At 29.9% G+C, this 72,089-nt stretch overlaps 6 protein-coding genes and 1 pseudogene across 6 annotated transcripts; 3 read left to right on the top strand and 4 right to left on the bottom strand.

Moving 5' to 3' along the window:
• Nucleotides 1–4,395: 4,395 nt before the first annotated feature.
• On the top strand, nt 4,396–6,705 carry LOC124941925 (tryptophan synthase beta chain 1). Its single transcript, XM_047482307.1, has 5 exons — nt 4,396–4,770; nt 4,924–5,280; nt 5,615–6,057; nt 6,141–6,235; nt 6,314–6,705. Exons 1-5 carry the CDS (start codon nt 4,429–4,431, stop codon nt 6,487–6,489), a joined length of 1,413 nt encoding a protein of 470 aa, XP_047338263.1. The 5' UTR covers nt 4,396–4,428; the 3' UTR covers nt 6,490–6,705.
• Nucleotides 6,706–8,749: 2,044 nt separating this feature from the next.
• Nucleotides 8,750–9,517, top strand: LOC124944037 (protein NDR1-like). Its single transcript, XM_047484494.1, has one exon. It carries the CDS (start codon nt 8,818–8,820, stop codon nt 9,451–9,453), a length of 636 nt encoding a protein of 211 aa, XP_047340450.1. The 5' UTR covers nt 8,750–8,817; the 3' UTR covers nt 9,454–9,517.
• A 377-nt stretch (nt 9,518–9,894) lies between these two features.
• Nucleotides 9,895–10,783, bottom strand: LOC124944036 (annotated as a pseudogene).
• Nucleotides 10,784–12,266: 1,483 nt separating this feature from the next.
• Nucleotides 12,267–15,479, bottom strand: LOC124941930 (calcium/calmodulin-regulated receptor-like kinase 1). Its single transcript, XM_047482313.1, has 9 exons — nt 15,409–15,479; nt 15,243–15,327; nt 14,609–14,982; nt 14,355–14,508; nt 13,720–13,846; nt 13,557–13,642; nt 13,414–13,485; nt 13,128–13,328; nt 12,267–12,704 (listed from the first exon to the last, which is right to left on the bottom strand). The coding sequence occupies exons 3-9, from the start codon at nt 14,935–14,937 to the stop codon at nt 12,420–12,422; spliced, it is 1,254 nt and encodes a 417-aa protein (XP_047338269.1). The 5' UTR covers nt 14,938–14,982; nt 15,243–15,327; nt 15,409–15,479; the 3' UTR covers nt 12,267–12,419.
• A 7,028-nt stretch (nt 15,480–22,507) lies between these two features.
• LOC124942608 (organelle RRM domain-containing protein 2, mitochondrial-like) lies at nt 22,508–24,512 on the bottom strand. The gene is made up of 4 exons (XM_047483141.1): nt 24,289–24,512; nt 23,029–23,097; nt 22,848–22,954; nt 22,508–22,764 (listed from the first exon to the last, which is right to left on the bottom strand). Exons 1-4 carry the CDS (start codon nt 24,455–24,457, stop codon nt 22,654–22,656), a joined length of 456 nt encoding a protein of 151 aa, XP_047339097.1. The 5' UTR covers nt 24,458–24,512; the 3' UTR covers nt 22,508–22,653.
• A 31,293-nt stretch (nt 24,513–55,805) lies between these two features.
• On the top strand, nt 55,806–57,505 carry LOC124941854. The gene is made up of 3 exons (XM_047482214.1): nt 55,806–55,945; nt 56,049–56,103; nt 57,229–57,505. The coding sequence occupies exons 1-3, from the start codon at nt 55,861–55,863 to the stop codon at nt 57,386–57,388; spliced, it is 300 nt and encodes a 99-aa protein (XP_047338170.1). The 5' UTR covers nt 55,806–55,860; the 3' UTR covers nt 57,389–57,505.
• Nucleotides 57,506–57,553: 48 nt separating this feature from the next.
• Nucleotides 57,554–62,334, bottom strand: LOC124941853 (ADP-ribosylation factor GTPase-activating protein AGD5-like). Its single transcript, XM_047482213.1, has 11 exons — nt 62,082–62,334; nt 61,632–61,690; nt 61,362–61,452; nt 60,455–60,509; nt 60,192–60,282; nt 59,884–60,103; nt 58,878–59,079; nt 58,536–58,702; nt 58,234–58,464; nt 58,089–58,153; nt 57,554–57,958 (listed from the first exon to the last, which is right to left on the bottom strand). The coding sequence occupies exons 1-11, from the start codon at nt 62,130–62,132 to the stop codon at nt 57,799–57,801; spliced, it is 1,392 nt and encodes a 463-aa protein (XP_047338169.1). The 5' UTR covers nt 62,133–62,334; the 3' UTR covers nt 57,554–57,798.
• Nucleotides 62,335–72,089: the final 9,755 nt, after the last annotated feature.

Below are 72,089 nucleotides of genomic sequence, written 5' to 3'. Positions count from 1 at the left end.
TTTCAGCAACACCGTTTTGCTGTGGAGTTCTAGCACTAGAGAACTCGCGTCTAATACCAGATTCCTCAAGGAAAGAGGACAGATTCTTGTTTTTAAATTATGTTCCTCAGTCACTTCTAATTTTTATAATGCTTAAGGATTTTTTATTTTGTAGTCTTCTAAGAATTTTAGTTAAATTAACACAAGGTTGATCCTTAGATGCTAAAAATACTACCCAAGTAAACATTTAGTGGTCATCAATTATGAACAATGTATATCTCATTCCCCCTAAACTAGTTATTTGAATTGGACCAAATAGGCCCATGTGTAGTAATTTTAGACATCTATGAGATTGGATATTCCCTTTGTTTTTAAATGTTGATCTGATCTGTTTGCCCATTTGACAAGCTGGGCAGACCTTGTCTTTATTAAATTTCAGTTTAGGAATTCTAGTTACAAGATCTTTTGTACAAATATTATTAATTGTTTTAAAACTTCGGTGATTAAGTCTTTTATGTCATAACTAATTTTGGTCAATTTTGGAAGTCATACATACGGGATCGGAAGATTTATTTTCCAATTCATTTTATAGGAGTTTCCTACTCTACTTCCTGTCAGCAGGGTGATCCCCTACTGATCTCTAACAAAACAGGCAAGCTTGTGAAATTCTACTGTGTGTCTATTATCGCATATTTGACTTATGCTAATTAAATTGTAACATAAATTTGTTAAATATATATAAAAATAAATAATTAATTAACATCAGTGTGTCAAGACACGACATGACACACATGAAAACGAACATCGATACGATTGGGTCGAAATTTGAGTCGAAATAACACGAAACATGAATTTAAACACGAGTTCGCACGACACGAATAAACTCGTAAACACGAATAACACGACATAAAAGAGTATGTGGATCATAATATTTTGAGTGAGTCAAGACACGATACAACACAAATAAGATTGAGACATGACACGACACGATTGAGAGTCTAACATTTGTGATTGTGATAAATCCGACCCAAATATCTATTTACTCTCACATATATATCCAAATTAACCACAGCTCTCGACCCGACAATCCGGAGACATTAAAAATTAAGCATCATTATATATATATATATATATATATATATATATATATATATATATATATATATATATATATATATATATATATATATATATATATATATATATATATTAGTTAGTTAAAAAGTTGAACTTATATTATTAAAAATGTCCAGCATTCATCAAATTTGGTGTTGAATTCAAAATATAAATTGTTATTAGCCTAATTGGTTAAAAGGTTGTATTTGTTTTTATAGGTTACAAGTTCGAATCATACTTATAGCATTTTTAATTTTATTTTTAATCGTTTACCGTTTATGGGAGAGTCAACCCATAATCCGACCTCAAGTATCTATTTACTCTCAAATATATATATCCAAATTAACCACAACTCTCGACCTAACAATTCGGACACTTTAAAAATTAAAATTAAGTATCATTTTATTTATATATATATATATATATATATATATATATATATATATTACAATTTCTTCCACACTTTAAACATAATAATTAATATATTAATTTTTTAATTTTACTTGAATTGTGTTCAACTGTTATTTGAATTAAATTAGAAAAAATAGTTGTTAATAATTTATTAAAATATTAAATAAAATAATATTTAAACTTTAAATTGATTTAAAATTTAAATGATATATATAATTAAATATTTTTAATAAGAAAATAAGATTTTATACATATTAAAAATATATAAATATATTATAATGAATTTAATATAAAAAAACTTAGCACAGTAAATAACTTTAGTTAGATGAGAGATTAAAATTAATCAATTTTTAATAATACATTATTTACTTAAATTTTTCATAATTCATATGTTTAAATTAGTGGATAATACAATTACATATGTCCAAGGACGGACCCAGGATTCGGTAATGGGGTGGGTTTAAAAAAATTTTAGGGTGGACTAAAGTAAAAAACGAAAAAAATTTGAATAAAACGGGTAAATAAAGGTAAGTTTTACCATTTTTTAATAATTAAATAAATAAAATAGTGAATTATATTGAATTTTTTTTAAAAAAAAATTATGGGAGTAATGTCACATTTTAACCGTAAAAAAAGAAAAAAAAATCGGGATGGACTTCAGCCCACCCGAGCCCCTACATAGATTCGTCACTGCATATGTCTAAATTATTTTTCTCCAAAATCCATGCTTTATCCACATATATTAAAAACAAAACAAAATGTGAGGTTCTTAATCTTGAATTCAATATCTAGTTATGAAATTTATAACAATGTAATCCCAATAAATTAACATAAAGATTACTTATCACATTTTGTGGATATTAAAACAAGATAATATATTCCAACGATGTTAATATATTATTTTTTTAAGTTTAAAATTTTTCAAACAATCAAACATATTTTATTTTTGTACATTATCTTTTCATAACAAATAAACATAACTTTTTTTCTAACCCTACCAAACATACTTATTGAATTTTATCTTACATTTAACAATTACAAAACATACAACTTTTATTGGTTCAAAACAAACAAAGAAATCTTAACAAATAAATTCAAATACAAATAAGCTCAATCAAACTAACCTTTGGAGAGGAGAGAGAGAGGGGCTGCCTAAGCCTAAGCCTGATCTGTTTGGTTTGGCAAGCAATAATTGACTATTATTATTATTAAAAAAAATTATTTTAAACTGAAGCAATGTTTATTGACCAACATATTGGCATTTTTCGATTTGAAATTGACATGATTGTTTTTAATGAAAAATAAATTAAGCATGTTGAAAAAATAGTTGAACATAAAAATGAAAAATATATATAGATTTGTTTTGTAAATGTTTGAACTTAAAGTAAAAATAAAGTTTTTTGGTTGGTTTAGACAAAAATAAATAAAGATGTTTTCATGGGAAAGATTTAGTGTAAAAAAAAATAAATCTATTTGATTATCTCCAAAATTCTTTAATATAAAAAAAATTAATTGAGACTCATAACTTAGTAATATTATTAATATATAGTAAAACATAAAAATAAAAATAGCTAAATATAAAACTGAACGTCTTAATAATAGATGAAAAACAATTATTAATATTCCATTACATCAACTTGTTTATATTATAAATCAATGTGCATATATAAAATCTTTATATTTTGATTAAGTGTGACTGGTGGTGGACCGAATTGCATTATATCAGTTTTCTTTAGATAAAATAAAATGAAAAATTATGATGGTTTTGTATTGTAAAATAGTTTTGTATTATAAAATATAAAAAAATATCAATTTTTCGGTATACTAAAAATGGTACAATATTGAAACTAAAAACTTTGAAATTTTAGTATATATATACTGAAATAATATTTATAAAAATATATACATTATTATAAGAAAATAAATAATAACTAATAAAATTATACATAATTATGTCTTAATTTTAATTTTAGAAATTAGATTCACACAAACACAATAAACTTTTTAGCAAGATCAAACGATCATTAACGAATTAATCGATCTTAGTAAATTTATCTTTCTAACCAGCTTAATTTTCAAGTATCTATTCTATTTATCTGACTTTAAGAAATTTCTTTCTTTCTCACGCATATAATATATGATAAGATGATGTTAATTCAATTATAACAATCTAATCTTTAAAAATCAAATTAAATATATATAATTATATTATAATATTATTCAATATAAGTCCTCCCTAAACATTTTATTTTATTATATATAAAACTAATTTAATTTCACTTATTTTTAAATATATTTTTTCGGTAGAAACGATATTATATCAACCATAACGAAATCTTAGTATACAGTCAATATTTGAATTATCATAAAGTATATAGATATAATTTTTTTAAACTCTACATATCACTTTATATTTAATGAATTAAATATATTAGTTATTAAATTGAGTTTTGAACTATTATTTATATTCAATAATTCTATTTTGATATTTTCAACTAATTATAATAATAATAAAAAAATACAAAAACATCATTAAAATAATAATTTCAAACAACTTTTTTTAAAACAAAATATAAAATTAAATTGATATATTTCTAAAATCAAATAATACTTAAATCTAATCTTATTGATTAGTTTATACTAAATCAAGATTTTAAACCAAATATTCATATTTTAAAATTTCCATCTTAATTTTTATACAACATTACAATTAAATAAACAATAATAAAAAAATGTTTGGTTCTATTTTGAACAAAGAAACCGACTAAAAGTCTGGTCTACAAAAGTCTAATGAACTATACGACACGTGTTAGGTAACCCATTTAGCCACGTCATCATCACCACTCAGACCAACCCAAATGAACTGCCTTAAAGCGGCCCGTCTTGTTTATACCCTCTATCACTCTTTCTCTAAACTCTCAGATGGCGTCAAATTACTTCACAAGCACCGCTTATAGAACCAATTCTTCCTCATTCCTGCCAAAACCCTACCTTTCCTCACTCAATCCGGCGCATTCGCCGCTCAAATCCTTGAATACTACACAGCGTTCAACATCTGGTAAGAAAAACCCAGTCTTTTGCACATTCACAGCTCACCCAATGAAGGAAGTTGAAAAGAGTGATAAAGATGAAGTCCTCCTCAGGCCAGACTCTTTCGGTCGGTTCGGCAAGTTCGGTGGTAAGTATGTCCCGGAAACTTTAATGTATGCCCTAACGGAGCTCGAATCTGCTTTTCGATCTCTCGCGGACGACCACGAATTCCAGGTTGGTTTTCCTTTTTATGATCTGGGTATCCTTAGATATATGTCAATTTACTGATAGGATCAATTGATAAGTGTAAACTTCTTTTTCTAGCAATTACTGGATTTTGGTATGTGGGTGAATGTATATGGATCTGATTTCTGATTAATCTTTCAGAAAGAACTTGATGGGATATTGAAAGATTATGTTGGTAGAGAGAGTCCTCTTTATTTTGCTGAGAGGCTAACTGAACACTATAAACGCCCCAATGGTGAAGGACCTCATATCTATCTCAAGAGGGAAGATCTTAACCACACTGGTGCTCATAAGATCAACAATGCTGTGGCTCAAGCTCTTCTGGCTAAGCGTATAGGTAAGACACGCATTATTGCTGAAACAGGGGCTGGTCAGCATGGAGTTGCCACTGCAACTGTTTGTGCTAGGTTTGGCTTACCATGTATTATCTACATGGGAGCTCAAGATATGGAAAGACAGGCACTTAATGTCTTCAGAATGCGACTTCTTGGAGCTGAGGTACTGGTTCTAGTTGAACAAATTCTCAGTTTAATTCGCCATTTTAGTATTTGATCAAAATTTTGCTTGTGGTGTTCTGTTCATTTGATATATGTACACAAATCACATGTTAAGCAAAATTGAAAACAAAAGTTTAGAGCAACATCAAAAGCTAATTCATTTTAAGTTCTTGAAGAAGGTCGATGACAGACCCCAACTAATGTGGTGATTATCGAACTCTTAAAGATTCTGATCAGACCAAATGGTCCACCAATTGAGATTTGATGTTGTTAAAGTAGTTTAAATTACTCTTTTTAGTGGTTTCAATTAAAGTACTGACAAGTTGTAGATATAGGTTAGAGCAGTTCATTCAGGAACAGCAACCTTAAAGGATGCGACATCTGAAGCTATAAGGGACTGGGTTACTAACGTGGAGTCAACCCATTATATATTGGGATCGGTTGCTGGTCCACATCCATACCCTATGATGGTTCGAGAGTTTCATGCAGTGATTGGTAAGGAAACAAGGAGACAAGCCATGGACAAATGGGGAGGAAAGCCTGATGTTCTAGTTGCTTGTGTTGGTGGAGGTTCAAATGCTATGGGACTGTTTCATGAATTTGTTGACGATAAAGAAGTTAGATTGATTGGAGTTGAAGCTGCTGGTTTTGGTATTGATAGTGGTAAGCATGCTGCTACTTTGACTAAAGGAGAAGTTGGAGTTTTACATGGAGCAATGAGTTACTTATTGCAGGACGACGATGGGCAGATAATCGAGCCTCATTCCATTAGTGCCGGGTAAACTAATTTTTTGTTTTTCTTTTCATAAAGAAAGAAAAAGGTTGTATTTTTAATGATTTTGTTTATCTCAATATTATTAGACTGGATTATCCTGGAGTTGGGCCAGAACATAGTTTCTTGAAGGATTTAGGACGTGCTGAATACTATAGCATCACAGATGAAGAGGCATTGGATGGTAGGTTTGGTTCTTGCATTTTAAAGCCTGAATTTGTAACTTTGTTTCATCGGGTTTCTTTTTCTTGTTATTGTGCAGCTTTCAAGAGATTATCTCGTTTGGAGGGAATTATCCCAGCACTTGAGACATCGCATGCACTGGCTTATCTGGAGTATCTTTGCCCTACACTCGAAAATGGAACTAAAGTGGTTTTAAATTGCAGTGGGAGAGGAGACAAGGATGTTCATACCGTCACCAAACATTTGAAGCTCTAATAATGGAAGAAGATTAAATTGGTAATAAATTGGTATGATTTGGCATTGACAGTTAATTTACCTTGAATAATATATGGTTTTATAATATGTAACTTCAGATTAATCTGGTGGTTGTGTCTCAAGTCTCAACAAGAAATCAAGAACCCTTGTTTTCTTGTCTACCATTTGTACAATTTGGATCATTTGAAAATTATTTCTGGAGTTGGAATTGTATGAGTTTATTCGGAAAAAAATATAGGCCATTGTTATTTTGAAAACATTTACTTTTATCAATTCTAACCCATTAGAATAGCTTGCAAAAGTTCAAAGGTCAGATTCTTATAATTTCTATCTTTTCTTGTTCAAAGTGTTTCTAAAGGAGTATGATAGGATTATTAAAAAATATATTTTGACATGAATCAATTTACTTAAATTTGTATGAGTGTATATTTTAATTAACTAGATTTGTATTAGAATTTAGATGTGTATTTATGTCTAATTTAGTTAACAAGTAATAACTAGAACCATATCATATATTAATTTAGTTAACAAATAACAACTCTGAAAATAATTAATTTATCAAGTTAAAACTACAATGATATGGTAAAATATTACACAAATGGTAAATATGATTCACCAATCTGGTTAGTTTATTAAAACAAAATTATAAACAAGACATGTAAAATGAAGGAAAGTGAAACATGTAAAAAAACAGAAAACTTATAAAAATGAAAGATCAAACGTTATTTAACCATTTGAAGCTACATATTTTAACACCTGAAATTAGAAAATAAATTTAAAGAGCTTGAACTTGATATAAAAAAAAATGTACTTACAAATAATTAAACTTTAGATAGAATATATAATATTTATTTTAAATATCACTTGACAACTAAAACTAAACAAGATTTTGACATAAAGATTTAATAAGTAATCAATATATACAATATTTATTTATTTTTATCTGGACTTAAATTTTGTACAACTTCTTACATAATTTGGTTATCTCTGGACACATATTCATAACTAAGATGATAGCCCTGAATTAGGGTTTAGGGTCCGGGCAGTATTTTCACGATATTCTGGGAGAGTATAGCGAAACTAAGAACAGAATTACTCGTCAAAAATTGGGTTGAACTAGATTACATGATTGATAGTTTGATCTTGTCTAATTACTCATACTCACTATAATTTAATATAGCCATCAATAATTTTTATATTTTTAATGCAAACATTTTTAATATAACTTTAGCATTAAATAACCCTTAAAACAAGAAATAGTCTTCAAAAATAAAAAGTCTTTAAATTTAGGAAATAAACTAAAATGAATAAATTAAGAATTTATTAAGGGCTTCCACTATCACAAAAATAAAAATAAATAAATGTGTCTAAATGACTTGGTCATCTATATATATATAATAATGCTCAATTTTGAAAGTGTTCGGATTGTCGGGTCGAGAACTTTAGATATATATGTGAGAGTAAATGGATATTTGGGTCAGATTCTGGGTTGACCCACCCATAAACGGTTAAAAATAAAATTAAAAATACTATAGGTGGTATGTTTCGAACTTTCAACCTAACAAAACAAATACAGTATAACTTTTTAACCAACTAAGTTAATAACACTTTATATTTTAAATTTAACACCAAATTTAATAAACGTGGGACGTTATAACAATATTTTTAGCCGTACACATCGTACAAGGAATGAAGAATCTGAATTTCTCTAAACTATGAGAGAACACTCGGTAAGAAAAGTATCTAACTTGTAAGTTGAGAAATGTTTATAGTTGTTTTTGAAACAAGAAACAAAAATATTCTCATTTCCTAATAGAATGTCTTAACACTTAACTAGAAGTAGAGTTTATGATTATATTCCTATACCAACCAAAATTAAAAGTAAAATAAAAATAATAATAATAATAAAGCAAACTGACTTTAGTATTTAACTTGTAAACGGTCTAAATCAAACCCAAAATGAATTGACAGTCATAGATAAAATTCAAATAATTTGGTTATAATATATAATTGATACTAAATATTTCTTTAGTTAAATACCCATGGTTTAATATTTGTTTTTGATCAACAAACAAAAACCAATTGGTTCATCAACCAAATCTCAACCCAACAATTTAAAATTTTTAAAAACCCAATTTTGATTATACAAAACCATGTTATATATATCATCTTTTTAAGTCAATGAACCGTCAACTTGAACATAAAAGTAGATTATGAATAAATAAATAAACAAACACGAGTACTAATTCAAGACAAAGAAAGACCATAAAAGTCCTTCAACCCTTCACAAAACACAAATCAACTTCTCTCATTTTGTCATTTCCGACCATGTCTGATTCCGACAGCTGCTGCCGTTGCTGCACCAGCTTCATTCTTACCTCCGGCTTATCCGTTCTATTCATATGGCTAAGTCTCCGGGCATCTTTACCCACATGTTACATCCAACAAATCTACCTTCCCGCCCTCAACAAAACCAACTCCGGCGACAACAATCTCACCAAAAACACAACCCTTTTCTTCCAAATCAAACTCGACAACAAGAACAAAGACAAGGGTGTTTACTATGATGCTCTCAATCTAACCATTTACTATAGATCCAATCAAACCCTTCCAATTGCAAACGCCACCTTGCCAGCGTTCCATCGAGGACCTAATAAAAAACATTATTGGTCCCAGCTCATCACCACATATGGGATTCCATGGGATGAAGCCATTAGATCAGCTTCCAATACCTCAGGCGCGGTTTTCAGAGTCGGGTTAGAGACGGCGGTCAGGTTCAAGATCTCCTTTTTTAAAACCAAGAGACACAGGCTAGCTGTCGGAGCTGACGTGGCAATGAACGATATGGGTACTAAAATCAGGAAAAAGGATGTCAAGCTATCTTCATCGCCGCCGTCGCCTCTACTCCGGCGACGTATGGATCTCGTTCTATGGACTGTAATTCTCTTCTACTTTTTTATGTAAAAAAAACCTAAATTCAATTATTTGTGTAATCAAATTTAACTTCAATTTCAATGGCGGAAATGGCTAATCTTTATGAACCCATCTAGAAAAAAAACTAACCCAATACAACTAAGAGCAAAACAAGCATAATCTGAAATCCTAAATAAAATACACTATCAGAAATCAAATTTAACTTCAATTTGAATGAAGCCCATCTAGAAAAAGAAGGATTGTATACATATTCATAAACCCATCTAAAAAAAACTAACCTAATACAACTAAGAGAAAACAAGCATAATCTGAGATAAAAAAATCAAATTTAACTTCAATTTCAATGGAGAAATGGCTGTTCTTCATAAACCCATCTAGAAAAGAAAGATTGTATACATATTCATAAACCCATCTAGGAAAAAAACTAACCTAATGCAACTAAGAGATAACAAGCATAATCTGAGATAAAAAAATCAAATTTAACTTCAATTTCAATGGCGAAATGGCTGTTCTTCATAAACCCATCTAGAAAAAGAAGGATTGTATACATATTCATAAACCCATCTAGAAAAAAAAAAACTAACCTAATACAACTAAGAGAAAACAAGCACAATCTGAGATAAGAAAACAAATTTAACTTCAATTTCAATGGCAGAATGGCTTTTAATCATAAACCCATCTAAAAAAGAAGGATTGTATACATATTCATAAACCCATCTAGAAAAAAAACTAACTTAATACAACTAAAACAAAAACAAGCATAATCAGAGATCCTAAATAAAATACACTATCAAATATCAATCATCATCATCAACGATTTAACTCTCATCATCAGCTGAAGCCTTAGACGTACCACCAGCCTTCTTAGGAAGAAGAAGATTATGAATATTCGGCATCACACCTCCATTAGCAATCGTAACATCTCCAAGAAGTTTACTAAGTTCTTCATCATTCCTAACAGCAAGTTGAATATGTCGTGGAACAATACGAGTCTTCTTATTATCTCTAGCAGCATTCCCAGCCAATTCAAGAACCTGAAAAATGTATAAAATTGAGAATCAAATTAAAACAATTGGAACTCGATCTAGATTTGAATTGAGATAGTACCTCAGCGGCTAAGTACTCAAGAACAGCGGCGAGGTAAACAGGGGCACCGGCGCCGACTCGTTCAGCGTATTTTCCGGCTTTGAGAAATCGAGCAATACGACCGACGGGGAACTGAAGACCGGCTTTGCTGCTTCTTGATGTGGATTTCTTTGATGCTGCTGAACCTAGGGTTTTGCCTCGACCCGCCATTGATGAAGGAGAAGTGAGAAATTGAATGAATTTAAGCGGGGGAAGAAGATGAAATTGGCGCTTGATGGGATTTAGTCGATCGTTTCTTATATATATATTTATATAGTGGGTTGGGTTTTTAGATGGACTAATGGAATGGAAGTACGCGGATCGATCTTGTTATTATGTATGAATGAATGAAATCAACGGTCAGAGATCTTTATCTTATTGATTTGTCTGTTTTTTTATTTGAGCTTTTATGATCTCAGCGAACTCAATGCAGATCTGTTTGTTTGTGTTATTTATTGTCAATTTATAATGGTACAAAATTATAATTCAATTTTTTTTAATATTTAATTTAAATAAACTTCTTTTAAATATATATTTTTTTTTAATTTAACAAATCTATTCACGTCTTAATTCAATTTAAAAAATTATTACAATAATCACTTAATTGCTATTTATACTCCAATTTTGAGAAAAAAAAATTATATATATATATATATATATTAATAAATGAGTTTTTAACCATCACAATTTTAGTTATTTATGATTTTAATTAAAACGTATTTGTCTATTTTATTTTTCACAATTTTTTTATTATATTTAAAAAAAATAACAATTTTGCTCTATTTTCGATTTACATTTTTTAAAATTTTAAATTACATTCGATAATTTGGAACATCATATATTGAAAAAATATTCAATTTAAAAAATAAACACGTTTAAATAACAAAATTATGTTGTTTCAAAATTTTATGTAAAATAAATACTAAATATATTTGTTTTCGAACTTTTTCAAACTATTTATCATCACACTTTTTTTTAAGTCACCCAAACAATTTTCAACCAAATTAACAAATTAGAATGTGTATACATAGATCTCAAAAACACTACTCACTTTAAAAAAAAATATATATGTTCAAAACATTTATAAATATAAATATTATTTTATTTATAGATGTAACAAACTAATTAGAGAAATAAAAAAAAAAAATATAATAATAACAATATAGATTTTTTTTCTATTTATAAAACTTCAAAGGGTTAAAATAGTGACAATTTGAAACATATACGACAAATTCAAAATAATTTAATAAAAACGATAAAAAAAATCCTCTCAGTCTAAAACGTTTTTTATTTATAAACGTAATAAATTAGTTCGAGAAACAATTCAGATTTTTTTCTATTTATAAAACTACAAATTATTAAAATTGTGACAATTTAAAGATTTTTTTTTTCTATTTATAAAACTACAAATTATTAAAATGGTGACAATCTAAGACATATACACAATTTTCAAAATAATTTAATAAAAACAATAAAAAAAAAATATGCTCCCATACTAATATATATAATTTATTTTTCATGATGTTTTTCATTTTAAAACATAAGTTGAACTTTCTAAAAAGAACGGTGTTCTCCGTTATTAGAAAAAAAAAAAAAAAAAAAAAAAAAACTTATTCCTACAAGGTTTTGAACAACTTTCTTATTTGTCTTATATTTTAGCATATACATATTAACAAACAAATAAAAGAATGAAATGTAATTATTAAATTAAAGTATTCTTCATAAATACATCAATTAAGTGACAAAAGATTCATTATAGTCATTTCATTCAAAGAAAAACTATAACTTGATTAGAACAAGTATATAGTTTAAAAGATAAAAATAGAAAAATGTTGTAAGCTATCGACAAACATTCTTCAATGATACGAATGTCAAGTTAATGGACTCCGATGTTCACTTCTATCGTCAACGAATATGGTTATGTCGCTGCTTGCGGCGGATAGAGAATTCTTATGGTGTTTTCCTTGTCTCGTATTGAGAATGCGTAATAGCTCTTGCACTATGTCCCTCATGGAAGGTCGTTTTTTTGGTGCCCGATTTACACATTTGTATGCCAAAGAGGCCACGTCGTTTAGTTCTTGCAAGTCGAATTTCCCATCTAGTCGAGAGTCTGCCATCTCCTCCCAACCAACTTTTCCTTCCACATTCATAGCTGCCTACACATATAGAGATACACTTCCTCAAGTTTCAAAATAAGTCATTCATTATGTTTAATTTCCAAATTTAATCTCTTCCACATAAATTAAAACGTGATCTATTTAAGTTTAACTTTCAAACATAATCTCATCTAGATACGTTTTTAGATCCATATTTTTTCTATATCGAGGAGCCATTGTGCTCAACAACACTTGGAAACATTTTCTGGTATGGATTTCTATCTGAATCTAGACGAGAATCTATGAATAAATTTCTAAAAAAGTGATTCATTTTAGATAATTTGATCAAAAAATATATTTTCAAATAAATTTATTAACTGTTTTTCATCTGGATCCAATCTATATCAAGAAAATGTTTCCAAATGGCACCATATTTATGTTACTATAACAAAAGAGATTGTTTTTGTTTTGAAGGGATCTTACAAGGTCAACATAGTCCATGAGACCCTGCTGAGGATTTCGGCCAGCAATGAGCTCGAACAGCAACACCCCGAAGCTATAGACATCACTTTGCTTTGTGAATGTTTTTGTCGATATGTATTCAGGATCGAGATAGCCAAAAGTTCCACGAATATTGGATGGTTTGTTCACCATTTCCTCCCTAGAAAGCCCAAAATCAGCTACCTGCTTGCTTGAGTTAGTTTTATCAATATTAATCAAGTCTATAATAACTACATTAACTAATAACATTTTTTTCCCTTATATATACCCTTGCTCCCATGTTTCCATCCAGCAAAATATTGGGCGATTTTACGTCTCGATGTATAATAGGAGGAACAGCCTGAATTAAACAAGAAATGTGTAAACTATGAGCACAAGTGCACAACTAAAACTACCATTAATCAAGCTTACCCCATCATGGAGATATTCCAATCCTTTTGCTACGTCTAAAGCTATTCGAACCCTCAAATCCCATAACAAAGGTTCATGCTTTTCGCCTAAATAGAGAAGAGCTCAGTCAGTATAAAGACGAATCCAAAGCAATTCTATATCGGTTCAGATCGAGTGAGCTTACTGTACAAATGAGAAGCTAGACTTCCATTACTCATATAAACATACATGAGTATATGTTGACCCTTTTCTGCACAATAGCCTACCAAGTTCACCAAATTCCTGTGATGTAACCTCCCAAGTAACATCACCTGATAGTTTATAGTATAAAAGGAAACAAAAACAGAAATATTATTGTTCTACAGCAACTAACAAACCAATAATAATAGGAAAGAAAGCTCATTTTTCTTTGTTTCATCCACTTTTAAAAATTACTCAAATTGTTGTATAAATCAATTGATTCACCAACTTTTAAAAATTGCTTAAATTACATAAGCCCATTAATGTTTGTAGAAATATTATTGTTCTATAGCAGCTAACATTTTCAATAATTAGGTTGAATTCACTCATTATGGTTCAAATTAGTTGCTATCGTCGATTTTTTGTTAACTCGAGTAATGTCCTTATATGCATTAATACGTTTTAGATGAATTAAGAACCTACTAAAGTTAACCAAGAAGTAATTTAAGCCATTTTCAAACTTTTAAAAAAATAACATAACGAGCCTAACACATTTTTTAAGTATGAAAATCGAATCTTTGACGCAAATTCAGAAACTTAAACTCCAACAGATCATTCAATCTATAGTAGTAAACAAACCTCTGTTTGAAACTCTTTTTCTCCTTGTTTGGAATCAGTTGCAAGAACCTTAGCTGCAATAATCTCGCCAGTTGACATTTGGGCTCTGTAGACAGGACCAAACGCCCCTTGTCCTATCAAGTTAGTGAAGTTGTGGGTAGCCTTCTGCAATTCCCTAATTGAAGCACAAAAACAAAAACCATTTCAATGTAAATTCCATCTTGAATCATGATCAAATGTAAAATAGCAATCTTGGTGATCAGAATTCAACATACTTATAAGGATATTCTAATATTCCAGATGCTGCAATTCCGTTTGTTTTTGTTTTCCTAGCTCCTCCAAACCATAAAGACATACCATTCCTTCCAGATGAACTCCTTGGTGATTCTGTGCCAATAGATGAGTTTGATATTGCTGAAGAGTCAACAGAGACATTAGTCCGAATAGGTATAGTCGCTGCTCGTTGTGAACTAGTAGTGTTCTCTACTTGTGTACTTATCAATCGAAACCGAATGCAAATCAGTATGAGAATTAGGGCTAGAAGTACTCCTAACACCACTCCTATCGATAATCCAATTATAAGTCCAGATGATAATGCTTTCATCCTTGATGATGTTGCTTCAATTTGAATCCTTCACTATTGACTCATCTGATCAAACAAGACAATAACCAATGCAATTTATTTAAACTAACAGATATTGATTAATGCGATAATGAATTTTCAGATCTATTACAGTTTACATTATAATCATGTATGAACTCATTCAAGTGGAAAACGTCAAAGATATAACAACACTATGATTAACAACAATTGTAAGGGAAAATATCATCAGTTGATCAAACTAAAGAGAAAATTAGTGAAATCAATAATCAATAATCAATAATGTACAAGTTACAACGATTCTTCACCTGTGGATTCAGATTTTTGCAGCAAGAATGAAAATCCGTGAAAGAATCTGATGCGGTTCCTCCAGAAACGAAGAGAGAGAGTTATCTGAAGAAGAATAAAATGAAAACGTGTGAGTTCGTGAAGTTCAGCAGTCGTGATTCTCTCTTTCTCTCTCATATAGTTTACCAGTTTGGATGAGCAAGTAAGCGCGCATTTCTTGACTAAATATACAGAAATCGCCATGGCTGTCAATTGAAGGTCAGATTTCCTAATTTATTCAAAATAATTAATTTTCATCTAAACAAAATAGGATATTTTTTAACTGTTTCTCTGTCACGTCATTAACTCAATCGAAGATCGGAAATTTTGTGTCATGAATGGTGTCGGGAAACGATGTTTCAACATCATGTGAGTCTATTAGAGTTTACGTCCATATTCACGTGTTGACACATTATTCTCGACATCCGACACAAAATTCACGATATCTGTTATTATATGTATTTAAGTTTAGTTTTAATTAAAAATTGTGATTTATGCATGTATAATATTATAAGAAATTAATTAATTATGTGTAAACGTAATTTTATGAATATTTGTATGAACTCCATCGAAGATAGGGAATTTTGTGTTATGAATGTTATCGGAAAATGATTGTCAAACATGTGAGTTTATTAGAATTTATGTCTATATTCACGTGTTTGACACATTATTCTCAACATCTGACACGAAATTTCCGATATCTGTCTTTATATGTATTTAAGTTTAGTTTTAATTAAAAATGGTTATTTATGCATGTATTATATTATAAGAAATTAATAATTTGTTTTTATTAAACTTATTTAATCTTAAAATTATTTAATGTTAAAATATATTAATTTAAAAATAGATGGCAGGTGAAGTAAAATTGACTGATCCTTACAAAAGAGAGATCAACCGCAGCAACAATTTGGGACTTTAATATTATATTGAATCCTCTATTGTCAACTGAATGACTTCATATGTTTAGGTCTTGTTTGGTATTGGGTTATTTTAATTAGATGAAATAATAATATATATATTTTAAGTGGTTATGTATATTAGAAATGATGAGATTTGTTTAAATACAACGATAAATAATTAAATTAAAAAAAATACAAATACGTTGTCTCAAGCTCTTAGATTCTTAAAATCGGAGACGGATCTATAAATCTGAGTTGGGGTAGACTTAAAAAATAACAAATTTTTTTTAGATAAAACGTTGATAAAAATAAATTTTACTATTTTTTTAATAATTAAATAAATAAATAATGAATTAAATTGAAAAAATTTAAGAGATTACGAGACAAAATCACATCTTTACCTTAAATATATATTTTTTTATATTGTTGAGATAGGTTTCGACCCACCGGAAAGGCTGAAACTCCTACGTAGATCCGTTATGTTCAAAATGAATGAATGATTTTCTAACCGACTTTACCGTCTAAAACGAATAAAAAAAAGTAATTATAAATATATTATGAATATTATTTTGAAGGTTATATAAAATAATATTATTTGAATGAAAATAAGAAAATATATGTATTGGTTCGCATTAATGGGTGATCAAATTAAAATAAATACAACTTGGGTAGCATTGTCGGTTTGTTATAAATGTTTTGGTTTTTATATTTTACTTGTTCTTAATTTTTTCTTTCTTTTTATTCCTTGTGTCAACATTTTAGATCAATTCATTTAAAATATTATAAAATCATGAGTTTGTTTAAAGACTAAAATAATTCAACTTAAATTTATTAAAAAAAAACAATTCCCTTATATTGATTGGTAATATTTAACTTTATTTTTTTATATTAATATAATGTAACTTTAAAAACAATATATAAATTGTAATTTTAAAATCAAAATGTTGATAAATAAGAGCTCCATTTATTTCAAACTGTCAAATTATGACTTTTATTGAGCTAATTGGAATTTTCGACATATTTTTTCAAACATTACAATTTAGATATAATAAAATATTAATTTCACTAATTTAATTTTTGAATTTTAGTGAATTAAAAATTTTAACTAACGAATTTCGAAAATTCAAAAACAAAATTGACCCGATTTGACAATTCCACCTATATAAACAAAACAAAGTTGTCACAGCTATTTCTAATAATAAAATTAAAGTTCATTCTATGTTTAAAAATATAAAAATGATAGTTGAACAACTAAACCAAATAAAAAACTATGACATAATAATTTAACATTAACAAAGCTTAATTTATTAATTGAGCTATTTAATAAACAAAGGTCAAATGTTGAATACTAGTTGTTTCATTCATCAATAAATATGTAAATAACTTAATATTTACTCCATTAATATTAAAATACCCATAATTTTCTTCCACCTACAATTGGGGAAATTAAATAGCACTGATCCGTGTTAAATTTGTTTTCGTTTTATTTATAATTATTTGTCTGTTGATTTGAGTTTATTTTAAAATATATTAATTTTTTAATATTACATTTGAAACAAAATGACTAAAATTTACTATTTTAACTTGTTAAACAAACTATTAATTCAATAGAAACTCTAATCTCATATTGAGTCATCAAAGATTATTAATAATATATATATATATATATATATATATATATATATTAATATATTTGAGAATAAATTGATATTTTTGTCGATTCGTAGGTAAACTCGTCTATAAACTTGAAACGTTTAAAAATAAAATAGAAAATAATAATATATTTTTGAACTTGCAACCTAATAAAAATAAATAAACCTCTTTAATCAACTAAACTAATAAGATTTTATATTTTAAATTCAACACCAAATTTGATGAACGTTAGACATTCTTAATAATATAAGTTCAATTTTTTCACTAACTAATATATATATGTTTAATTTCAAATTATTTGGTTTGTCGGGTCGAGAGTTGTGGTTAATTTGGATATATATGCGAGAGTAAATGGATACTTAGGTCGGATCGTGGGTTGACCCGTAAACTTGAAACGATTAAAAATAAAATTAAAAATGTTATATGTATGTTATGAACTTACAACCTAATAAAACAAATACAACTCTTTAACCAAGTGTGATTGGGATGCGCTTTGTCGAAGAATAATAGGCTAATAACAATTGAGAGTGGTTAAAAAATATGAATGAAATATTTAATTAACTAAAGTGTGTGGTCACAAAGTTAAATATCGATTGAGATTAATGATTTGTTTTCCTAAGGATGCGAGACATGGAAAAGTGTGATTGAGACGTGGTTTATCGAGAGATAAGAGGTCGGGATCGTGAGGTCACGAGATTATAGGTCGATTGAGATTGGTGGTTGATTTGCTGAAGGATAAGAGACGTGTGAAACTATGATTAGGATTGGTTGTTGGTTTTCTGAAGAATAAAAGGCGTTTAAAAATGTAATTGAGATTGGTGGTTGATTTGCTGAGGGATAAGAGGCGTGTGAAAATATGATTGGAATTAGTGGTTGATTTACCGACAGATAAGAGACGTGTAAAAGTGTGATTGAGATTAGTGGTTGTTTTGTCGAGAGATAAGAGACTTGTGAAAGTTTGATTGACATATGGTTTGCCAAGAGTTAAGAGACCCATAATAAATGATTGTGAGGTGATGAGATTAAGAATATTGATTGGTTTGGGATAAGAAGTGTGATTAAGATTTATGGTTGGGTGTCGAGGAATAAGAGACGTGTGATTTGGATTCGTAGTTAGTTTGCCGAGGAATAAGATGCCAGTAACATTATGATTGGTGGTTGATTTGCCAATGGATAAAAATGCCAGTAACAAAGAATCATAAAGTGACGAGATTAGAGATCGATTGAGATTGGTGGTTGGTTTACCAAGAGATCAAAGGAATATAAGTGTGAGGTTACAAGATGAGATGTCGATTGTGATTGATAATTGGTTTACCGATGAATAAGAGACCGATAACATTGAAATTTGTGTTTAGTTTGTCGAGGGATAATAAGTCGATTCAAATTGGTGGTTGGTTTTCTGATAGATAAAAGAGACGTATGAAAGTGTGATTGAAATTGGTGGTTGATTTGCCAAGAAATAAGAGGCGTTTGAAAGTGTTTTTTATAGTTAGAAAATATTTTTATCTTATTAATAAAGAGTGAAATGTTATTTGTGAATTTTATAAAAAAAATTCAAATTTTGATATTTTTAGGTTACAAAATATATATGCATACATACAATTATAAATAAAACTCATTAGTCACAAATAGTATAATGGTTAAAGTGATCATCTTCCACACTTAAGACTATAGTTCGAATCCTTGCAAATATAAATTTGAATGAATTATATTTGTTTGAAGGGATAATGTGATGATGGTATATGTGGGTATAAATGTGAATACGTGTTTGAGAGGATAATGTGATGGTGGTATATGTGATGGTAGTATCTATGAGTGCAAATTTGAATTAACTATATGTGTTTAAGTGATGTTTCTATTTTATTGAATATATCTTTTCCCTTAAATTTTCAATGATGTAAGATTCAATTAAAAATATTGCTAGATGCGAATAAAAAGTGTTGCTCCAAGTTAATTAGTCGGTCGTGTATTGAAAATACTCTTATCTTGTTTGAGGTATCTCATCTCATATTAAAAAACTTTTTTATTTGACATCTCTTGTAATAGTTCGAAACAATATTTCTATTAAAAAATACAATATTTGGTCAATAATATCTGTCATATCTTAAATTTTTTATGACTTTATGTTGTATCATAGCTTGATTAAGCTAAAATATTTTTTGACTTTATGAGTGATTTAATAGTTAAGTTGTTTAGCATATATTTGTGATAATATTTTTTTGAGATATGATGTCCTTCCCTATTCTTTTTAGTTATTATTCTGTTAAGTTGTTTGATCATAAATTTGTGATAATATTTTGTTGAGGTATAATGTCCGCACCCATTCTTTTTAGTTATTAAGATTTAATGAAGTACTATTTATTTATTTATTTATTTATTTATTTATTTATTTGTTTCTTATAGAATCATAACGCCGTGGTCAATGACTAAACATAATTTAGATTAAATTTTAACTTTCTTACGAATGTTCAAATAGACAATTAGGAATGATTAATCATTAACTGTATTATCAAAGAGTAATGACAAGAACAATGACCGATCAATTCATAATTACGAAAACTAATACTCGAGAGAGAAAACAATCGGTGAAAATGAAAGTTGTATTAAAATAAAGTTTTTGAACATACAAACATGTGAAGAAGTTCTCTACAAACTCTAAAGATCTTCTTAGAGCTTCAAAATACAATAAGCGACAGAGATGGTAAGATGAGTAAAATTCTCCTTAGTAAGGTTACGAGGTCAGCCATGACGAACAATTCGAGTTTTATTTATTTTTAAGTTTAGAGTTATGTTTTTTGTTTGAAAATTAATTCGCGATTTTTACACTATGAATACAATGATCTAACAAAATGAGTTGGCTAAAAACACGACTAAAATATTTTAATTTTTTTTTTCTCCAACTCATGTATCTGGTAATAAATTCATATATAATAACATAAATGTCTATCACAATTTTATTTAGTACAATATTTATATATATTTTTTTTATTAATTTATAATATTAAAAATCATTTTTTACAATAAATTATATTACAGAGGATTACTTTTTAACGTCTTAAAATTTTATTTATATATTTTTTTTGTATGCTACCTAGTTAAAATAAAGATAGTATGAATCATGAAATAGGAGAGAAAAACAGAAATACTGAAACGTCAAGGGTTTAACAATAATTCATTCATGGTAGAAACCGTGTTTTGTTTATAGGGAAAAACAAATATTTATGGATTAAATTAAATAACTAAATAAATAATTATACAGCTCATAGTTTCTTTAACTGATTCTACTAAGCACTACCATAAAATTCCAATTACATTTATTTTTATTACCATATCAGCCTATATAAGAATTGTATGGAATCTTCTTGGCGATTTCTCTCTATATTATTGTTTCAATATATATATTTTTACTTTACTTTAACAAAAGTAATATTACATTTTATATAATTTTAAAAAGTTATTTAATTTTAAATAATAAATAAAATAATATTTAAATGTTGCAAAAAATTTTACAATTTCAACCATACCCAATTGAGACCGGTCTTTATTTTGAGAAAAAAATGACAAAATGAATTCTCAATTAATGTTTCTAGAGATAATCAAATCACATGGATCGAATCAAGAAAGACGAAATAAAATTTCACATAAAAAATTAATATGATTAACTAAATCTAAACAAAACAAATATACTGCAAATATTATTGATTCAAGAATTTGTATTCATTTAATTTTTTTCTTCAAAAATTAATCGAAATTTGATAAGAAAAACTCTCGAAAATATATATTTTTTTAAATAAGAACGATATCACTTATGAGTTTTACCAACAATAACTATTGTATTACCATGTTTAGCTTGATGGAGGAGGTTAAACAAGTTGTTAATTCAATCAAAATTCAAAGTTCATAATGAGTTATCAAGCTTATCAATAATATGTTTATTTCTTTTCTTATTTATAATTTTTTTTAATGATTTTTGTAATAATATATATTTAATATATTATACTCCATAAAAAGATAATTTTATAATTTTAAAAATTATATAAATTTAGTAAAAATTTCCCAAAAGTCTACTTTTCACCTTTGAAAAATAATCATAATATTTATTGTGGTGCCTCAATAATAATTCATTATAGGTCCAATTTGAAAACAACAATACAATAGTTTGCTTTACTTTTCTTAAAAATTATATCATATCATTTATGAAATAAAATACTAAAATATTTTTTTTATTACATATTAATACCATTTAAATCGTTTTATGTAAAGAAATTCAACAACTCAAACCAACAACAAACCAAAATTTATTTAAATAATTTAAAACAAACATACTCTTATTAAAAAAAAAACTACTGAATTATTTATCATATTTAAAATAAAAAATAAAATAGATGGGTCATATTATAAATGGTCATCTAAAAAACATTATTCAATGTGGTCTGACACTTTCAAAACATCATTAAATTCTGAGAACTTGTAAATATGAAAAAGTCCTAAATAGAAATAATAAAAAAATTCTTAGCCCTAACTTTTTGAAATTGAACTAACTTCCTCCAAAGAATTAACACTAGTTTAAAAAAAAATCTTAATAAATACATTTACTTGTCCAATTATTTTATAAATATATAGTCAAACATCCAATACACCACTAAAAAACTGTAATCATTACTACTGTGACATGATAAATAAGCCATTGCATACAATGGGTTATAAATTTCTATATATAATCTGAAACAGTTAAACTTCAATTCATTCACGGAATCATTCAAAAACATAACATTTATAATTTGATAAATAGATAGAAATATATGCTAAGAATTAGCATTATACTGAAAGAAATAGCCTTTTACTGCTGTCCATTTGATGTCCTGTATGAATATCCAGTATTATTCCCAACTGAAGGCAATGGAGTCCTTGGTCTGGCATACTCAGCAAATATAACCCATCCATCCAAGAACTGTTATCATTATTATAAATGCATTTCATTTCATTTCAGTTCTTAAATAGTTACAAAAAAGTTTTGAAAAATCTTTCACTGACCTTTCCATCCATGCCTTGTAATCCTGCTGAAGCTTCTTCGAGTGTTTGATATTGAACAAACCCAAACCCTTTGGAGAAACCCGACACTCTATCAGTCACTACACGGCCTGCACACAATTTCAATTTAGATAGAACTCTAATCATAATAACCAATCTCTAATTATGTATCATGACTTGTTACCATAGACTACTTCGCCGAATTTGGCAAAGGCTTCTTTCAGTCCTTCTGAAGTGGTTCGTTTGCTAAGCCCTGAAAGTATATTATCGAATCAACAGATATTAAGAAACCAAAAATGATGATACTTTTTGTTCATTTAACTAAAAACAAGCTAACCCAATGAGATTTGGACAGGACAATTGACTATGTATTATGCTAAGGCTTTAGAAATGCTTTTCTATTGCTATAAGGGAGCAAATTACTGAAATCCTAATCATAATAACTTCTATAATGTATCATAACTTGTTATCATAGACTACTTCACCTTCTGAAGTGGTTCGTTTGCTATGTCCTGAAAGTATATTATCGAATCAACAGAACAGATATTAAGAAACCAAAAAGGATGTATGTTTTTGTTCATTTAACTAAAATCAAGCTAACCCAATGAGATTTGGACAGGACAATTGGCTATGTATTATGCTAAGGCTTAAGAAATGCTTTTCTATTGCTATAAAGGAGCTCAAGAGTATATAGGAGCAAATTACTTAAACCCTAATCATAATAACCTCTAATAATGTATCATAACTTGTTACCATAGACCACTTCACCTTCTAAAGTGGTTCGTTTGCTAAGCCCTGAAAGTATATTATCAAATCAACAGATATTAAGAAACCAAAAAGGATGTATGTTTTTGTTCATTTAACTAAAATCAAGCTAACCCAATGAGATTTGGACAGGACAATTGGCTATGTATTATGCTAAGGCTTAAGAAATGCTTTTCTATTGCTACAAGGGAGCTCAAGAGTATATGGGAGCAAATTACTAAAACCCTAATCATAATAACCTCTAATAATGTATCATAACTTGTTACCATAGACTACTTCACCTTCTAAAGTGGTTCGTTTGCTAATCCCTGAAAGTATATTATCAAATCAACAGAACAGACATAAAGAAACCAAAAAGAATGTATTTTTTTGTTCATTTAACTAAAAACAAGCTAACCCATTAATGAGATTTGGACAGGTCAAATTGGCTATGGCTTAATAAATGCTTTTCTATTGCTATAAGGGAGCTCAAGTGTATATGAGAGAAAATTACTTAAACCCTAATCATACAGTACAGATATTCAGATACTAAATAAACAAACTACAACTTACAAGATTCAATCTTTATGCTGTTTAACAAGTTAAATGTTGTATGAAAAACTAACTATTTGATTTCTTCAAGTACCCAAAACACTGTTGTCAGTTCTACAAGAAAGAACGAGTGGAGAAAGATAAGTACCTGAGACAAAGAGATTGGTAGATGGCTCCGCTGAAGGAGGTTTGGTGGATTGATCGGTCGGCGAAGAGTTAAAAGGAAACGTTGAGGATCCTAAGGTAGAAAATAGGCTTCTTAGGGAACAGGGTCCAACCTTCACAGCCGCTGTGGATGTTCTCATTGCCATTGCCATTGCTAAAGGGGTTTAAGGCAGTAAGGAATGAACACTAAAGAAGAAGGGTTTAAGCAAAAGTCTCGAAATTTCTTCTTCCTTTTAAACAGCCCTGATTGAGGTTTAGCTAATTAAATTACCATAACATCCTCATGAGTGACTTCTTATCCAAGTTTTTATTTATTTTTTTTTAAATTAAGAATATTTTGAAGTTTTTTTAATGATCCAATTGAGATTTTTAACTGAGATTTTGAACTTACTTTTAGCAAATTAAGATTTTTGACTATATATTTTCTAAAATATTCAATATTCTTCATTTACTAAAATTTAATAATTAAATTAATAATAATTATTTATTTATTTATAAATATCATATAAATAATAAATTAACAAAATAATCACATTTAGTATAAATTATAAGAACCAATCAGTGAATTTGACAATAAATGTTTGAAGTTTTAATTGAATCCCAATTAGAGGGCCTACCATTTTTTTTTTAAATTTCAATTATGAGATGTAACATTAAATTATTTAAGTCAATTGTTATTTTTTAATTTAATTTATATTGAATTCAAATTTAAAATATGAATTTACTTTTTTTTTCTTCTGAAAATCTTAATTGTAATTTTTTTAATTATACAACATATTTGAAATGGTAATTAAAATTTTAAGAAGAGGTGCGATAAAGAGAGTAAATTTGAAAAAGGGGAGTAAATTTGAGAAAGGAAATGAGAGAATGAAAGAATAAAGGGTGAGAAAAAAAAAAGAGAAGAGAGAAATTGCATCACGTAATTTCTTCTTAAATGAAAATTGTGATAAAAGCTAGAATTCAACAATAACAATAAAAAAAACATATTAAAAATGTCAATTCTTAAAAATACTTAAATTCATAATTTTGTGTTAGTGTATGTGTATTATGAGAAAAATTAAACCAATAAAATACAAAATTATGATAATTTGTCATAAATTAATCAAAATAAAAAAAGGGTACGAACAAATTGTTGCCGAAATAAATAAAAAATAAGCCTTTCCTTCCCATGGAAAATGAATCCTATCCAATCAAAGACTTGTTTGCTAACACTAGCCCTATTGACATGTTTAACTTGTTTACTTATATAGTTATCTTCCTTCTTAATGAATCAATCAAGGAACAACTACGAACCAAGACACAAGTTTTGTGAGCTTTCAGGCAACAAAAGAGAATTCAGAACACCCCTACATTAGGAGTTAAGATTATATTGTTTGCGAAGACATGCTTGCTTCCTTGTTTCGGGGATAGAGACCGGGTTCAAAATTAAGATTGAACCTTAAAAATCTAAAAAATAATAAAATCAATTAATTCGATTGAGTTGAGTTCAATGTCCATGTTAACCACAGTATGATAACTATTCTTTTGGTATAATTAAACTTGCTATGTATTTTAATTGAGGAGGAAAGTAGGGAATCTAACACTTATTCATTCATGAATATCAAAAATTGAATATTAGAGGACTCAATGATTCTCTGAAGAGCAATGAGGTCAAAAGTATTATTGAAAAGCACATAGTTAAGATAAATGTGAAGTTGAATAATGTGGACAAATTGAGTCTATTTGTTTTCAAGGTAGTTGGAAGTTTATACGCAATTCGAAATCAAGAACATGCATAATTTTGGTTGGTTGTGATTCTAATTTGGTTAATATTAGAGAGGTTGTCTCAAATGATTATGTTATTATAGTTGAAGTCAAATGCAAGAGGACATCAAATTGTTTTCATGCTGTTGTGGTGTTAGGAAGCAGCTGCGGAACTGTCTTAGGACAAGTATTGATGAGGATTCCCTTGGACAATTCTTGGGGATTTTAATGTTACAAGGTTTAACTATGATAGAAGTCCAGAATCTGAAATCACCTAGGGTATGATAAATTTTAATAAATGTATTAGGGACAACTATTGCATTGAACCAACTAATTCCGAGAGTAGGTTCACTTGGTCATGTACAAGAGGCAATGAGCAAATGATAAGAAGTCGTATTGATAAAGAGTTCATCAACGAGGCGTGATCTATGCAATTTTTGGGAAGTCATGTTCAAACTCTTTGTCCGGGTATCCTTGATCACTGCCCAATCATGTTATCATGGAAAAGGAGAAGAAAGTGATTCATTCATTCAAATTCTTCAACTTTTGGATGGGTAGTGACAATTTCAAAACTATTTTTAAGGATGTTTGGTCTAGACATATTTATGGCACGAAAATGTTCCAGGTTAGTGAGAAATTGAAATTGCTTAAGATTCAGCTTCAAAAACTAGATAAGAAAACAATAACATATCGTTAAGAGTCATTAGTACAAGAATCAAATTGGAGGAAATCCAGAATAGGCCGTTGACTAGTGATGTCACTACCCATATTCAGGATGACGAGAATAGGGCATTGGACTATTATCGTGTTCTTAGAATGCAAGAAGAGAGTTTTTCTAAGCAAAAGTAAGGCAAATTGACAATCTTTGGGAGATAAAATACATCATTCTTCTTTCTAAAATGTTCAGCCAGAAACCTTCGAAATAGTGTTTACAAGTTAACAAGGAATGATGGTAACACTACCCAAGGACATGACCATGTTTATAAGGAGGCGATCAAGTACTACAAGGAACTTATTGGCACTTGGAAAGAACCAGCAAGGCACATCGAGTTTCTCTATCAGATTGTTTCTAAGAAGGTATCTAATTAGGACATACAAATGCTCATTGCTGTTGTTTCTGATAATGATATAAAGGAAGTTGTTTTCTATATGAACGAAAATAAAAGTCTCGATTTTGATGGTTTTATGGCTAGCTTCTTCAAGTAAAACTGGAACGTTGTGGGTCAGAATGTTTGTGATGGAGTGTTGGAATTCTTCAGGAATAGGAAAATGCTTAAGCAATAGAATGCCATTGTTTTGAATCTAATTCCAAAGAGTTTCATACTTGAGATAATTCAAGACTTTAGACCTATCTCTTGTTGTAATGTATAAAATCATTTCAAAAATCATCTCTAAAAAGTTTAAAAGTGTCATTTCCAAACTTATCAATCCTGGACAATATGCATTCATACCTGGTCGTTCAATATCACACAATATTATTCTTATGCAGGGTTTATTAAAGGGTTACGACAAAAAGAATATTTCCCCTCGAGTTGCTTTTAAATTTGATATTCGGAAAGCCTTTGATTCAATCAATTGGTGTATTATCCATGATTTTATGGTAATTTCTGGTTTTCAGTGTATTTTTATTGAGTGGATTATGAAATGTGTTTCGACTCCTCATTTTATTGTGAGCGTTAACATAATTCATAGAGGATTTTTCAAAGGTAAAAATTGTGTGAGGCAAGGGGACCCAGGTTTTCTATATTTTTTTCCTTACCATGGAGATCCTTGATTGCATTTTTCTGAGTTATTAAGGAATCGCTTATACATCCACCATCCATTTTACTAGGAGGAGAACATATTTTATGTTTGTTTTGCCGACGACATTTTTATTATGGCTCGCGCGGATGTGGAATATATTAAAACTTTTAAGGAATCGTTAATTCTTTTCTCTAGTATTATAGGTCTTTACATCAACGATGATACATGTTTAGCGTATAATGGAGGAGTTAAGGAGGACACATAGACAAAATCTTCAATATTATGGGCATCAAATAGGGCATTCTTCCAGTTCGATATCTTAGGATTCCTTTGACATTCAAGTAGGTTCAAATTTCGCATTATAAGTCGTTAATTGAAAATGTGAAAAACACGATCATGGGTTGGGCTTCTAAGAAACTATCTTACGCGGGTCAGATTGAGCTAGTGAAGAAATTCATAATGGGTATTATCGGTTTTTGGCTCAACATATGATTCTTCCAAAAAGAGTAATGAAGTAGCTGGATCAACTATTGAGGGATTTTATTAGAAGTAATCAAGGGCGTGGAGGAAATAATATCAAATGAGAAAATGTTTGTAAATCAAAAGAGAAAGGTGACCTTGGTATAAAGAATTGCATTGAATGAAATAGATCTCTCATATATCATCACTTTTGGACTATTACTATGAAACAATATTCCTTATGGATAAAGTGAGTGCACTCAAGATTTACGAGAACTGAAGCTAGTATTTGGACTTGCAAGATCAAGAATGACATGGCTTGGTCGTTAAGATTCTCAATCTAAAATAAAGTGCGGGTAAAATGATTGACATTTAGTTTGGTGATGATAAATGCACTCTTTTTTGGCACGATATTTGGTTTGAAGGAAGTCTTATCCTTGCTAAAGTTGAGTTTGAAAAAGTTCAAGAGATTGTCATGTGGTTAAGGTGTGTGATATCATTGATGGTTCTTGGAACACACTTCTGAGGCAAATCCCAGAAGGTGTTAGAATTCTTGAGGCGATGAATCAAATTTGTCTTCATAATCGTGCAAATTCACACTTGTGGAAAATTGAGACTAATGACAAGTTTAACTCTAGCTCGGCTTGGCATAATATTCGCGATAGGGGGACTGCGGTTGAGTGTGATCATTTAGTTTGGTCTTCCAAGATTATCCATCGATATCAGATTACTATAATCTCTTTGGCTTGCATTTAGGGGAAGAATTATGACAAGGGATATGATAATAAAGTATATGTCCATTTCTAGTACTTGTTGTATTCTTTGTTCGGATGGAGAGGAATCAATAACTCATATTCTTGGAGAACGTCGTTATACTAATACAATTTGGGTGAATTTTGCTAACGTCATGAGAGTGTATAATTTTCCTATGGATTGGAACCATATCAAAGAAATGGTGCTTGGGGGCAAAAAATAATTCGTTCTTCGCTAATGTTATGAAATGCTACTTTGGTGTGATTGTTTATCAAGTGTGGACGGAAAGGAATGCAATGGTGTTTTTAAGAACAAGAAGGGAATGAAGATTAAATTTGACGAGAAATAATCATTGGCGGTCATACTCTTATTCACACGTGGAGGAAAATACCCACAAACTAGGATAAATGAGAGATTTGCCAAAGTTGGTCCATTAAATTCGAAAAAGTAACGAAAATTTCAATGTTTAAGGTGAGATAGACTTTTAGTTTGTTTGTTTTTTGTTGTTGGTTGTTAATAGGGTGTTCAATATTTGGTCTGAACCGAATATTTAACCGAATTCAAATTCACAGAATTCGAATTTCATTTTTGGTTTTCGAATCGAAATTCAAACAAATTCAAATTCAAATAAGGTTTTTTAATTAATTTTTGAGTTGGAGTTTCAACTCAAAAACCAAATCGAACCAAATTCATTTTTTTATATATTATATTATTTATTATATATAATATATATAATAAAATTCGAAAAAGTAACGAAAATTTCAATGTTTAAGGTGAGATAGACTTTTAGTTTGTTTGTTTTTTTTGTTGGTTGTTAATAGGGTGTTCAATATTTGGTCTGAACCGAATATTTAACCGAATTCAAATTCACAGAATTCGAATTTCATTTTTGGTTTTCGAATCGAAATTCAAACAAATTCAAATTCAAATAAGGTTTTTTAATTAATTTTTGAGTTGGAGTTTCAACTCAAAAACCAAATCGAACCAAATTCATTTTTTTATATATTATATTATTTATTATATATAATATATAATTTATTATATATAATATAAAATGATTTATTTTTGTATTATATATAATACAATTTATTATATATAATATATAACAATTCCTTACTCATTCTCTAAACATAGGCGTCCACCTCATTAATATTTTCTAACCCTAATTTTTCAGCCGCAACCCACCTCATCTTTAATCTCTAAACCTAATTCCTCAGCCACACACCATATATATATATATATATTCTCTAAACCTAATCTTTTTTATTTTCTAGCTTAATCAAATAATCTCTCTAGCCTCCCTATCTCTATACTCTTAACCTAATTCTCCTAATTCGATTTATCTAATCTCACTATCTCTTAGATTCTTTTTTGTCAAGACTCTTAAATCTTGATCTATCTCCGTAGTTCAACATCTATTTCAAATTCAAAATCTATCTTCGTTATTCAACATATATCTCATTCGTTCAACATCTTAATTCAAAGTTTGTTTTGAATTAGAATAATTCGAATTTGGTTCAAATTTGAATTATTCAAAACTCGAAAAGAATATTAAATTAGAATTGAATATCAAATTCGAATTCGGTTCAGTTTTATTAAAATTTATTTGAATTCGGTTTGATTTTTGAATTGGCTAAAAATAAAATTTGAAGAAAACCAAACCGATGAACTCGAATAACTCAAAAACCGAACTTTTGAACATCCTAGTTGTTATTCCTTGTTTTGTTTTGTGAATTTATTGAAGTTAGGGAAAATTATTGTTTTTCTCTAACTCAAAAACTCATGTACCTCTTTTCCATTTTGGTTTTAAATTAAAACGACTATAAGTCATTTCCAAAATGAAAATGTGAATGATTTGATATTTAATGGGTTTGTATAATTCATTATTGTAACACCCGGGAAGGTCCATAGGCTCTGTAGCTTAGCACGTGTCATGGACCCGTGACAATATGGGGATCATGGGATGGCTCGAGGTACGATACGTTTCAACCTTGGTTTGTGTGCCATTCATAATTTTAAAATGAAACATTATTTTAAAAGATTTTGACAGTACCTAACCGTTTTTTAAAATTAACTATATAAAACTAATTTATTTAATCCAAATTTTAATAATCTAGGGATCATATAATAATTTAATTAAAACTCGATTTAAATTAATCAAACATAATTAATTTTAAAGATTGTATATTTACAAACAGAGTCGCCAAAATAATTTTAGAAAAATCAGTAAAATGGTACGTGTATAAACATACTTTATACTAGAGTTTCTATTTTCGTTTTTTTGGTTACGCTCGGGAAAGAGATTTAGTGCTATATCCTCCGTACTCGTCAAAGTACGGTTTTATTTTTAAAGTAAAAGTCTGGCTATCAAAAATTTTATTTATAAAATTTATTCTCTTTAATTAGTAGTTCGGGGGTCCTAAACAAGAATATGTTTAGATTACATAAATAATTTTACAAAAATTATTTAAAAGGGCGAACCTGCGATTGCGTTAATATAAGATTAAGTAAAAACCCTAAAAAATATCAGAAAAGTATTAAAATTTGACCAAACGAGGCCTTAGTCAAAATATTTGTTTAGGAAATATACCGAAAATATTTAAATGTCATTTTCTAACCTTTCAGAATTATTTGAAAATGGATTAAGGTTTCAAAATTACAAAATTAATTTTGAATTTTGAAAAATGGAACCAAATAGGCCTTAGGACCGGAGCCCTAGGACTTGGCTCCATTTTACCGATTTGGGCTCGGACGGACTCGATCTAGATCGAAGGTGGTCTGAATCGGGGCTCGGGACACTCGGTCAAAGGATTAGAGGGTTCGACCCTGGGGTTCATAAGGCTCGGTCCTAGGTCTAGGAATCTTGGTCCTAGATCTAACTTCCTTAGTCCTGGACCTGGGAGTCTCAGTCCCAAGTCAGACCTTTCGATCCTAGGTTAGAATCCTTGGTCGGTTTCATTGGTCCTTGCTCAAGAACACAAGTTCTAGGGCTCGGTCTTGACTCAAGAACACCGGTCCTTGGTCTCGGTCCTAGGTCAATTTTCTCGGTCCTTGGTCTTGGGGACTGAGTGTTCATCAATTGGTATGAAGAATTGTAGGTTTGTATCTTTTGATATAGATCATGAAAACATGATCTATAAGTTGCAAACAACTCATATGAATGTAGGGATCATAATCCCTAACCCTAAACACGATTAATCGAACTATATAACAATTAATTTTTCAGAATGATTTTTAGGGTAAAATTTGGGAACTTTTGATTTAGGCCATCTCATGGCCAAATTCTTATTCCAACAACTTTGAAATGATGTTTATAGTCGAACACAACCAAGACATGAACATCAATCAATCTCTGTAACAAAATTCAAAACTGAAATTCAAACTTATTTTAAAAAAAATTCAATTGGATCAAACATGATCGGGATGTTGATTTTATGATTTGGAAATAATCCTAACATGCTTACAAACATGTCAGGCAACTCATTGAATCAAAATTTCAGCTTAAAAGTTCAAGAACACAAAATTCAAAATTTCCAAAATTTCAAATCAAATTTGAGTTTTTTTGATTTAGGTTGAACTGATGAAATCTCTTTCGACGGAAAGCTTAAAAATCATATAGGGAATGATTTCAAACAAATAAAATACAAAATTGAACCCTAAACAAGATCAACCCAATCAAACTTGGAAAAATCCAATTTCAAATCCAAACATGAATTACAGTAGGTCTAGAAGGTTACAATTGATTGGAGAACACTCCAATGATGTGTATGAAGCTTTCCCAACCCCTGGATCGAAGCTTAGATCTCATGAGCAAGTTTTTCAAAAAACCAGTCGCCGAAATTCTTTGTAGATCTTCAATTATGCTGTAATGTTCGGATTTTATTTGATGGATTGAAAGCTTAACACCTAAGGAGTATTTATACTCAACTAGGTCGGTTATCATAGACGAATTCCACTTCAATTTCTCTTCTGAAAACCTTTCCTTTGAATTACTTTTCGTCTTCGGTAGCCTAACTAGAGTATAGGTTTTGAATTCAAAGTTTAGGGGTAATGATGGCGAGGTAGAGACGTGCTCGTGGTTGAAATATGGAGGGATAAGGATGGAAGATGGCAGAGATAAAGTTTCTAGAAGGTCGTCGACATCGGTCGCGAGCTTCCGATGTTCGCGAAGAAGACGAGCAAAACGACGTCGTTTTGTTAAAAAGGAACGCTCTGTTACGTTCTGTTGGCGTTCTGTTGGTCGCTGGGCGATTGGGCTAATGAGCTTAGCGTCCATGTTAGTTGATTGGGTGTGGACCCGAGCGCGCGCTACTTTTTTACAACCGGCACACGCGACTTCTTTCTGGGTGCTGGATGAATATTCAACGCTAATCCGATGGCCTGAATCTTGCTGGAAAATTTAAATATAATTTCTGCCACACAAGATTATCAATTTATATTTTTTAATAAAAATGTTATTTGAAATTAAATTTTTAAATCTTTCTTGCGATTTTCTTCACCAAATGAATACACAAAAATATTTTTGACAACATAATAAAGATTATGTTCATTTATTTTATTTTTGGGTACTTTGGGGGTATTTATTTAATTATTTTAAGCCATAAACTATTCATAATTTATGTTTAAAATCATAATTAAATAATTTCAACTCCCTTTAGGATTTAATTTGTGTAAAATAAATACAATATTTTAACTTCAAATTATTTTTAATTTTATTTAATTTTTCTAATTAGTGTTTAATTATCACAATAATTAACCTTAATTTGATTTTTAATCTCTTTTTGGGTTATTTTGAATTTAAAAATTCAATATATTATTTTAATATTAATAATGTTATCAGAAATTGTGGTAAGTCAATTTTTCATGCTTATAATTATCAAATCACTAGCTTAAAATATTTTTATGTTTATTTTTTAAAGCATACAAGAGTATTAGTCAATTTAAAAAAAATAAAATAAAAAATTGAGCCAAACTTGACTTCATAATCAATGTATGAAAAAATACAGATAAGATAACCAATATTGCCCCACTATTGATTGATTTGGTTTAAGTCAGATTGCAAATGGGGCAAGTGACAATAAAAAATATACATGTAATAAAATGGGAAAATTAAAGAGGTGCGACAAATAATGGTTGAACATTTACTTCTACATAGGAAATAGAAACTTTATACTCAATCGACGACTTACCCCATGACCAACCATAATATTGAAAAATATGGATATGGTGATCATGATTACCACCACCATCACGCATGAGGATGCTTCATTTGGTTTATTTCCATACAATGAGCCACCATGCCATATTGCTCCATGGTAAACAAATGACAAATTGACAATAATAATGAGGCCATTACTATTGAATTGTGTTAACATATAAACAAAACATAAAGTAATGGTAACATAAATCACGATAACTAGATCTTAAATATGCATCACATACTTAGGGAAAACCCCATGGGCTAGAGAAGACTCACCCAAAACGCAACACTTTTTTAAAAAAAAATCTATTATAACAAATTGTAGGATTCGCAACGCTTATTTTCGACAGAATTTTCCAAAATAAAGCTTTTGCGGCGTCAGTTGTTTTTTGCACGGATTCTGCAACGTATTTTCTAAATGTTTAGACACAAATTTCGCAACGAACTTTCTAAATGTTTAGGCACGAATTCTGCGATGGATTTTCGAACGATTTCGACACGAATTTTTTGATGTATTTACCGACTTAATATCCAACGACTTTTAATCTATTTTGTCATGTATTTTCCGATGTATTTTCCAACATATTAAACCGGCAAATTTTTCTACGAGTATTTAAATGGTTGGAATATCCGTCGCTATTTGAGTGAATTTTGACTTTTTACATTTTTATCTACATGATTTTTTTTTTCATATTTATGCTTACAATTCAATAATTTAAAGAATGAAAAGTTTAAATTTAAATAAATGTTTAGAAGTATATTAATTTTTACAATTCTTTCTCTATAAAATAATGCTTAATTTTCAAAGTGTCCGATTGTCAAGTCAAGAGCTGTGATTAATTTGGATATATATGTAAGAGTAAATGGATACTTGGGTCGGATTGTGGGTTGACCCGCCCATAACTTCAAACGGTTAAAAATAAAATTAAAAATGCTATATGTATGTTTTGAATTTGCAACCTAACAAAATAAGTATAATCTTTTAACCAACTAGGCTAATAAGACTTTATATTTTAAATTCAACACCAAATTTAATGAACGTGAGATATTTTAACAATATAAGTTCAAGTTTTTAACTAACTAATATATATATATATATAATGATACTTAATTTTCAAAGTGTCCAGATTACCGGGTCGAGAGTTGTGGTAAATTCAGATATATATGTGAGAGTATATAGATACTTGAGCCGGATTGTGGGTTGACCCGACCATAAACTTTAAACGGTTAAAAATAAAATAAAAAATGTTATATGTATGTTTCGAACTTGCAACCTAACAAAAACAAATACAACCTTTTAACCAAGTGTGATTGACATTTGGTTTGTTGAGGATAATAGGCCGGTATCAATTGAAAATGTCAAAATGAATCAAATATTTGATCGACCAAAGTGCGATGTCACGATGTTAAAAAATATAAATCAAATATTTGATTGATCAAAGTGAAAGTATAAGGTCACTAGATTAGATGTTTATTCGAAAAAAATATGTGATGAAATATTAAAGAAGATAAGTTGTTTACCGAAATGAATATAATGTGGAATGAGAGTGTTCTATTTTTTATTTTAATATAATATTCGTGATTTATTAAAAATTTTAAACATTGAATACATATTATTATTATTTTTTTATTTATATTTTTATCCATCTGCATTGCACGAGAATATTTCTTGTTAAATTATATATCACTAACAAAATTAACCCCAAACTGAAGACGATTTTCTATAATAATATAATTTATGAAATAAAAATATATATTGTCTTGACTGCTACATCATATGGTTTTCCATTAGATTTTTACGAATTCTACTTACAATGCTCTCGACACTTTTGGTCCGTTTAATCTTAAAATATTGAATTCTGAAAAAAAAAATATATAACTAATATATATATATATATATATATATATATTAACTTATAATCAAAATAAGAAATTGATATAAAATCCAATGTCAATTCGAGATATGTGAATATTCAATGATATGATAATTAAATCAGCAAGAAAGTAACAGTATGTTAGTTATATTATAAGTTTAAGTAGTAGTCTAGTTAAATGACTAGAAAAAATGACTTAGATAAACAATCCTTACAAATAGATGTGGCCAAATATTGATTATATGATACTTAAAATTTTTAATGTCACAGTGTTAAGTATTACCTGCTATAAAATCAGTGTAGATACCCATATACACCAATATTCAAAGTAAGAACTTTATAGATTATTTGAGTTATAGCAGCAATCAGTTTGGCAACATCTTTATTTGACAAATTATTTGAAATCTATCAAGATCTTAGATGTATAATAGTAACAAATTAAAATATAGTCAAAGAAAACAATGGAAACAAAAGCAATAACAATATAAGAATGATTGATAGAGTTATCCTTAACTCCAACGTGAAGAACAAATCTCTTCAGCTTCAAATTTTGCATCCTCTCTTCTTTGAATAAGTCATTGCTTTAGTATAACTCAAGTTTAGACGGTTATAATTGTATCTAATTAATGAAGAAATCAAAGGCAGGAAGAAAGATTAAGCCAACAAATTAAGTTAATTAGATGAATTGAGTTAATATATACATGACTATAAGATTTTTGCAAATTTTTACATGATTGTTTAAAGACCCAATATTTGGGACGAACTTTGCGACGACGTAAGTATATATTTAAGGAATGTACAAAGCAATTTCTTATTACTAATATTTGGAATACTATTTCGGACGCCAAATATATATTTGTTAGAAAAACAGCTTGACAAGAAATTTGCGACGTCATAAATTAAAAATGTATGTAGTAGTTGTAAAGTATTTTCCCGCTACTGAATTTTAGACTCAAATTTAAATCCATCACAAAAGTTTAGAAAAAAAACATTGAAGTGTTCCTTCTAAATTTGCAATGGTAAATTACCTTCAATTTAGCGATCAATATTTACATCATTTTATCATAATCATGCACATTATTCAGATAAAAAATATGTTCATGTTCAATGTCATCATTTAAAATGAAAATTAAATATACTCGTCTATTAGCAACAAAGTATACTCCTATGATGAATATTTGCGCAGAATCTATCATTTTATCGAAAAATATGTTAGTAAATCCGTCACAAATAGGCCACAACAACATTCTATTGCTAATTTCCGTCTATAATCATTCATTATTTTTGTAGTACCTTTAGACTTTAGTAATATATATTTTTTACCCAACACATTATTTTATTTATTTATAAACTAAAAAAACAAACTATTATTTTTATATATTTAAGTCATTATACATAGCCGAGATAAAAGTTTTTTTTTTTTTTACCAGGGTAGTTAGGGCGACCCTTTGTTGAAGGGGAATTTGCCATAAATAAAGATATCACTCGAAAAGGCTAATAATAAGATGGATTTTTTTTTTTTTTACTTTTTATCTATGCTGGTTATGATCCAAAGAAAAGTGTCTAAATGTGATGTATCATCATTAGGATCATTAGTCTATTTTCTTGACAAAATTAATTAATCTTTTCCCATAAGAACCAACACAACCCACAACAGATCCACCATACCATTAAGCATAAAAGGGGCGTCTAATAAATAGGGTTATGATAGGTTGTCCTACACAAACTATCTAATTTGTGTTTGACTCCAACAAAACTACATTATTTTGTTAATTATGTTATTTATATAAAAAAAATATTATTCTGTCTTTAACCTTGAACACTAACTCTTCTAAAGATTCATCGTTTTGCTCTCGACTTTAAACGCCTTCAAGTTTAGATTTATGTGTTACTCCCATGCAAGTGAGAGTTTCTTCTCCAAGTCCGATATCTTCTCCCCACACTATTTATGTCAGAGAAGGCTTTCACCTCCTTGACAAAGTTACATTTTTCTTCATCGCCAAAATCGATCTTATTCTTCGTCATCCCTGTAGGTAATAGACTTAACGTATCTCAAGTTACAAACCCGACCAAGTAGGTTTCCTTATTATCGACCGCCTTCGCCAAATTTAGATTTCAACAAGTCAGTTTCTTTATTTTAAAGATCAGCAACTATTACACATATTGGAGACTGTAATACTAAATTTATTTATTACACATAATTGGAGATTAAAGTTACACATAGCTGGAGACTTTAGTATCATTACACATATATTTTCAGTTACTCTTATAAAGATCATATAGTTACTCCTATAAATATCATAGAGTTATTCATATATTTCCAGTTACTCCTATAAAGTTATCTATTACACATAGTTGAAAACTATAGTTATCATTACACATATATTTTCAGTTACTCCTATAAAGATCATATAGTTACTCCTATAAAGATTATAAGTTACTCTTATATTTTCAGTTACTCTTATATTTTCAGTTACTCTTATAAAGATCATCATATATTACACATAATTAGAGACTATAGTTATCATTCAAATATATGATATATGTTTACAGTTACTACTATAAAGATCAATATTAATTGGAGACTATAATACTAAAGCTTAATCCCCTCTTCTAGCTTAACGACAATAAGAGGTGGATACTAACCCTAAGTTTCTGGGTTTAAGCCCGTTAGGCGGCAAGTTTTGCGCCTAGTTAAATGGTTAAGTGTGTTTGAGGGCTACATAATTAATTTGTTGTCCCATTTTTTTTCCAAAAAAAATACTAAAGCTTAACATCTTGAAATGTAAAAAATTTCAGATTTTTTATGAATTAGTCTTTTTAAAATTATGTATGAGCAGTTTCATTAGTAATAGTTGGTATGTTCTATATAAATGTGAATAAAAAATATTAAGATTGATACTAAGAAACTTAACTTGTATGAAACTGGAAAAAATCAAATCAAATATATAAACTTAGTTTTGTGCCCTAATAGTTAAATTAAGTATTGTAAAACTTTGTAGATCTTTAATTTCTGAGCAAATAAAAGAAGATACTATTTCAGTTAATATTCAATAAATAAAGAAATACTGTAAAAACATGTTTACTTGATGATGTAAGGATAAGTATTGATATAAAATTGTTATTCTTTAGGTTCGTTCTCAGATTAGTTCCAAAAACTTCACTTTGTTCACCATTACCGTATCTGTGTTTGTTTAAGTTGAAGACGTTCAACTATTACCGACTCTTTTTCGTTCAATTTAGGAATGTTGATCTCTTGAGATTGGCTTTCTGAGACATGCATCCTAGACTTGCACACTAGGTTGAAGAAGAAGAAATAGATAGAGATTGAAGAGATATAGAATGAAAGATGGAAATTGAAAGGGTTTATTGAGAAAGAGAATTTACAACGTTTGAGGTATAATTTATACTTATTATAAATATGATACTATAAATATATAATTTTGTAACCAAACAACTCATTAAGTTACTATACATATTATTATCTTATATCTACAATGTTATACTTACAATCAAACAGAGGCTTAAGATACTAAACTAGTTAAAATAAATTTTAGGTGCGTTAATGTGAATCATGAAAGATTAATGTATGAGTTGTCATCAATTAAATTTTGAAACAAATGAAGATCATCGAGAATATTTGGGGAATGTTGATTCATTTATCACATAAGAGTTTGTACCACATACGAGTTTAGTATTTGAGACTGAAGAAGATGCTTATCAATTTTATTTGACTTATGCTAAAAGAATTGAGTTTGGCATAAGAATGTATAAAAGTCACAACAATAAATGTGGTAAAATGTTGGATATGATTATTTTTTTGTTCTTCTCAAAGTAAAAAAATGAAAAGATAAACGACGAGAGTTTAATATGAAAAATAGTCATCCTAAAATAAGGCTAGGTTGCAAGGCTAAAATGAATTTTAATAGTCGACTAAATTACAAGCTTAGTGTGGTTCAATTTATGAAGGAAAGTAATCATTATTTTTCTATTCCAAACAAAATGCACCTTTATAGATGACATAAAAAAAATATTTACTTATGCAACTATACATATTGAAATTCAACCTAATGTATTTCATGATCTTATGGCGAGAGAAATAGGTGGGAAATAATTCTTAGGTTTTATTTAGAAGGTTACAAAAATTATTTGCGTTCCAAGAGAACAATTATGATGGTTGGGGATGTTAGAGGTTTATTAAAATATTTACAATGAATACAGTTTAATGATTCTATTTTTTATGCTATTCAAGTTAACTAAGATGATTTGATAACTAATATTTTTTTTTGTGTGATTCTTAGATGAAATCTGATTATAGGAATTTTGGAAATGTTCTTTCTTTTGACACAACGTACAGAAAGAATAATGAATTTCATCCAATTACGTTATTTGTAATGTTAATCATAAAAATTAATCAATAATTTTTGGTGTAGCTTTATATGTGATAAACATCTTTAACGTTTGAGTGGTTGTTTGATACATTTACTAGAGTTATGGGTGGAAAAAATTCAACTATTTTGAGAGATCAAGATGCAGCCATGACAAAAACTTTATATTTGAGATGACCTCAAATACATCATCGATTGTGTATTTGACACATTTATCAAAATGTGGCAATACATTTAAGTGAAGTTTTTCTCTCATTTGAAAGAGTTTGTCAAAGAGTTTGCTTATTGTGTATATAATTTTGATGACTATTTCAATCATTTTGAAAGACTATTTGATGATCATCGATATAAGGAGTTAAAATAAATTTCAAAACAAATATAAGCGTTTCAAGTCTTTTGTATCCAATTTTAATTTCAAAACAAGAAAACAATATTTATACTCATAAGGTATACAAGTATTTTAAAATTGAATGGTGCAAATCTCATGATTCTACTATTGAAATTTGTAAAGATGTTGGATCACTTAAAAATTATAAAGTTACTTTTTACACGAAGAGTTATTCTCATATAGTTAAAGTTGATTCATCATGTAAAAATTGAGTGTAGTTGTAGAAAATTTGAATTTGCTAGGATTATATGTTCTCATAATTTGAGAGTATTTATGATGACCAATATTATGTTAACAGGTAACTAAAATTACAACTTTCAGTATAATTGTATGACAGTTATGTTTGTTATGTGTTGTGTTTATGATAGGTTTAGTTATGTTGTATGATCAGTTATGTGTAGTGGGGTAGTGGATAGTTATGCAAGTCAGTAACCGTTTGTGTAGTGGATAGTTATGCAAGTTAGTAACCGTTTTGTAGTGGGTATTTATGGAAGATAGTTATGGAAGTAATGGATAGATGTGAAAGTTATGTAACTATTAATGTTTGGGTATAAAATGTCCAAACCTCTTTATTAATGATATGAAAAATCTAAAAGATTGTTATGTACATTTCCCCTTTTTCTTGGCTGTTAATCAATTGACATATTTCTCCTTCTTCTTCAGATCTCTTCTTCTTCTTGACAAATTTGCTTTCGCTGCCCTAAAATCATATAATTTAATACTCTATCAAACTCTAACTTGTAACATCTTGGTATTAGAGTCAGATAATCCTACCATAGTGGAACCCGAAAACAGTCAGAGATAGATGCCCTTCGTGCTTCCATCGAATCTTTAATTGCCTCCTTTCTCGATGTGAGCACCAAAATGGATCATAGGTTCGACACTATTGAAACTCGTATGATGGTCACTAAAGAACAAGTTCATATTCTTGGCCAAGAAAACGCCCTAGGGGGCACGAGGGTAATGGTCATCAGAACCCTTTACGCGATAGAAACATCCGAAATATTCCTCAAACCCGACTCACCAAGGTCGACTTCCCTCGATTTGATGGAACCGAAGTAGAGAGTTGACTCATATCTGTAGAACAATTTTTCAAGGTTGATAAGACGGAGGATGAAGTCAAGACAAACATTTTTCCCATCCACTATACGGGAAACGCCATAATGTGGTATGGTTCCTACTTGCAGCAACGCAATCATTGAGAAATCTTGACGTGGGAAGTGTTAAGAAGGGACCTCTTAGCCCATTTTGGTCCCTCTATGTATGACACCCCATGAGAATGTTTATGCACCTACAACAAGATGAGGAATCAGTCTTGTATTATAATCAGCAATATATAAATATTTCCCAAAAATTTTCTTAACCTTCCCGGGGAGTACGTGATAGAATGTTACCTAACGGGTCTGAACGAGGAGATTGCAAATGCTATCAAACTCAAAAATCCCGAAGCCTTAAACGAGGCAATTTCAATGGCCAAAGTCAAAAAATCAATATAAAGATCCCTGTGGAGTAGAGGGCATTTATATAGTAGAGCTGCCCCTTTGTCCAAACTAGTCGGGTCAAGTACCAACTGGACTTCCTTTCTGGACATTCTTCATGCATCTTCTTCCAGCGTGAATCAGAGCTCGATGAAATAATTAGATCATGCTATATTTGATGAGAAAAGGAGGAAAGACCTTTGTTACAAATGTGACCAGAAATGGGAACCAAACCACAAGTGCAAAACAAAATTGTTCATGATCTCGGCTAATGACAAGAAGTTTTACCAGATTTCTGGGAATTGGTTCAAGAAACGGTTGTTGACGATCCTTCATTGTTGCAGCCCAACCTAGTGGATGAGCCTTTCATTTCCTAGCATGCCTTAACCGGTTTCAAGAATTTCCAAACTCTCTAGATTTAGGGCAAGATTGGGAGTCTATCGGTGGTGATTCTTATTGACACAAGCAACACTCACAACTTCATTAACAACATGATACTAAGGAATATATGCCACAATGCCATGAAAACCCAAGTGTTGTCGGTAAAAGTGGCAGACGGTTCAACCCTGTTTTGTTCTAGTGTTTGCAAAAACTTGAAATGGTCCATTAAAGATAAAGATTATCAAGCGGATATGAAAGTTTTTACCATGACAGGTTATGATATGGTGTTGGGCATAGAGTGGATAATTACTTTAGGCACTTCAGCCTGGAATTTCAAAAACTTTACATTTTCTTTTGAAAGAGAGGGTATAAGAATTGCCTTTCAAGGGATACCCCAGACACAAATTAACCTTATACAGGGTCACCAGTTAGAGAAATTGTTAAGGAAGGGTAGCATAGCTTCCATGGTACAAGCAAAAATAGAGCATGAAGTCCAGTTCTTTGCACTTATCATAAGGTCCCATGAAGAGGTTTCTGAAGATCTCTAGGAGCTGCTTGATGATTTTAGCACCCTGTTCCAACAACTAGAGGGCTTACCACCAACAAGAGAGCATGATCATCGGATCCCACTACAGGAAGGTACCGAAGTTGTGTGCTTACACCCATATCGTTACTCGACCCTACAAAAGTCAAAAATTGAGAACTTAATCAACGATATGCTGGATAGGGGAATAATTCGAAAGAGCCACAGTTTATTCGCTGCTCCCATTGTGTTGATCAGAAAAAAAAAACTTATATTGGAGGATGTGTATTGATTATAGGAGGCTGAACTCAACCACCATTAAACACAAGTTTCTGATTCTGGTGATAGAAGAACTGATGGAGGAGCTACATGGATCTAAAGTTTTTTCCAAATTGGATTTGAAATCTGGTTTTCACCAAATACGGATGTACCTAGGATACTACCATAAGACTACATTCCGAACTCATAAGGGCCTATATGAGTTTCTGTTAATGTCATTTGGCTTGACAAATGCACCTTCCACCTTCCAAAGTTTGATGAATGATGTGTTAAAGCCATTTTAAGGAAATTTGTGTTAGTTTTCTTTGATGATATTCTGGTTTACAGTCCAAATTGGAAGGAACACTTATTTCATCTGAAACAAGTATTACTCACATTACAACAACATCAATTAGTTTTAAATAAAGGAAAATGTAGTTTTGGATGTAGTCAAATTTCATACTTAAGGAACATTTTGGACAAAAAGGGAATAACTGCAATTCTAGAGAAAATTGGAAGCAATGAGCGCATGATCCGTTCCACGATCAACAAAGTACCTGAAGGGGTTCTTAGACTTAACCGAGTATTACCATTGATTCATTAAGCAATACGGTTGCAGTGCTCGACCCTCACTTCCTTACTAAAAATGAAATAGTTTGGTTGGAACAAAGATGCAGATGACGTTTCAGTTGCTGAAGCAGATGATGATATCCCTTTCCAGTTCTAGCGCTGCCCAATTTTTAGATTCTATTTGTTGTAGAGACGGGCGCAAGCGGAGCAGACATTGGTGTGGTATTGATGCAGGAAGGTCGCCTAATAGCATTTATAAGCAAAGCTATTGAATTTGGGAAGTTGCCATCATCGACTTATGAAAAGAAACTGATGTTCTTGATATTTTCTATACAGAAGTGAAGAACCTACCTTAGATATAAACCATTTATGGTGAAAACAGATCATAAAGCTCTCTTAAGCACTTTCTAGAACAAAGAGTACAAACTCCTGCATAAGAAACGTGACTTTACAAATTAGTAGGTTATGATTTTACAGTACAGAATAAAAAGGGGAAAGAGAACTTGGTAGCAAATGCGTTGTCCAGGCGAGATACAAGGGTCAATGCGCAGAAATTTCGGTATATCATACAGTTGTGCAAAAAAAACACAAGAAACTTATGTAATGGATCTAAATTTGGCCAGGCTTGTTCAAGAAATAAGTTCAGAACCTAACTCTCACCCAAATTTCATTTATATCGATGACACGTTGAGAAAAAGAGGGAAATTAGTAGTTGGACTAAACGCTGAACTAAGGACCACACTGATAGCTGCAATATATTATGGAGCAGAAGGGGGACATTTAGGCTCACTGGTCACACAAAAGAAATTGCAGCTAGTATACTTTTGGTCAGGAGTGACTAAGTATGTGTGAGACATATCAAAAGAATAAGTCAGACAATATGGAATATAAAGGCATGTTACATTCATTAAAAATCCCAAATCGATATTGGGAATCCATTTCTATGGATTTTATAGAAAATCTCCCAAAAATACAGGGAAATCTGTCATTTTTGTGGTGGTAGAAAAACTGTCCAAGATGGCACACTTCATTAGCCTACGACACCCATTTTAGTCGCTGAAGATTTTGTCAGCAACGTCTCCAAACTTAATGGGATGCCCCTGTCTATAGTCAGTGATCGAGATAAGGTTTTCCTCAGCACATTTTGGCGAGAATTTCTGAAGATACAGCGGGTGCAATAATCTCTGTCCACAGCATATCATCCTCAATCAGACGGGCAAACAGAAATTGTAAACAAATGTTTAGACACTTATCTAGGATGTATGACTAGACAATCCCCCAAGGAATGGGTTCGTTGGTTGCTATTGGCTGAGTGACGGTACCACACCAACTTCCATCCATCCAAACTTCACCCTTTGAAGTTGTCTATGGGTATCCTTCACCAATTCACACCCCATATGTCAATGGAGATTCAAGAGTTGAAGAAGTGGATTTAACTCTCTCTACACGAGAAACAACTCTCTAATTACTGAAGTTTCACCTGTAAAGAGCACAAAACCGAATGAAACAAGTGCAAGATAAGAAAAAAACAAATGCGATATTAGAGGTAGGAGCTTGGGTGTTGTTAAAACTGCAGCCCTACAGACAATTATCTATTCAAAAATGCTTACACAAGTTGTCTCCTAAATTTTTTAGACCATTCAAAGTGCTGGAAAGGATCGTGGATGTGGCTTACAAATTGGAGCTAGGAGCTGGTGCAAGAATACACAATGTCTTCCACGTATCTCAGTTAAAGAGTTTCTAAGGGATCCCTACTACCATTGTGGAAATCCTCCAAGCCAAGAAAGCTGACAAGAAAGGTAGCATAGTAGGAGAACGAGAGGTTATATTTTGAAAAAAAAAACAATTTTTGGTTGAATGCGAAGGTTCAGGTCCTGAAGATAAAACATAGGAAGACTTTGAAAAAATAAATATTCATTTCCCTGAAATGTTCCAACATGGAAATAAACCAAAGCAAGAAGGACGACGAACATTTTAGGGGGGGATAATGTTGCAGGCAGCTAAAATTACAGCTTTCAGTATAATTGTATGACAATTATGTTTGTTGTGTGTTATGTTTATGATATGTTTAGTTATGTGTAGTGGGGTAGTGGATAGTTATGCAAGTTAATAACCATTTGTGTAGTGGATAGTTATGCAAGTTGGTAACCGTTTGTGTAGTGGATATATATAAAAGTTATGTAACTATTAATGTTTGAGTATAAAATACCCAAACCTCTTTATCAATGATATGGAAAATCTAAAAGATTGTTATGTACCTTTCTCCTTTTGCTTGGCTGTTAACAATTGACATATTTCTTTTCTTCTTTAGATCTCTTCTTCTTCTTAAAAACTTTGCTTTCGTTGCCCTATATTCATAAAATCATATAATTCAATACTCTATCAAACTCTAACATGTAACATATTATTAGTATCTATATATTGAAAAAGTTGACACGAGAAATTAAGGTTTGGTTGATATTTTGGAATAAATGATTCAAATGCTAGTAAAAACTAGTTTGGATATACAAGTACATTAAAATATTGGATATAAAAAACTTTGTGGGTGGTATGTTTAATTGGTTATAAGGCAGTAAAAAGTTTCTTCTCTAATGTAAGTGAGAGTTTCGATTTATGGATTACTCCAATACTAGTGAGAGTTTCTTATCCAAATCCGTGATCTTCTCCACACCTTGTTTATGTCGGAGAAGGCCTTCGTCTTTCTTGATAGATTTACATTTTTCTTCATCGCCAAAATTGATCTCTTTGTACCTCTTTTTTTCAAAACAATCCTAGTAATAAAAAAAATCTTAATAAATATAATTAATCTAATATATTAGAGATAAAATATAAAGATAATATATTTGTAAGATATATTATCAAAATTGTGATAATATCGATATTTATATTAGTTTCCTTATAACTCTAATTTAATGTCTATATAAAACACATATGTAATTTTGATAATTATTTAATACAATCTCCTTTACAAATCTAGTAATAATTATATAATCCAGAAACGTAAAGAAATCCAATTGATATCAGACATATAAATTTCAAAATAAAGAAGATCTTAATCTCGCATTCATCTTAATCTCGCGAATGCGGTCGATAATAGAAAAACGACTTAGTTGGGTTTGTAATTGCGGATTCGTTAAGTCTATTACCTACAGGGACGCCAAAGAAGAAGATCGATTTTGAAGCTGAAAAAAATTTAACTCTATCAAGAAAGATGAAGGCCTTCTTCGGTATAAACAGTGTATGAGAAGAAATTCTCAATTGCATTGGAGGAATTCAGAAATCTATACCTGAAAGTGTTTAAGGCCGATAGTGAGACAATGAATATCTTGAGAAGACGTTGGATTTTTATGTCTAGTGTTCAAGGTTAAATAGAATAATTTTTTTTAATAACATATTTAACAAAAACGATTAGTTTTATTGAATTGAGACACAAATGAGACAGCTTGTTTGGGACAACAGATTCTAAACAGCTTAATGTCACGGGCTAAAATTCGACCCGTGCGGCATTAAGCTAAATCGACCCTGATTCTAGCTTAGAAAGCCTTTCTAAATACAATGCAAGAAGAACTCAAACGCAAGAAAGAACTTAGAGAGAGAAAACTCTTGAGAATAAGAATATATCGAAAGAATGCTTGATAATTACAATGGAATACCTTCAGGGTATTTATAGGACTTACACGTATTAAATTAGGAATTACGTCTAATTACAATTTAATTACACTAATTTAGGATATTCCTTCCATAGCAAGAATATCCCTACCTAATTTAGAATATCTCTTGTAATCTCTTCCTTAATTAGAATATATATTATAATCCTTTCCTTGATTAGAATATATCTTCCAATCCCTTCCTTAATTAGATTATCTTCCAATCTCTTCCTTGATTAGAAGATTCGCTGGGCCCACGTAGGTAACTGGGCCTCTCCTTGGCTAAGAAGATTAGCGCACTATCAGGCCAAGACTTTAATGAGCCTCGACATCCCCCGGATTGGGTCGTGACTCTAATGGGCCGTGACATACTCCCCCACCTTAGTCGTGGCCGTCCTCGGTTCGACCTTGGCATGATACTCTTCAACCTCTTCCTTGAAACATTCCCCACACGGTCCCCCGTATCTGTGCACAAGTCCCTTGAGCACAGATTACATAGACTTGCATTCTGGAATATCATGGAAGTACACCTCGTGGCTCGATGTTTGCACCCCATAAAAATGGGACGTGACATTAAGGCCGAGAGAAAAACGATAAATCTTGAGAAGACGTTAGGGTTTTCTGCCTATAATTAACAAAACGGTGTGGTTTTGTTGGAGTGAGACACTTATGTGGGATAGCATATCCTAATCCGTTTAAGGTCGCTAGCGAAACAATAAATCTTGAGAAAACCTTAGGGTTTTCGGTCTGGTCTGTACAATATTAAAGACATAATAATGTTTTTTTATAAATAAAAAAAAAACAACATTGTAGTTTGTATTGGAATGAGACACAAATTAGACAACTTGGGGGGACAACAAATCCTAACCCAAACAAGTCCTCCAGTATATTAGGCGCAAAAAGAGTGTCTAGTTCTTGTATGGAAACAATAAATATCAAATTTGGATATGTATTATTAATTAACCTTCTTCTGAACACTAGATAAATACTTTTATTTTAAAAAGAAAACTAAATTCCAAACTAAGAAAACTAACTTATTAAAACTACACCAAAATATAAGGTGAAGGTCACATTGTGCATCACTAAACAGATAAACAAAACAAATACATTACAAAAAAATTGAGGTTAGAAAATGTGTGCTCTTATCATTTAATCTAATAGTTAAGGCCTCCAAACTAAGTATTTACATCATAACTCTCAATACCAAACTCGCACTCATCTCAATCCAAATGTGTCATTTTTTATCGCGAAAATGGATAAAGTATTATTATTACTTTAACCGTCAATTGATGATATCATTGCATTTGCGTGACCTCTTTTGATACTTATTTAAGATAAAACTGATATTAGATCAAACATTCATATTTCATTTAACTTGTATCATTATTTTTTTTTGTGAATTTCGATATAATTTTACGATGTATCATTTCATTTACTACTCTCAATTGTATATAATGTGGTTAAAGGATCTTCAAAAATGATTTCTTAAAAGCTTAAACCATATTAGAGTTTGAGAAGTATGTCCTATGCCCTACTTCACTTTGGAAAACCATTAGTATGTCTATCACTCATTTGTGAACTAGGATCATTTAAAAAAAAAAAATTAAAGATGAAAGTGAAATTAGAGTTTGAAGAGGAATGTGGGAGATGGATGTTATGTTAACTTATTACAAAATGAAAATAATTAAATAAAAAGAGGATTTTAAATTAACTAGTTTTACTTGTACTAAAAATATATATATTTTACACTTGAATGATTATTAAACACAAATAAGGGACAAAACATGTATTTGTAAGATTTAACAACATTGACTTTTGACCTAGTCATCTCATGAACTTCACTTTATTTTACCCAAATTTGGATTTAATTATACACTTTTACCAATTCACCCTTCTCCAATTCCGACTCGTTTCTCTCTCTAGCAATCCATCCATCTTCTTCGACTGTTTCAATCCATCGTTTCTCTCTCTAGATAATTCTGCAACTCTTCCTTTCAACATTCCCGGAATCAAATACAGACAAATCGAACCACTTACTATGGCGAAACCCTTACCCCAAATGATCAAAACAATCAAAGGAACAAGAATCAAGCTCATTCCAACACATGGGCTATAAAATTTCTCTTCTTCCTTCTTAATCGGAGGAGACGCCGGTGCCGGTCGGTTAACTTTCTCCGGTTCAACAGAGACATGGGTCACCGGTGTTTCGTCGGAGGTCGAGTTTTCCTCTTTTTCTGTTTTCCGACGACAGTTCTTTATCTGCAAAACAAAGCAATGGGTTTTTCAAGTGAAGAAATATTGAGAATAATAATGGATGATGATGATGATACGAACCAGCTTTGTGTTGAATAGGACCCGTTTGATTAGACTTGTCTTCTTCTTATTCTTCTTTGTCTTTGTTTTCTTCTTTTTATAGACTCCTCCCCAGCATCCGCCATTGGAATGGACGTCATCGGAGCTGTCAGGAACAACCTTGAATTTAACTGTTTTTTCTTTGCCGGCGGCGGTTATGTGCATGAAGAGCGGCGGTTTGAGGAGGTCGTCGGCGTCGTCGATGACGGCGGCCGGGCGAAAACAGGTGAAGAGTTTGTTTTTGTTACTTCTCCCAATGGAAGTCATATCGTATCAATCATATTATGTTGGGAGAGAGGAAGAAGAAGAAATAGGAAATAAGTAATCATGACGGAGTATTTAAGGATATGATATGTTAAATTTTTATTTTTATTTTAAATAATACTTATGTAACGTTTGTGGTGCTATTTTTTTTATAATTGTTTTGATTACAACTTATATGAGGGAAATATAATATTAATAATTAAAGTTATCATAAAAGTTAAATGTTCTAAACAAAAATACTCAATTCATATGAAAAAAATAGATTAAGGTTTAGGTTATTTAAATAACCCCATTCAATAATATAATTTTAATGTTTCTTTTATTTAATTAATTATTTAATTAATTATTAATCAAAATATTAAAATATTTTTTAATTTAAATTATTACTTTTTATTTATATATTAATATTTTTTTAAACTATTTTTATGAATAAAATAAAATATATATTTACATCTTCAAAATATCCAAATCAATATCCAAATATGACATGGCAACATTTGAGGATTTGTTTTTTTTTATTAAATTATCATGACTTTCTATATCTTTATTTAATAATTAATTTATATTAAAAAAAAATTAAAAATAAAGAAATTAATTAAATAATTGAAATGATATATTGAGTTTAATATAATAAAAAACAATAACCACTTTTTCAAACAAAGCCTATTATAATCTTTTCCTTTTCTCTTACTTATGCTTAAATATTTTCTTTTATTTATATATATATATATATATATATATATTCCTCTATATATAAATGGATAGAATTTAGAATGATTTTTAGGTAATTATCTTATTTAAATCAAAATCTTTTAATAAAATCAGATTTACAAGATCTGTTCAGCCATTTAAAATTATATTGGTAGAAAGATTTACAGTTTAAATTGATATCAATTAATATCACAACCTCTTAATAATTTAAAAATTATGGGCTTAAAAAATATAATTTGACGTGAATTTAGGAAATATAATTTTTAGTTAGAAAAAAATAAATAAATTAGGATATAATTAAAAAAAAATTGTGACACTAACCAACTAAATAACTATTATTAAAATAAAATATCCTACATGATAAATAATATATTGTTTTTGTAAGTTGAAATTCATATATACACAATTTTATTATAGTGAACACATTGACTAGTAATTTAAGTTACTTTGACTTCACGAAATCAATCTTATATGTACAATGACTTAAGCATTGTGTTAAATTTTGTATTTTTTTTTTCTTTAAATTATTTTATATTCTATCTTAACTGTCTAAATATCCTAATATTGACCTAGCCAATAAATATATTATTTTATAAAGTTTCAAATACATACAGATTATTTTATTGTTTGTAAATTTATTTTTCATAATTTTAAAAATCTTATATATTAATTTTAAAAATTAAATAAATTTATCACTGTTATCATTTTAGTTAATGAATTATTTTTTTTTAGATTGATAAGTTATTTAAATTAAATGTATGAATCTTTCCCAAGAAAAAATAGTTAATGTATGATTTTTTTTTTTGGGATAATTGTATGAATTAATATTTTAATTTCAGTAAGGTGCATGTATCTTTAATAATAAATCTTTATGATTATAATAACTTTCGGTTTGTTTTGATTTTAGGAATGTTATAATATTTATTTAGTTAATTTATTTTTACAAAAGTTTATATTTTATAAATATTTTTATTTTTTTCTTTTATTACATGTTTAGTTTGTTACCATTAAATTATAACCTCTTCTTAGAATATTATATAACATATATATATTTTTTTAAATCAGTAACATTTTTTTGAAAGGAAAACTCTATTTTTATAATAAGATCATACAAGTGAAAATCAATAATAAATTATGACAAAATTTGTTATAAATTATGAATAGAAACACCTCAATAAATATAAAAAAAATATCACTAAAAATATGATTTTATAGAATAAAATTTATGTTAATAAGGTTTTATTATATCATATAATTTAAAGAAATTAACAACAATATTAGTAATAACTTTATATTTTTATTAAAAAATATATTTAAAAAGCTCTATTCTTTATATTTTTGTTGTGATCTTATATATATTAAACATAAAATAATTAAATATGTATAATCTATGACTCTTTCAATACCTTTAATATTTAAATAACAAGTTATATAATTTATAGTATTATCAAAGATCTTATATTAGTTATATTTGTTCTAGAATTTGAAGCTTGATATGAAAATAAAATAAAATATATATTTAGAAGTAACAATATTTTAATAACTTTGTTTATAATTCTTATAGTTTTCAATTGTAATAACAAGATAAATATAAAATTAAGGCCGGCACATAGACTAAGTAATCCAGCTTAAGCATAGTTATTCTCTAATTAGCTGTTTATTAAATCATATTTTAATTTGTAAACAAATATTAAGGTTTTATGTCATTTAGCTATATAAAAATTATTTAATTTATCAAATTAGTTATATTCTATTGATATTTAAATAAGAAATTACAAATTTTCTTGTTTAGAATTTAACTAGCAAGTTTGAAAGCACATTGAACTAGAGAGAAATTGAGTTTGATAGAATAAATGTTAATAAATTTGTTAATATATATATATATTTTTAAATATTATTTATCTAAATTAATTTCACAATAAAATATTTAAAAATAATAGTTTTTAAATAATTCCAGATTTTAGTGTTACTAAACAGTAATATAATTATATTAATTTGATATATAAAGTTAAAACTATCTTATTTAGTTGTTTGTAATTTTCTCAATTGTAATTTAGTGCAATCTAAGTTATTATAATTTGCAAGGTCCAATATTTATTTGTAAACAAAGTAGAACATTTTAAAATATAAATTTCGGTTGATCAGATTTTAGATAAAATAACACCATAATTATCAAAATAAAGAAGAAAAAAAATGTAGAAAATTGAAGTATGTAACATATTTTGTTTTAGTAGTATCATTTGTTTTTGGAGTGTAACATTTTAATTTCATACTATTTTATAAAATGAATACAACACCACAGTCATGTTTTCACTCAAACTTATCTAAATATAAATTTATAAAGTATCAAATAACATATGATTTCAAACAGTCTTAAAAATAACAGCATGAAAACAATCATAGTACTTACAAATACATGTTGTTGGGATAAGTATTTTCAACAACAAATCTCTATCAAAAAATTTGAGAATGAAGAACAAATAAATGGAAATATCCTTAAAATAAAATCTCTCAAAAAAGTTGTTTAGCTCCATTAGATCTCCATAGGGTTGTAAACGAGCATGACTCGTGTTTGAGCCCCACTCGAGCTCGGTTCAAGCTTTTATATTAAAGTTCAAGCTCGACTCAAACTTTTATATTAAAGCTCAAACTTGGTTCAAACTTTTATATTAAAGTTTGAGCTCGGCTCGTATGTATTTAGTTAGACTCACGAAATGCTCGAGCTCGACTCGTTTAAAAAACTTGTTAAGAGTTCGACTCGTTTAAAGCTCATTAAGAGCATCTTTAGAGAGCTCGGTTAGAGCTCATTTACAATTTAGAAGAAATGTGACGTTAGGGGGAGAGTTTAACATTTTTATGAATATTAAATATTAATTTATTAATAAGTATTAAGTAAGGTTTTAAACGATCCTCTAAACGAATATGTACATTAACCCATTAACGAGCCTTTAACGAACATGTTCGCGAGTTTACAAATAAAATATCTAAAAGCTTTAGTTTGAATTGTTTAAATTTTAAAGTTTTTAAACGAGCTCGATAAAACTAACAAACGAACTCAAATGAACTTTTATCGGGTAGAAATTCAAATAACTTGTGAGCAGCTCTGAAATTTGAAACAAGAACACCCATTGCTTAAAATAGGATCTCAAGGGGAAAATCTTATACAAAGAGAGAAAAAGAAAATTAGCTGTGGTTATATATCAAATAAAACTCAACAACAAACCTCATAATTAATAGTAAGATTGTATGAAGAATTATTTAATTTAGTGGTAAGCTAACAAAAAATAGACCTGGTGAATTTGAGTTTTGCTTATTCATATATTAAAAATAAAATAAAATTGGATGGTGGGTTTTTCTTAAACATAAGTTATTTGTTTTTTTTATTATATATATTTTATGAAGAAATAAGTTATTTAAATTTTGAATTAGTTGAATTAATTACTATGAGTGTCCTATGATAATTTTTAAGAAGATTTTCTTGCAATGTATAAGAATAAAAATATTAAAATATTTAATTACTAAAAAAAATTATAATAATATATTTTTTAATGTTTAAATTTTTTAATAAATCATGAATAATATATTAAAATAAAAAATAAAACACTATCATTTACTCACCTACCAATTTCATCACAAATTTTAACCAATATCATTCATATACAACCCGACCTTCTTTATTCTCAATTTGGCTAACCATCTATCTCATTCCACATTTATCCACCCCAATAATCGACCTTTAATATGTGACCTTACCATTTTACTTCGGTCAAAAAAACATACATATAACATTTTTAATTTTATTTTTAACCATTTTAAGTTTATGAGCGGATCAACCCACAATCCGACCAAAGTATTCATTTACTCTCACATATATATTCAAATTAACCACATCTTTCGACCCAACAATCTAGAAACTTTTAAAATTAAGCATCATTATATATATCTATGTATTAATATTAGTTAGTTAAAAAATTGAACTTATATCGTTAAAATATCACGAGTTCATCAAATTTGGTGTTAAATTTAAAATATAAAGTCTTATTAGCCTAGTTAGTTAAATGATTGTAATTTTTTTTGTTAGGTTGCAAGTTTGAAACGTACCAAGTTTATAGACGGGTTAAGCCACAATCCGACTCAAGTATCTATCTACTCTCACATACATATCCAAATTAATCACATATTTCGACCCGATAATTTGGACATCATATATTATATATTATATATATATTAGTTGAATTACACTATGGTGTAATTAGTGTTCTACCAGCCTAGTCTAAAAACGACCAAACTGAATTCCCGACGATTTAAAACCCCTAAACCGACCCAAAACTTCGGTTGATCGATCCTGAATTAAATTAAAAATATATATTATATAGTTTGGTTACAGCCTACCATGATATCTAAACATTTATCTTAATAATTAAGTTTTTAACTATGCTAATATTTAGCTCAACAAAATACAACTTAATAAAACTTAATAAACTGATCAACCTAAATGGATAGATTAAATTTTCTAAAAGAACCAAATTCAACAATTTGAGTGTAACCCATTAAACCAAACTAATTAGGGTTACACTAAATTACTATAAATGTTTAAAATTTAAATTTTATAATAATAAAATCAAAAAATATTTTTATTTATTTGATAGAAAAAGGGCTTACAAAGATTTAAATGACTTAAATTTGGGCCAGTTTAGCAGTTAGCGGCCCATCTTAACTAAGAAGAAGGCGGCGGACAACCTTATTATTATTATCCTGTTTCTATCTTCCAAGGGTTTTGTCATCTCCGACGAACGCGTAAAGAAAAAAAGCTTCAGATTTCAATGGCGAAAAATAGGAACAAGAAGAACAAAAATACCTCATCTATGGACTGTACCGAGGGGCCGATAATTTCAAGTAAACCTCAAGGTAGTCAAATTTCTTATTCTTTCGTCAAAGAAACTTAGATTTGTCTCGTTTTCCTTTTCCTGATAATTCAACTTTGAGCTTTCATCGTTCTAATGTTGTACAGCTATGGATACATCTGAGACTTCAGCTCCACGTCCATATAACCCTGACGCCAATAGGTTAGTAGTGCTTGCAATTTGATTGATGAATCTACGTACTATCTGTTCTTTTTCAGAGAATTCTGATACTGGGATTTAGTTGTTTCAAGTAGTATGTTCAATGTTTTAATTCTGCACCAATTTTTTGACTGATTTTACTCTATAATAAGATGAGATATTAGGGTTGTTTAAGTATGGAATATGGGTGATCATTAGTTTTTTTGTTTGACTAAGTATGAATCCAACCCTAATAGACCAGTTTATAATCTACCAAGTTCCTATATCCAACTCTAGTTTATCGGTTTATACCCTATCAAGATCCTATATCCAACTTTTATCGGTTTATACTCTATCAAGATCCTATATTCGACCCTAAATCAAACTGCTGAGTTGTATCAGATAGATGTCCGATTTGTCAACTTGAAATCCGAACCTATAAAGACACTGGTATTTCACATACTTACCCTAATTTACTTGTTTATACAATTTCAAATAAGTACTTATGAACAATTTATTTTGTTACAAAAACACCAACAAAATCAAGTTTATCAGTATTAGACTGTAGATAATAAGTGTGAACTAATGCAACAACCAACAATAGTTTTGGAACAATATGAGCCTCGATTTTCTTATTCATGGCATGCTTAAGGTTACGTGCATCAACTAACAATATATTTTTAAATAAACAAAAAATGTAAAAAAATGTCATTTAACAAATGTTACGTGCTCCGGTAGTTTTGAGTTAGTTTATATATGTAAATTAATTTGCCCATATGAATATATTTTGAACTCAACCAATTTTGAGTACAATCAGGCTATGATTGCGTATCGAGTTAGTTTAGGACCTTTAGGTTATACACAAGATGTCAGTTTATACTCTAATAAAGACTAATATATGTCAGAACATAATGCTGCACCTTGTGTTTAGATACTCATGGAGTTAGCTTAAAGTATAGTATTTGTGTTTGCCCATTCATATCCATTTATCATTATGGAGGAAATACACAGTCTAGATTCACCCATTTGTTCTTTTCCTAAAGTATCATTATTATTTGCTTAATAGACCATAGCTTTTGTTATTTGATTCATTTTTATTAGTATGTGCTCAAACCAAGTCAGTCTGATGTTGGTTTTTGTTGACGATAGACCGAAGATAAAGACTGTAGTGATGAAGAAAACAAAGAATATTCGGAAGAAGAAATCCATTGCAAAAGCAATATCAAGAAATGAGCAAAGCAAGGAGAAAGTCTTGAAGAACCTCACCAAGACACAAAGAACTCTATCAGCAAAGAAGTTGTATGACTGAAGACAGAAGCAGCAGACAATGAATTGCTATATCAGTTTTGTCAATTAAATCTCCATGATAACAATTTACTTTTTTGTTTTATTCAAAAAACAAGTATTCTTATATATAATATTTATTTAAAATTGGAGTGAGTTTTTTCTCTTAGAAAAATGCAATTCAAGGTATTTCTCAATGGAAATTTGTTCAATTGTTGTTACTTTTATTCATCCACATATCCTCCAATCTCAATAAATTCACATAAATCAATCACCAATCAATAACACTGAAAAATAAAATAGCCAACTGAAAAATAAAATAGCCAACTGAAAAACCTGCCTCCTCTACAAATAGTACAACTACACACAGTAAATGATCGCAAATGTAAATAACATTTGTTTCTTTTGTCGGAAAAGATAGCAAGATGCGCCCGATCAAGGTTTTGAAAACATCCCTTGTGTTAAGGACGAGAAATCAAAGTCCTTTCCTGTCTTTGTAGGAGTTGCAGTTGGGATCTGAGCTGTTGGCTGTCGATTATTGGCTCCGGCTGGGGAAATACCATTAAAAGGTGTATTCTGCCCCATCATAACATCACTGGAATTCGAAGAAAAGAAGAACAACACATGACTTTCGATAGCAAATTAACTTGAATTCAAAGCATTGTAGAACTAGACATAGATCTGATCCTGAAGGGGTTTAAAATGATTATTATTATTATTATTACCTTGTAGTAGTAGGAAATGGAACAGAGCTGCTTCCAATGGAATGAGCTGATCCCATGTTTCCCATCTGACCATAATAAATAAACATTGAGAAAATTGAAGTCTGATCATTTTTACTTTCATCGTGTATTGAAGCTCACTACTTACATTCATAGGCATAATCATTCCCGGATACTGATATCCCATGTTCGGCCAACTTTGACCAGGTGAGGTTGTTCCGTTGAAGGTGTTTGCTTGTTGTTGACCATTGAAAGGAAATTTGGGGATTGCTCCGCCAGATTTAGCAGCAGCAGCTGCAGCAGCAATGAGAAGTGACTGCTGCTGAGCCAAAAAAGCAAGTTGTTGTTGCTGAGCAGCAAAAGGCGATACCATATTTGACTGCAAAATAATTAAGTTTCTAGTTTAGATATAAGTTTAGTTGTAGAGTACGCATTTACGAAAGCTTTCACCTTGTCGAAGAGGCTCATGATATCATTTTTAACATCTTTTTGTGGCTTGCTAGTAGTTGAGTCTTCGAATAATAAACTCTCAATGCCTAAAGAGGACGACGGAGTCTTCGTATCATCTTGTTTGGTTAAGCCAGGTTTTTCAGCCATTGATTCTATTGCTGCTGCGGCTGCAAGTCATTAAATGGTCGATGTCAGTTGTATTCAATATTTTAAAATGTTTTTAAAATAAAGTGTATTTCAGTTGACGATTTGATTGATGATTGTGAGAAGGGGCTTTCATCAAACAAGGCCCTAGATAAAAGCAAAGACTATTGATGCACACACAAGGATATTAGAACATACACTGAAAACCAGCCCATGCAGTATCATCAGTTGTGGTTGTGTCTGAGCCATTGTCGGTTGTTTCATGAACCGAAAGCATATTAAAAAGATCTGTAGCGTAGTCAACTTTTGGGGGAGAGGCAGATGCAATAGAATCTACAACATGAGTTGATGTTGAATCTGGTTTTGAAGCGATCTGTTGAGGCTTGTGTGCAGGAGTAACCTGTTAATAAGATGGATATAAAATGTCCAATTCATTTCAAAGGTTATACAATCCTACATCAAAGCCACAAGATACAGACCATTCATGTGGTATGAACTCAAGTCTGCCAGTCCTTCCCAATTCCGATTAAACTTACTATTTACATCGAGAATAATTCAGTCCCCGTAATTTAATGTTCTTTGTTTTATTTCCATTAATAACTATGTAATTTCCTGAGACTCCCCTTTCTTGGATCATGCCGTCATGGGTGACAATAAAAGATCAAACCATGTAGATTCAGATACATCTATGATGAAATCAGTACAACTAGCAAAATCTTCTAGCCTTTTAATACTTATGGTGCGTTTAATAAAACTGAAAATAAAGTGTTAGAATACTGAATTTAAGTGTATGAAAAATAAATGTTTATAAAGCAAATGAAAATATCTAAAAGAAATTTTGAGAAAAATCTAAATTTTAAGTACATTATATAAGTTGTTTTGATAAAATGTGTAGCTAATGTTGGGAAAGTATTATTTAAAGACTATTTTACCCTTATAGTAGCATAATTGGATAAATTTACAGAGTTAAAATTGTCTTTTGTACATTGTTACTATATTCATAGCTTACCGAACTTAATTCAAATAAACACTTAATGATATCATTTAGATTAGGTGATAAACTGTATTATCAAACTCTGCCTTTAGTTTTTATTTTTTCTGCTACTTTTTTCTCCAACACTTTCAAAATAGATGCACCAAGAAGGTCAAATTGGTTTCTTTTAATGGGGGGGGAAGGATGCAAAGGACAACAGAATAAACATACTTGTTCAGGCCCCTTTGAAGGCTTACTAATTCCAGTAGATGAGCTTGAAATAGGTGACTGATGGTTTTTCTGTCCCTCAGTTAAATTTTCAGAGTTGCTCACACGACCATGCCTGCTCCTATCAGCAGGTTTTTGCCATTGCACAGAAGCCTTCTCTTCCTGCACTCTAGGAGGTGGAATTGGTTTTCCATCTTTTCTGACCCATCTTTTCTCTTCATATCTTAAATAAGCAAGATTTTGCCTTAGAATCAATACAAACCATAGGATTGAAAAAAATGTTTTATTAGAAGGCATAACTAAGGTCATACTTGGCACGAATGAAATTCTCAATCCCTACTCTGTCGTAGTTTGGAGGCAGCTCTGCTTCCCAATGGCTATTTGATTTCTCATTGCCAATTGCTGCTCATAAAAAGGCAAGTTCAAATTCAGAGCTCTAGCTGGATAAGACTTAAATCATGAAGTAGTATGACTCAAAAATTAGAGCAGTCATGACCGTGGGGGGTCATGCTAGATTCCCACGGGGAATAAACCCCAGTCACAAAAAAGAAAAGAAAAACTAGAGCAGTCTTACACTGAATAAATGCAACTTGTTCAGGAAGCCATGTATCCAGAGTTGCAGATCTCACCTGCCAATGAAAGAAATGAGAATAAACAACCATAAGCACATTTGGAAACTGGTATTTTGCCAGTCTCTAACACAACCTCAATCACATTGAAAAATCGTCAAAGTTAAAAACTGAAAGTGATTTTTTTCTCTTAGTTTAAGACTAATTCCTAGATCATGATCCATATTAATTACATGTGAGTTTTGGCTTCAATACGTGAAATTTTTTCTTTTGGGTCATGATCCAGATTATTTAATAGATAAATGTAAGTTTTTGCTAAACATAAAAATTGATAACAAATATCCAATAAGATAATCAACATCCATAAAACATTTTTTCTTTTGGGTCATGATCCAGATTATTTTATAGATAATTGTAAGTTTTTGCAAAACATAAAAACTGATAACAAATATCCAATAAGATAATCAACATCCATAAAACAACATATTCTCTAAAGGAAATAAAATAATGTACATCTAATGAACCAACCCCTTGAAGGGTTTGCATCGAGTCCAGGGAAACAAACCAACTGAATGAAAAAAAAAAATAGAGAAGTCCACTGAATTTTCTATTCTATATGCGAGCATAAAATGAAACTCTCTTAGTATGATATAAGAAATTAAAAGACGGCATCAAAGTATTGCAAGAAAACCACTCTATAGGAGTGAAGCAATGATGCTGAAATTTACTTATCCTGTTATCCAGTTAGATAACTCCGGTAGTTGATGACAAAATGTGTACTCCAAGACTTCAAATGTCAGATTCAGCCAAAAAACACAACAGGGTCCAACTCCAGTCCTTCTTAGAAGGATTCTGTGGAATTTTGATAAATCGAGAATGAAAGAATAGGATGGTTGAGTAACAAGATCTTACTTTTGAAATGTGTACTCCAAGACTTCTGTGGATCCCAGAACACTGCATACATATGAAAATGCCTAGATTCACGCTAGCCCACCTAGGTCCTCTGCATGAAAAACTTTACTCAGCTTTTTCTATTCAAAATTTACTGAAATATGTTTTGCTTACAGCCCAGTTTACACAGCTCAATCTATCAGCAGTTTAATACACTGAGTGTTCTTTACATTTTTTAAAAGTAGTAAGACTATATAATCAATTATCATATAGGTTTCCAGAAGTATGTACTTGGTTTTGCAGTCAGCACATTCCCTGTTCTCTGGCAACTTAAGAAGCCCTTCCAATATCTGTTAAAAAAGTCAATATTTTATAAGAGAAGTTAAGTAACACATAGATAACTTGAAAGCAGAAAACTGATCACATTGCAGTGCTTATACAAATAACCAGGTGAGAATGAATCCTACAATATACAAAAGATCCATATATGTCAAGACGAAATCTATTTCACCACTCAATTTTTTCAATGATTGTTAGACGACTATTGAAGTTAACATCATATTGAGTAATGGGTTATGAGGCTTATTCATCTAATTCAAGATCAACCTTCAAACAACCGAATGGATCAAAGAAATCAGTAACAAAAGATTCAACCGACGAATTTATGAACTGAACAGATCGAATCTATGCAAGATCGAAAGAGAATAAACAAGAAGAAATTGAAATGAAAATGATGAAAACCTTTCTGTGTTTTGCATTGAGCTCCTTGGTGACGTTGGCTTTCTCGTTCATGGTGATGTATGAGACTGAAGATCCTTCAGAGGTGTGCGAGAGAGGGGAAAGGTAAAGAACGGCGGCCCGTCTTCTGCTTCTCCTCTCTCTCTCTCTATCTCTTGCAAATCGCAATCGGCGATTTTGCTTCTCTGTAAATCGCAATCGGGATATCGAAAAAGATAAGTATGAAACAATTGGAAGCGTTCTTGACTTTTTACTAATGGCCGGAGGTCTGCTACACTCTGCGGTTAAATCTTTTTTTTTTTTGTGCTTAAACAGTCTGCTATGTCCAAATTTAACAAAGCTCCTACATTTATTGACCTATTTTTTTTCATATACATTTTTATTAAAAAAGATAAAAAAAAACATTTTGAACATTACATAAAAGTTTAGTGTTCCTTTTTTTTAATTGTTCATCAAATTATATAGAGATATTCTCGGGCGATGACATTGAAAATCAAGAATGTTCTACAAAAAGAGTATACATGTCCCTAACAAGATAACAATGAAAGAGGATGTTGTCGATGATTTTATCGCTCTTCATGCAAAGACAATATCTACTAGGGAGATATATGGGACAAATCTGATGTCTCATAAGTAGTTTCAATTAGGGAGGACAACGGGTACCCTATCAGTTGGGTAGTGAAGTACTCATCCTCAAACTCGATTTTCAATTTACTATCTGATCGCGAAGTCGACGGGTATCTCTATTTGTATCTCATTCTCAATTCGTCGGGTATCTGATCCGGACGGGTACCCTATTACTCGATTAAAATATAAATTTATATTTATTATTTTCTAAATATACTAAATATTAAAAAAAATAAAAATATTACTTATTTGCATTATATAATTATATCGTAAAAGTTTAAAAATATAATAACTTTGTTGTTATTACATATCGGAGATTAACAAAAAAAAAAAAAAAAAAATGAGAGAGAATGTGAGTAAAAGAGAGAAAACATTTTGTTATAAAAAAGTGAAGATTAAGAGTGATGATGAAGATAAATTAAAATAATGTTAGAGTGGAGTATGAGTATGGGTATAAGTAAGATAAATAATATATTTATTGTAAATTTGTAATAATGTGCAATTTGAAAAATCATTTTAAACTTTAATATATTTGTTTCGGATATCGGGTTTGAGGTTTGCACACTTCCCATATTTGATCTCAAACTCAATCGGGTAATTATTTTTACTCCCCATCTCCGAACTTGACCATCGGATACCCTCAGGTATACGGGGTACCCATTACCATCCCTAGGGTTGAGGATAAATAAAAATTAGAGAATAAAATAAATATTACAGGTCTATAGAATCAAATAAATTTTCTTTTCCTATTTATTTTTAATAAAATGGTAATAAATCGTTTTAAAAAAATCAAATAATTATCATCACCTACCAATTCTCTTATTTTAATAGAATAAAAAAAATGAAGCATAAAGAGTCCTTTATTCTTGTAAAGTTTGCAATTTTTATCTTGAAAAGTTACCGTTTTTTTTTTTTTTAAATTGCTCATCAAATTATATAGAGATATATCAAATTATATAGAGATATGTTTTCTCAAATAATTATCATCACCTACCAATTCTCTTATTTTAATAAAATAAAAAATATGAAGCATAAAGAGTCTTGTAAAGTTTGCAATTTTTATCTTGAAAAGTTACCGTTTTTTTTTTATTAAATTGCTCATCAAATTATATAGAGATATGTTTCCAATTATTTGGATAACAGAGTTCACACCATTATTTTTTTTAGAAGAAGTCCATCCTTTAGGCATTGTATTATTGAATATTTTTTTTCCCAAAAGAGCCCACATATCCTAACAAGATAGCAGTGGAGGAGGATGATGTTGATTATCAACATCTACTAGGGAGATGTATTTACTTCTTTTCATTTTAACTATTGTCATAGTCCCCATGTTAAAAAGAAAATTAATTAAGAAATTAAAAATTAGACGTTATTATCTTTTGTTTAAAATGTGTCTTAATTAGCATTAAAGATCTAGTTACTATTAGACTTTATTATCTTTTTGTTTAATAGATGTCTTAATTAACATTATTTTTGACCCGTTTAAAAGTTATGGAGGCTTTAGAAGTTTAAGATTTTTTTTTAATATAAATAGAATATTTGTATTTACAAAAAGAAGATAAACTGAAATTAAAATATTTTCCCCTTTTCATTTTAATCTTATCTTGAGTTTGTGAGTGAATACATCGATTGCGATCAAAACAAGAATGTCTTTGATGTTCCAATATCCGCGTCTTACGAAAAACAACTATGATAGTTGGTCTATCCGAGTAAAGACGTTACTTGGTTCCGAAGGTGCATGAGAAATCGTTAGTGATGGGATTGTCGAACCTGATGAGCATGCAACATTGACCCTAATTCAATCGCTCAAGAATAACAAAAATAATGATCAGTATGTCCTTTCCATCATCCACTAGTGTCTGGATGATGCTGTTTTTGAGAAAGTAGCAAATGCCTCAACGTCGAAGGAGGCATGAGAAATTCTAGAAAATTCCCACAAAGTAGTTGTTAAGGTAAAGAGGGTGCGACTACAGATCTTACAAAGGAGAATTTGAAGCTCTTCATCAACAAAGTAGTTGTTAAGGTAAAGATGGTGCGACTACAGATCTTACAGAGGAGAATTTGAAGCTCTTCATCAGGGAGCATCGGAGTCTATTTAGACTATTTCACGCGGATCTTATCTATCGTCAACCATATGAAGCGAAATGGTGAAATCATAGAAGACGTTCGAGTAATCGAGAAAATTTTACGTTCTCTACATCAAAGATTTTACTACGTAGTGGTTACAATCAAAGAGAACAAAGATTTAAAGAAACTCTCAATCGATAAATTAAATGGATCATTATGGGTGCACGAGAAACGAATGAACAAACATAAGAAGGAGCCTTTAGAGCAAGCTCTTCTAGTCAAGCATTCGTTTGACGAAAAAAGGAGCATAGTTCATCGAGGCCGCGATCAAGGTCGAGGTTATTCTCGTGGTGGCGTTCGAGGAGGTGACAAAAATTCAGACGTCGAGAGAGAAAATGATGAAAAGCCTCGAGGATATTCGAGAGGTAGTGGTAGAGAAAAAGAAAGAGGACGCGAACGCGAACAAAGAAGTAACAAATATGAGAAGGGATACAAAAATTCGTGCGTTAAGTGCTACAATTGTCACAAATTGGGTCATTATGCTCGTAATTGGTGGTATACCGAAGATGCGAAAGTAGAAGTCAATCTGACATAAGAGAAAAAACGGAGCAGTCGACATTGTTGTTGACACTAAATAAAGAAGTTATTCAGAGGAGAAAGTCAATGGTATCTTGACAACGGTGCGAGTAACCACATGTGTGACGACAAGTCAAAATATTTTGAGATTGAGAAAAAAGCAACCATAAATATCACGTTCGGAGATGATTTGAAAATCCAAATTAAAGGCAATTGTACCATTTTGATTCGGTTGAAGGATGGTACACACAAGTTTATTTCCGATGTTTATTATGTCCTTAAATTAAAAAGTAATATTTTGAGTTTGGGGCAACTCATGGAAAGAGGCTACCAAATTTTAATAAAGGATCATAATATTTGGCTACGAAATGAAAGCACTAATCTAATTGCAAAGGTGACGATGTTATGAAACTTTTAGAGCTTGAGAGAGTTGATCGGTTGCTATTGCTTAATGTTGAGGCAATGATTAATTTAAAATTCGTGCTCAAAACTCTATATTCAGTTGATCGTCCTTTGTTATCTTAAATAAGCAAATATCAACGAACATATTTTGCTTCTTCAACATATACATTTTCTTCATAGGACATCTTTCTTGGTTTTGATTAGTCGAGGTTCAGAGTAGTAAATTGGATGGGATATCCTTTGATCTTGTCTGTACTTTGATCATAATAAGCCAAGAAGACATTATTTACGAGAAAGTCACATCAACAGGGTCTACTTAGGATTGCATTCGTGACCGTGGGGACGTTGTCCCATGGTCCCACTTAGTGTGGTCTATCAAAGTTATCCTTAGACACCAATTTATCTTATGACTCGTCTTCCGCGAGAGGCTCAAAACCCGTGATCAAATCAAGAAGTAAATCAGCGTCACGGATCCTAATTTTCTCCTTTGCTTGGGAAATGAGGAGTTCATTGAATACCTCCTTGGGAATTGCCCTTTTGCCTCATTGTTTTAGAGCAGATTCTTCACATCATTGGGCCTCCTCAGTTTCCCAAACGAATGAACCTACATCAAGGATTCACCATCATCAAGACCAATGGCAATGACTTCAGCTCTAATATTTTCAAGTGTTTTTTTGCCAACATTGTTTATCACATATGGATGGAGAGGAAAGTTAGAGCCTTTTCAAGAATCCGCAATGATGCTGATACGGTCTAGAACGATATTATCACCGACGACAACTCCCTCATCCGAACGTGGAGGCGTATTCCCAAATGTGAGAAGAATTAGTTATTTTGTCAAAATTAGAACATTGCTTACGAGAAAGTCACATCACCACTACTTTCATGATGCTTTAATTGTCAATTGTCATGTGTCATTTGTCATTCATAATTTGTTTTGTTTATTCCTCATTGTTGTTTTTCATTCAGTTATTTATTTCCACTTTCCCTTAAACTCATGTAACTCCTTTGCTCTTTTGTGGATTTTTATTTAATTGACGCTACATTGTATTTCTCAAAAAAGAAAACAAGACTCTGGAAGAAGTATGGAGTAGTGTCAAGCCATTAGTTAGTCATTTGAAAATCTTTGTCTGCATTTCATATACCATAACAAAAATTGTATAAACTTGATGACAAGAGTCACACTTGCATCTTTTAGGTATAAGGAGTCTAAACCCGACAAACTATATGATCCGGTCTAAAAAAGTCATTGTGTGTAAAGATGTTTTGTTTGAAAAAAACAAAATATGGGATTGGAAAGAAGGATCATCACAAAAAAGCAAACTAGCTATATGAACTAGTGATGTGATTGAGATATATAGTGAAGAAGAATTGTATGAAGTAGCGATGCCAAATCCAAACTGAACTAGAGAGTACCTTTTTGGAATTCTTTTCAGAACCACCAAATTCTCCATAGAAAGAAATAACATAGAATAGTCATTTGATAGAAGTTGGTCCATCACAATCAATTGCTGCATCTAGAAAAATTAGGAGAGCACCTGAATGGCAAAAATATTATGTGTTGAATGATGTTCTAACTGATGAAGAATCTGAAAAAATTGAAAGCTATGACACTTTATGTGTATCAAGATCCAGTAACATTTGAGGAGGCTTCCCATAATCAAAACTAGATCAAGGCTATGAAACAAGAAATTTCTGCAATTGAAAAAATGGAATTAGGAAACTCATAGAATTACCCAAAAAAAAAGAAAATAAACTTGGTGTTAAATGGGTATTCAAGACCAAACTTGATTAAAAAGGAGAAATAGACAAGTATAAAATAAAATTGGTTGTCAAAGGCTATGCAAAAGAGTTTGAAATTGATTATAATGAGGTGTTTGCACCTGTGTTTAGATTTGATACAATTAAAATGATTTTTGCAATGGCTGCAAGAGAAATTGGAACTTATATCAGATTTTGTGAAGAGTGCCTATTTGAATGAAGAGTTATTACATAAAGTCTATAATGAACAACCAAAGAAATTTGTGAAAAGAGAGATGAGAATAAGGTATATAAACTGAAGAAAACTTTGTATGGACTGAAACAAACTCCAAGAGCCTAGTTTACCCGTATTGATTCCTTTTTAGTAGAACAAAATTTTAAAAAATGTCCTTCTAAACCTACACTGTTTGTGAGATATAAGTCTGAAAATGAAATTTTAATTGTAAGTTTATATGTGGATGACATAATTGTGGAAGTAAATAATGAGACTATGATCAGTGCATTCAAAACTAGTATGATGCAAATGTTTGAAATTACTGATCTTTGAAGAATGAGATTCCTCTTTGGCGTGGAAGTAACCATGAAAATAATTTTATTATAATTCAGAAGAAGTATGTTCGAGAGATTTGATATGATGTAGTGTATTTCTGTGAGAAATCCAATCATTTCAGGGACAAAATTTAATAAAGATGAGGCAGAAAGATTGATGCTACAATGAACAAACAAATGGTTGGGAGTTTGAGATATTTGACAGTTACAAAGCCTAATTTAATATCTAATGTTTTCAGTTAGTATTACATGAAAAATCCTATAAAATTACATAGATATGTGAAAGGAACTTTGGAGCTGGGAATTCACTATGAGCAAAAAAAATGAGTAACTCATTGAATTTACTGATATTGATTATGTTGGGAGATACAGGTGATAGAAAAATATACTTCTAGATATGTGTTTATGATTAGAAGGGGTTTTTGTCATGGTTTTCGAAAAAAACAGCCCATTGTGACATTGTCTACAACTGAAGCTGAACTGGTAGCTCTTACTTTAGGAGTTTGTCAAGGTGTGTGGATGAAAAGAATTTTAGATGCTCTTCATTTCTCTAAAAAAAAGTGTACTACTGTATATTGTGACAATGATTCTACCATCAAACTATCAAAAAAATGCACTTACAAAATTTGCATGGAAGAAACAAACATATACACATTCAATATCATTACATTAGAGAGTTATCTAATGATAAGTTAATCGAATTAATTCACTTCAGGCACGATGAATAAGTGGCTCATGACATAATAACCAAGAGTTTGAAAATTGAAAATTTTGAAAGACTAAGGAAAGCAATGGGTGTTCCTGAGTTAAATAAAGTAGATGTATCTGCATCAAGTTTAAGGGAGAATTTTGTTGGATATTTCATTCATGTTTAATTACTTTTATGTTATATTGAATTTGCACGAGTGTACATGTCTTTTAATAATACATAGTTAGTGACTAGTATTTCTATTTACGTAGTTAATGTGTAGATTTTTATTTGCTTTCTTTAATGTTATGTCGTTTGATTTTACCCACCACTAAGAATTAGAGGAGGGGGATGTATAGTCTCACATGTCTTAGTAATACGACCCCAAAAGCTTCTTCCCCGAAAGGATCTCCTTGAAAGCGTCATACATTCATTGTCTTGGATGTCATATTTAGCGATGATCGCGTTCTTCAAAAGGCTATTGTCTTCATTGATGAACCTCCACCAACACCACTTACCCTTACCCTTACACTTACACTTACAAAATAGAGAAGTATTGAAGAGAGCGAGGTCCTTGATCTCAAAAGTCACTATTAAAAATGCTTAACTTAGTAATGTCTCATTTGACTAATCGAGATACCTTTGAAAAATGAAGTTGAAATAGTTGTAAGTAAATTCTTAATTAGAATCAACTTACCATTGAAATTTACTTTTAGAGAGAGTCTAATCCTCATTTTTTCAATAGAATTTCACCTTAGTAAGAAGTTAGCAAAACTATATAGTTATGAAGTCACATCAATATACAACATTATATAGCTGAAGATTGACCCATTGACGAGACTTTTAATATTTTAGTTTAGGTAAATCTATTATTTCAATTAATTAAAAATTTTAACTAAACTTTTGTAAAAATAATTAGAAAATGTAATATTAAAAACAAACGAGAATGTAAAATCTTGAGTGAGTGTAACTGGACGAATGATTAATACATATCTTGGTGAATCAAACACTTAAATTCGGTTTTGGATCCAAATTATGTCACAAATCAATTGAGTTTCTATTTTTTTTAAGAAAATGTGTATCTCAAAAAAAACAATTAAGTTGTACAAAATTGAACATCTGATTGTATACATTTTAAATAATAAACTAATTATAAAATTTTATTTTATTTTAGGATTTATTATTTCATGCAATCCCATTTTTAATATCTTATAAGTTTTTATTTTCTTTATATTAAATCACTCAGGTATAGTACAAGGTTATTAAAATATTGAGTTTACTCTTAAAATCTTACGATTTTATAAAACGTTAACGAGTTTAATTTTAATTAATTCTTAAATAAGTAAACTCTTACAATTTTAAATTAACAATAATACGATTTAACGAGTTTATAAATAATTTCGATTTTATGATTTTACGTTTAAAAAATAAATTTATATTTAAAAATTAAAAATAAAGTTATTATTTATTCAAATAAATTAATTAATATAATTAATTTTGTAAGTATAATCTTTTTAGAGTGTTATTTACTTATTATTATTTTTTAATCAATTTTATATTTAAATATATAAAATTTTAAAATTAGATAGGTATAAAATACTTAATTATATAAATAAATAATAATAATATATAACAATTATTTTTTAAAATCAAACTTTTACGATTTCATATAAATTCTAGATTTTACGAGTTTACAATTGACTAACAATTTTACGTAAACTCTCAATTTTAACAGCATTAATATAGTCAAATAATTTTTAAAATGTTGGTAATGAAAGTTTTCTTACCTGAAAGAACATAATTGATTCTTGAGGATAGAATGAATGTAGCGTGCTTTAGAATATGCACTTGCTAATATTCATAGTTTCGTATCATAATTAAGTTTTTAAGAAATTGCGTGAGTTTTAATAAATTGATTGAAAGACTTAAAAAAAATGTTACTTTAGAAAGACTCATCCATGAGCGATAAATGAACGATATTTTATTAGTTATTTGATTCCTGTATGTATTTTGATTTGTATTTGATGATATTTTATTAGTTATTTGATTCCTGTATGTATTTTGATTTGTATTTGGTTTGTACTAAATAAAATATCTAGATGAAAAGAATTTCGTATTTTGTACTCCGATATAAAATAAGAACAACTATTAATTTTGTAGGGTAGCCATTGTTCTTATTTTTTATTAAAAAATGGGTAATGGTCAGAAGATATTAAAACATCAATTTTAAAGAGATTACATAGTTCATTTGGACCATCATAGACAAGAGATAGATGGATGGAATTTTGGGAAGGAGCGTGAGAGAATGACATAAAATCACTTGTTTTTAGAACATCTTGTTTTTTTTTATAGAAAGTTTGTCAATTATTTTAGGCAAATCAATTGAGAAAATAATTAAGAATGAAAAACAACTTATAAGTTGGATGCCGTTATTTTAATAAAAAATGACTCAGTGACTTGATCGTATTCGAAATGGTTTCATTTTTAATATCACAACAAATCTTCAAGAATGTAAACAAAGGATACTTATTATTACAAGCAAAATAAGTTGACAAAGAGAGGATTGTATTAAAATTATTTTGTTTTAAAATTGATTATCTTCACTAACTCTAACTCTCATGTGTCATTGAATTCTTTCAAAATGTGAGTGAAACATAAATTGCTACTTGAACATTCATTTAGTCTAGTCTTAGTATTTAGACTTCCTGATTTAACATCACAGTTTCTCCTTAATGCCCACTATTGGACTTGCAGTACAAACTAAAGCTCAATTCAAGAGTTTCTTCGGTAGCGAGAAAGAACCACCTCTGTCTCGTCCTACTAGCAACTTGATTATTGTTTAGTCCTCCTTTCATCTTTGTTTGAACTATCCTCTTTTAACATGATCAACACACATTATTAAACCCAAACCCAACTAAGCAACAATGTAACTTTGGATATCACCAGCCTTCCTAAGGTTTTGGATTCGAGCCCGTCAGGCAGAAAATTCAACGCCTAAATAAATATTTAAGTGTGTTTGCGGGCTATGTGCTTAACCCGCAGAAATTAGTCATACTCCAAAAGAGAAGCGGAACCCAATGTTCTAAAAAAAACTTTGATCAACCATTTCCGACAAAAAAAAACATTCCATTGAAGCAAATGAGATATTTCCTTAAACTCGAGGGTCTTTCTGATCCTTGACTTTATATCCATCGAACTAGTAGCACACGAAAAATACCATTTGACGATATAACGACATACAATAATGAAAAATGTAATTTGTTCTTGGTAAGTTAATAGGAATGGGGTAAGTGGAAAGAGGACAAATATCATTTGACGATATAACGACATACAATAATGAA

The sequence above is a fragment of the Impatiens glandulifera genome, chromosome 6, assembly GCF_907164915.1.
Source record: "Impatiens glandulifera chromosome 6, dImpGla2.1, whole genome shotgun sequence".
NCBI classification, from domain to species: domain Eukaryota; kingdom Viridiplantae; phylum Streptophyta; class Magnoliopsida; order Ericales; family Balsaminaceae; genus Impatiens; species Impatiens glandulifera.
The sequence above is the reverse complement of the archived record's forward strand: the minus strand, read 5'-3'. Positions and strand labels throughout refer to the sequence as shown.

Coding starts and splice junctions, on each gene's coding strand:
- LOC124941853 (XM_047482213.1), bottom strand. CDS start 62,132: ATGAACGAGAAAGCCAACGTCACCAAGGAGCTCAATGCAAAACACAGA. Junction 61,453..61,631: donor TGTGCTGACTGCAAAACCAA/GTACATACTTCT, acceptor TTTTTCATGCAG/AGGACCTAGGTGGGCTAGCG. Junction 60,283..60,454: donor ACAAGTTGCATTTATTCAGT/GTAAGACTGCTC, acceptor TTTTATGAGCAG/CAATTGGCAATGAGAAATCA.
- LOC124941930 (XM_047482313.1), bottom strand. CDS start 14,937: ATGAAAGCATTATCATCTGGACTTATAATTGGATTATCGATAGGAGTG. Junction 13,643..13,719: donor TCTAGCTTCTCATTTGTACA/GTAAGCTCACTC, acceptor TTCTCTATTTAG/GCGAAAAGCATGAACCTTTG. Junction 12,705..13,127: donor TCATGGACTATGTTGACCTT/GTAAGATCCCTT, acceptor CTATATGTGTAG/GCAGCTATGAATGTGGAAGG.
- LOC124942608 (XM_047483141.1), bottom strand. CDS start 24,457: ATGGCAATGGCAATGAGAACATCCACAGCGGCTGTGAAGGTTGGACCC. Junction 23,098..24,288: donor TACCAATCTCTTTGTCTCAG/GTACTTATCTTT, acceptor ATATACTTTCAG/GGCTTAGCAAACGAACCACT. Junction 22,765..22,847: donor TACAAGGCATGGATGGAAAG/GTCAGTGAAAGA, acceptor TAATGATAACAG/TTCTTGGATGGATGGGTTAT.
- LOC124941854 (XM_047482214.1), top strand. CDS start 55,861: ATGGCGAAAAATAGGAACAAGAAGAACAAAAATACCTCATCTATGGAC. Junction 55,946..56,048: donor AATTTCAAGTAAACCTCAAG/GTAGTCAAATTT, acceptor AATGTTGTACAG/CTATGGATACATCTGAGACT. Junction 56,104..57,228: donor TATAACCCTGACGCCAATAG/GTTAGTAGTGCT, acceptor TGTTGACGATAG/ACCGAAGATAAAGACTGTAG.
- LOC124944037 (XM_047484494.1), top strand. CDS start 8,818: ATGTCTGATTCCGACAGCTGCTGCCGTTGCTGCACCAGCTTCATTCTT.
- LOC124941925 (XM_047482307.1), top strand. CDS start 4,429: ATGGCGTCAAATTACTTCACAAGCACCGCTTATAGAACCAATTCTTCC. Junction 6,058..6,140: donor CCTCATTCCATTAGTGCCGG/GTAAACTAATTT, acceptor CAATATTATTAG/ACTGGATTATCCTGGAGTTG. Junction 6,236..6,313: donor AGATGAAGAGGCATTGGATG/GTAGGTTTGGTT, acceptor GTTATTGTGCAG/CTTTCAAGAGATTATCTCGT.